The sequence below is a fragment of the Quercus lobata genome, chromosome 8, assembly GCF_001633185.2.
Source record: "Quercus lobata isolate SW786 chromosome 8, ValleyOak3.0 Primary Assembly, whole genome shotgun sequence".
Taxonomy (NCBI): Eukaryota; Viridiplantae; Streptophyta; class Magnoliopsida; order Fagales; family Fagaceae; genus Quercus; species Quercus lobata.
In genome coordinates, this window is record NC_044911.1 from 52833193 (window position 1) to 52903869 (window position 70677).

A 70677-nucleotide genomic window follows, 5' to 3' on the forward strand; every position below is an offset into this window, starting at 1 on the left:
GTGGAGGTGCAAATGCAGGCCCCTGAAGAAATGATGAGTTATGTCCTAAAGGTACTCCAAGAAGAGATGCCGTTGCAACAGCACCCCCTAAAGCACGGACAAGCTCTCCCTAACAAAAACCAATAATAAGTTTTTCAGTATTGTGCCTTTTTGCAAAGCTCCGATTCAGATCATCTTATATCAAATTACTAGCACATAGAATTACTCAAGACAACAAACTAATAATGACTACAACAACATGATAAAAGTTTTCAAAACAAACATCAACATATACCTTAAGCTTTGCCCTCTCACGGATAAGTGTAAGGGAAGCATCAATAACACGATTTTGGCCCTTTTCTAGCAAATCAGTTGGGACATTTGCAGCATTTAGTTTGTGAAAGAAATGAATTCCTCTCCGCCCTAGGCTTGACATGTCTGTAAAACATTTATCAAGAACAAAACACACTTATTTTGCTACTAATTTACTCAAAGACCCATGCATATAGATGATAAAAGGCAAAGAAGTTGCTAAAACTGATAACAATTTGACAAACCTAAGTATAGTTTGAAGATAACATAAGATGTTAACTTATTTTAACTTCGTACCTGGTAAAGAATGTGACTTATATAACAAGCAACATAATGTCCACAAAAAATACAGGAGTCCCAAAATTTGTCACAAAGAACAATCTAGGTGGGACTATTTCTTTAATAGCATGTCATAGTAGCATAGTTGAACTACTAATACTAAGATATCCACATAGAAACACTTTCAAATCACTTGAATAGAAATATCACAGTTGAACCAAAAACTGAAAATGGATGATAAAAAGAAGTGGTTCATTTCTAAATCTTTTATCAGAACTGGCAGCAAGCACATTGAAGAGGAAAATTGTATTATGTAACCAAACAATCCAAATCCATCACAGTCACAGTTGCAAATATAAAGAGGACAATCTTAGTTACAAGAACCTTAAAAAGATATAAAGCCAACGAGCTCTCTAGCTCAACTGGCACCTCCTCGTCTTATAAGTTCTAAGCAAATGGTAAGGTCGTAGACGTATAAACCGATCGGATGCGTGTGTAACTTACTAATTAAAAAAAAAAAAAAAAAGATAAGTCTTGATGACAAGTCATGCTAACAGGGCATTATGGAACATCATAGTATCTCAGTTGGGCCAAGATTCAGCATATTCAACACAAAATGGTAACATCCCAAATTAAATTTTCAAATTTATAAACTATAGATAAAGTTACCTACCAACCCTCCTCTCTCAGACCTCGTGAAAGCGAGAGCCTTTTTGTATAAACTATAAAACCATTTAAAAAAAAAAAAATATATATATATATATATATATAAGTGATTAAAAATAATCATCTAACTGTTCATGTCATGGTACAAGTGAACAAATATTCCGTCCTTCCAAATTGACAACATAGTAAATCACGTCCATGTTACTCCTCGGACAAAATGATTACACCCCAATTCGAATTCTTGATTCTCTGTTTTTCACCACCCAAGATAATCCCCATCTTCAAATAAAATCATTATTTTTAAATTTAAAAACAAAACACAAAAACAAAAACTGAGGTGAGGAGTGATTGCATTCGTACCTTGAAGCTTGGAGGAGATGAAGATGAAGATGAATATGCAGAGAGAGAGAGAGAGTCCAAAACGAAAATGACTTGTAAAGTGGTGGGTGGCAATTGGGTACTGGAGTTGGATTTAAGAGGAAGAAAAAAGCATGCAGCTTTTTGCAGTGACTTCGAATTTAGGTAGAATTATAAATATAAAGCAACCCATAATATGAATATATATATACATATATATATAGTAATAGTACAAGCATGAATATAGATAATGGGGACAGTGAGCTTGCCTTGGGATTTGGCACTGGATGATGAAACGACGAGTTTGTCCTTTGGCTGATAATTTTACCTTGAAAGTTTGAAACCATTGTTCCAATCAGACCGTTTTTAATCTCGGCGGATTTTATGTTTCGATTTCTTTTATGTGCTTCAAATTACTTTTTTTACTTTTTTTTCTTAAAAATAGTTTGCATTTTGAATTTTATAGTACTGTTTCGATCACTCTTTAATTTAATAAACTAGTCATTAGTCTGAGCAATGCATGAAAAAATTCAATAAAATATAAATAAAATTTAGATATAATACCTTATATTATATGCAAAGTTTCCGATTAAGTGCAAAGTTGCAAACACATAACATTTTTTTTGTGCTATATTGGTTAATGAAAACAAATATTTAAATTTAATTAGAAAACTCAGTGTTACGCATAATAAAATATAAACCAGTTACTAACCTCTATAAAGTAGTAGGAATGTGGTGAATGTGATGGCAACAGTTACTGTCAGAGATAAAGAAAATTAATGACGAGAGATAATGTTAGGAGTTTCATTAGTGTGATTGCTTACTTGAAGTTGAGTTGGCTTTTTATTTGACATGACAAATTTTTATTGGTCCAATTCATCTACATTGCAAAAATGGCATGTTAATAATTTGGGGTGATATGTTTCTTAAAAAAAAAAAATGCAAGTGCTATGCCTCTAATTTTATCTAAAAAATGATCTTCTCTCTTTTATTACTATATATAAATATGAAATTTAATAATTTTATTAGCTATTAATAATTTTTTTTATTATGATTGGTGAAATATCAAATGTAAAATGTAAAATTTGATAATTATAGTAATTATTAATAAATATTTATTATGGATGTGTTTTTCTATGAAACTAATATATAATTATGGTACCACCACTGCACCCGGTGGTCACTCCACAAGTATAAATGCTTGTGGGGTGTTGGGGTAAGAGCCGAGGTTCAAGTCTCCAAGAGGGAATTTCATACACATATACACTTAGATTAAGTTAGAGTCAAAATTCTATCTTGTATCAAAATATATATGTAATCATGGTAATTATTCATATATATATATATATATATTATGATTGTGTTTTTCTATAAAATTATCTTTTTATTATTTAAAGAAAAATAATGTCACATTATTTTAATTGAATTTTTAAATATAGAATATAATTAAACTCAATTAAAAATATATATTAAAACACTGATGTATAAAATTGTGAGGCATAAAAAATTTATTAAAAAAATATTATGAGATCAATCAAAAGTCAATAGATTTGAAATGGATTATGTAGGGTCTCGGTTTGGGACCCAAGCCCAACAAGTATGGACTCTCAGTCCAAAGGGCTCTGAAACAATGAATTTGTAGAGAGTGAATTACAAAACCGGGCCTTAGCAAAGTAGATAAAGGCCAAGGTTGGGCTAACCTCTAAATATCTACCTCATCCCCTCGAATTGGAAAAATTTAAAGGAGGAACCTCCAAATATCTACCTCATCCCCTCGGACTGAGAATATTTGGACGTTAACAGGATCCTCTTGTGTCCAAGCGTTGTGTAGCCTAACCTTGGCCTTTATCTACTTCGCTAAGGCTCGGTTCTGTAACTCACTCTCTACAAATTCATTGTTTCAGGGCCCTTTGGACTGAGACTCCATACTTGTTGGGCTTGGGCCCCAAACCGAGACCCTACATATTACATTATACTCTTATTTTATATAAAAATATATACAATCTTATTGGGCTCACTTTATGTTAATCTTACATAAATACACCTTAATAATTAATACTAGGAGAGTTTTACAATACATACCTTATTTTTATTTATCATACCTACCTAAGTTTAATAGCTCATCAATTATTATAAAATATTCATCAAATATAAGATAATATCCTATGTTATAAATTTATATATATTTTTCAAAATGAGTTATCAGAATACTTAAAAATTATCAATATATATATATATATTTTTAAAAATTGTAATTAGTCTTACAAGTCTAAATGTGGTCCATTAGTTTAAACTAGTGATCTATTCTATGGAAGGTAAAAAGTAAATTAAGATAAAACTAGCTATAAATTGTTTTGTTTACCAAGGGCAGTTTTGTCCATGTGGCAGCATAAGAAGGGCCGATCGTGATTAAAAGGGCATGGGCCTTAGAGATCAGAGAAAAGAGAATGATAATGATGATACCGACATTGTGAACATCGAGGTTTAGCAATGTCAATTGCTGAGTCTCACATAGTCACATGCCAAAATCTTAACCAGCTCAACTCTATATACAAACGTCAAATGGTGAAAAACAAACTTATCGTCACGTGCTTGTCTTGTCCATTGACCTGGTAGTACAAAATTGTGTGGTTGGTGTAAACAACATAGTACATACCCTACAACTATAACCTTTGGGGATTGGGCATTGTAAATTCCATGTTTTTATTACCCTATGACTATTAGAGAAAGGCATTGGGGGTTCTGGCAGTAGGTCTTTATTTTTGGGTATCAATTTGGGAGAAAATATTTTATATCAAATAATACTATATCATTTATATAAAAATCTAATAAATAAGAGATATGCGTGTAAAAATAACTATCCATTAATTCATGTCCTTTATTTGTTAGTGGTGTAGTTATTTTTTTGTTGACATGTCTCACGCTTATTGAATTTTAGTACTGCTGAAATGGTATCATTTGATACCAAACACCTTCTCCAATTTGGCAGTTAGCCAACTTCTATTATCATCGACCAAAACAATTTGGAGAATGGTCATGTTAATCAGCCTTTACAATTGTTAATAAATCATTTTAAAAAAGTTTTGACGTTATTTTTATGAGAAATATATATATATATATATATATATATATAAAGTGTCAAAATAATTAATTGCTTTTATCATTTTTATAAAATATTTTTAAAAATAATTTATAATAATTAATTTTTACACTTACAATCTTGCCTTGGAAATGGAAAATGATTGTAGTTGGCATTTTTAGTACAAAGTTCCTGGCCTGATAGCTTTTCATGCCTACTTTTTATCAACAATGTTAGTCCCTAGTTGGCACCTTTGTCATTAAGTTTATACAAACCACGTTTGTTACAAGTAGAGGGCCCAAAGATTTAAACCAAACTTAGATTATTCTTATTTCTAAAAATAATGCCCATGGACATGAACTAGAAACTCATTTTTGACCAATTAGTAACTCTAAAGTCCTTGTTAGCTAAATTAAACCATATGTATACCATTTTATTCATCCAGCCAAATCAGGATTTAATCCTGGCTCTTTTGCATCTAAAATTTTTCTAGATAAAGCATACGATAAATTAGAACGACCATTTATAGAGAGTTTTTTTTTTTTTTTTTAATACAAATTTTCTGCTTATTTCATTGAACTTGTCATGAATTGTCTTACAACTATTATTTTGTTTATTTTATGGAATGGGAAAAATAGATTCTATTTTCTACCCTACTTTTGGTCTTCGACAAGGAGACACTTTATCTCCTTATATTTTTATGTACCACTCGTCCTTGTGTTTTGACCAAGCTCTTTACACCAAAAAACTTAAACCTTTAACAATAAAATGTCATCCCATTGTGTTTAATTATTTCCAGTGTGCCGATGACATGTTCCTTTTACTCACTCCTAATTTGAGTATAGATAGCTTTTTGCTATCTTTTCCAACTTAATTGTATTTTACCTAAGATATTGTACTTAAATTTTGCCTAAACATTAAAATCCAAAATATAAAATTTGAGGCACCAAAATCAAAATTACCCAAAATTTGAATTGGCATGTTTTATTATGATTTAGAAGATTTGTAAGAAAAGAGGTCTTATTAGGACCGAGATGATCGGACTTTACAAAAAAACTAGTATGTAACTCGTGCTTATGCACAAGAATGGTGAATTGTAGTCATGCTATTGATTTTAGCTTGGATTATTAAACATATAGAATATTAGTTCGACCAAAATATTTGGAGATACTAAAATAATTTTTCCTTTCAATTTTCATGATATTGGCTACGTCAAGTTTCTCATTACATTACTATTATGTATATAATTTGAAAATCAATGCTAGATGCTACATATACAAAATCAAGTCACAATCTTTGTCTGTGAAATTTGTTGGGGGCGAAAAAGTTTCCTTTCCGACAAATGAGATTTATGTTGGGTTGGGGAGTCTAAACCGAAACTCAACGATTGGCTTAATGTACGACCCAAAGGCTATTAGTGAAGGTCCAAGGAATCCACTGTACTTTATGCCTTGGGCCTAGATTGGGACCGACAAAAGTAGCCCATAAACAATCCCTACAGCGAACATGTCAGCACTGTTAAAAAGCATACTGCAAGAAATAACCCAGCAGTAAACTGTTTCTGTAAAAATGACCCAGCGATAAGGTGTTTCTGCAGAAAATAGCCCAGCGGTAAAGAAAGATAAAACAGGATAAACCTCCAGCTGTTAGCTACTTCACAAATTAAGGAAAATATCTACACTTTCAGACTCATCATTCGTTAACTCTAGAGAGGAGTCTTCTAATACAACAATATGAGGGAAAAATTATATAGTAATAGTTACATCATAACCATCAATAGTTATGGCGAAAAAGTTTCCTTTCCGACAAATGAGATTTATGTTGGGTTGGGGGATCTAAATCGAAACTCAACGATGGGCTTGAAGCACAGCCCAAAGGCTATCGATGAAGGTCCAAGGAATCCACTATATTTTATGCCTTGGGCCTAGATTGGGACTGACACAAATAGCCCATAAACAATCCCTACAGCGAACATGTCAGCACGGTTAAAAAATATATTGTAAGAAATAACCCAGCAGCAAACTGTTTCTGCAGAAAATGACCCAGCGGTAAGGTGTTTCTGTAGAAAATAACTCAGCTGTAAAGAAAGATAAAACATGATAAACCTCCAGCTGTTAGCTACTTCACAAATTAAGGAAAATGTCTACACTTTCAAACTCATCATCCATTAGCTTTAGAGAAGAGTCTTCTAATACAACAATATGAGGGAATAATTATATAGTAACAATTACATCATAACCATCAATAGTAAATGAATAAATAAATATCATGGGTTCCATTATGAAAAATAATGAGGAAAACTTAGTGTAAGATGAAGGGAGAGAGAGAGATCCCAACTAGAGCAGTAAGATCATTATGGTACCAAGACATGCTCGTGAATATAGTGAGTAATGAGTAGAGAGAGTCATTTATGAGTAGTATGAGTAATGAATGAGAGTATATAGTAAGGCTGCTGGAACTTTCTGTTAGGGGTAGATAAGTGTTTATGAGTAGAGCTATGAGAAGTGTATTTGAGATAGGAGCTGGGGACTTAGTTTCTAGGCTTGAAACTAAGAACTCAATGCTTTTTTTAGAGCTTAGAGTAGGTTTAAACAGAGAGGTTAAGGAAAAATCTTTCCTAATGTATGTCTTAGTATATCTTGGTCTCCTCTAGTGTGTTGGTGAAGCGTTAATGGAGAGTTCCATTTATATTTGGGTTTTTAAGGGGCGATTAGCAAATAATCTCTGCTAAATCTTTCCCAATCCTCTAAAAATTCTTAGAAAATCATTATTGAGATTTTAGCTAATAGTGGTAAGCTTAGCTTTTAGAAGGTTCTTGCTGTTTTGAGTAATAATAGTTGGGATTCTGACTTAGCATTGGATGTTGATTGGCCTTGGCTAATGGGTAGAGCTATGAGAAGTGTTTTTAAGATAGGAGCTGGGGACTTAGTTTCTAGGCTTGAAACTAAGAACTCAATGCTTTTTTCAGAGCTTAAAGAAGGTTTAAACAGAGAGGTTAAGGAAAAATCTTTCCTGGTGTATGTCTTAGTATATCTTGGTCTCCTCTAGTGTGTTGGGATTTTAGCTAATAGTGGTAAGCTTAGCTTTTAGAAGGTTCTTACTGTTTTGGGTAATAATAGTTGGGATTCTGACTTGTCATTGAATGTTGATTAGCCTTGGCTGATGGGATTAGAGCATGCTTTAGGCTAATGATCTTGGTTATGCTGCAGCTAAAATCAGAGCTACTTAGGGCAGATTGGATCACCCTAAGCCAAGTGTCAACCTTGGAGCCCTTACTAGGAACTCTGCTGGGATCCCTTTGATGCCCTCCAAACCACATTTCTCTAAGTTTTCCCATTTGGGGTTCATGTGTTTGGTCCATGAATCAAAGAATACACGTTTTTAATATGAAAATGAATTGATTTCAAATTGTTTCAGGAGCTTTGATGGTCTGATCATGGTTACTTTTGGTTCTTGACTGGATGGGTGGAGAAGAAAGAAGTGACAGCTAGCTGAAGCTTCCTAGCTTTTTGTCACATCTCTTTCAACTTTATGTCACTTGAGAAATTATGAGATTTCAACTCGTAAAGGAAGGGTTTAACCTCTGATGGACACGTGTCCTCTTTTGATCTGATTAGACAAGTTGGGACTTGATGGGAATGGGCTCCAACTATTTAGTCGTGTTGGATTTTGGCTGGTCAGCTCACGTGACCTCTTGCTGCTGGAATTTATGTGTGAGCTAGGCTAGTCCAGCTGGGTTTTGTAGTTAAGCTCCTTTGGGCTTGGTTGTCCCTACAAAATGAATAATTTTGTCATGGGTGATATTCATAGGCTTTTATAAATCTTGTAAGAGAGGTATTTCTTGAGGGATGAATAATTATATTTCCCATGAGTGTGGGATTTAGTATATGTAAAACAAGTGTCAAAATAATATTTGAATTTTGTAAATATGTGCCAAAATAGCATTTGGGCTTTGTAAAATAGTTGCCAAATTAGCAATTGGGTTTTGTAAAATAGTACCAAATTATTATTTGGGCTTTATGAAAATAGAGTCAAATTAGTATTTGAGCTTTTGTGAAATAGTGCCAAATTATTATTTGGGTTTTATGAAAATAGTGCCAAATTAGTATTTAGTCTTTTGTGAAATAGTGTCAAATTAGTATTTGGGCTTTGTAAAATAGTGCCAAATTAGCATTTGGACTTTGTAAAATAGTGTCAAATTAGCATTTGGGTTTTGAGCATAAAGTAATTGTTTTTGCCAAAATAGTGCTTTGGTTTTTGTAAAATAGTTGCCAAAATAGATTTGGGCTTTTGTAGGAATAGTTGTCTAATTATTATTTGGGTTTATAAAATAGTGCCAAATTATTATTTGGGCTTTTAGAGATAGTTGCAGTAAGGATAAAGAGCCCAAAACCATCTGTTGGACCTTGGACTTTGTCCGAGGACATTGATAGGTCCGAGGAGGAGCAAATAATTGTTACATGTTCCCCGTTAAAGTCCCATAAGTATGGAATGAATGAAAGGTGATCCGATGAGGAACTCCTCTTCAGATATGATGAATATAGTTTAAAGTACGTACTCCGGCAATTAGAATGATCCTCCAAGAAATTCCAATGATAGGAACATGCCTCATGAACATACGAAAAAGAAGGAAACCTAAAAATTTCCAATGGAAAGTTGCCACCACCGCATTAAATACATTGCAACTACTTTTCTGGCCGCATTTATGTGGAGAAAATCTCCGAACAATGCTACCTTGGCTACCACAACTCACAGCAAACCAGAAAGGGTGTTTGATGGGACAGATACTCAAGTAAGGGCTCAGATGATCAACAAGTGTAGGATGAAGATGGTCCAAAGGAGGATATATAATGTGAAAGGCTCTTCATGAAGAAAAGATAAGGAAAAATAGAGTAAAAAGACTGTAGCAATCTAAATTATCTTTGTATCCATTTGTGATTAAATTATAAAAGGGGGACCTCCTTTGACTGAAAATATATTAAGATCAAATCTCTTATTTGTGTTTGACAGTCATTCAAATTAAATTTATCCGTTGTTTAATTCATTAGGGCCTAGTTCTTCAACTCACTTTCTACAGATTTATTGTACTGGGCTTATTGGGCCAACATCCCATACATTTTGGGCTTAGCCTGTAAATCAAGACCCTACAGTTGCCAAATTAGTATTTAGGTTTTGTAAGATAGGAACCAAATTAGCATTTGGGTTTTATGAAAATAGTGCCAAATTAGCATTTGGACTTTGTAAAATAGGAACCAAATTAGCATTTGAGTTTTATGAAAATAGTGTCAAATTAGCATTTGGGCTTTGTAAAAATAGTGTCAAATTAGCATTTGAGTTTTGTAAAAATAGTGCCAAATTAGCATTTGGGCTTTGTAGGATTTTGCAAAAATATTTCCGTGTAGCAACCGGACTTAGTAGAAGTGCCGTATCGTAACGGGTTTTAAAGGTGCCGTATCCTAACGGGCTTTAGAGGTGTCGCATCATAGCGAGTTTTAGAGATGCCGCATCGTAGCGGGTTTTAGAGGTGCCGCATCATAGTAGGCTTTAAAGATGCCGAATTGTAGCGGGCTTTAAAGATGCCGCATTGTAGCAAGCTTTGAATATGCTGTATCATAGCAGGCTTTAGAGGTGCCGTGTAGCAACAGACTTTGTAAAGATGCCATGTAGCAACGAGCTTTAGAGGTGCCGCATCGTAGCGGGCTTTAGAGGTGCCGCATTGTAGCGAGCTTTGAAGATGCCACATTGTAGCAGGCTTTAGAGGTTCCGTGTAGCAATGAGTTTTGTAAAGATGCCGCGTAGCAACGGGCTTTGTAAAAGTGCCATGTAGCAATGGGCTTTAGGGTGCCGTATAGCAAAGAGTTTTTAAGGGTTTTGTTGGGCTTTTTGGATTTTCCCACAAGGTAAGTGCTTTTGGGCTTTTTATAGAGATGGTATAATTTTGTGGTTCAATATGGTAGCAATATGGTGAGTATTTTTGTGAAAACCCAAGTTGGATAATATGTAGGCTATAATAGGTAATATTTGTGAGAGGACCCAAGGCAATTTATGGACTCGTGTATGGAATATTTGTGAGAGGGCTTAAGACAATTTATGAGTTTGTGTATGGAATATTTGTGAGAGCCCAATAACATGGAGAATATTTGGGTAATATATATATATATATATATATATATATATATGGGGAATATTTATGTGATTTTAATATAACGTGTGGGCTCATGTGGGTATTTTGTGAGTGGGTTAATGAAATTAAAGCCCGAAAATTTGTACCTCAACAAAATTCTTCTAAATACAATATAATAAAAGAATAAATTAGTTCAATAGTATCTCCTAAATTGAATGAAAGTGCATGTGATCATTTAGCTCAATTACAGTTTGTTAAGTCCAAATTTTTGCATACAAAATATCTGAATAGAAACAACATAAAAAATATACTCATTAGTTATGAGAAAAAATAATAGCAAAAATCTAAACTATCTAATTTGTATTAAGCAGAAAAGACTAAAAGAAAATTATCTAAGATGTCAAGATATAGGCTTGATTGTTTGTATTTACCACCTACTCATCATAAGCTTGACATCAACACCACAAATTGAAAAAACTTACCATAATAATATGTCAAAATTAAAAGAAAAAAAAAAGAGACAGTGAATAAATATTTACCTCAGTTGACATCTTGAATAGATGACTTATGAAGTCAGTTAAGTCCATTAGCCTTTATAAAATCCATTGAAAGAATAATCATGAACATTTTATAAGAAGTAAAAGAAAAGAATTTTGTATTAATGAAATAATTCAATAACATAGATAAAAAATTTTTGCTAGTAATTATTCCAAAATTACCCACATGACTATGTTTCAACAATTTTTGGAAAAGAAACGGCAAAATTTTCTTTGGCCATCTATGTTCAATCAAACCGACACACATAGACCATCACTATTAAAAGAACTAAAAGATCAGCAACCATTTCCAATAGCTACATTTCAAACATCCATTTTGTATATACAACATTTGATATGGCTTAAAAATATATATTCACCACAAAGCGCTACTAGCAAGAGGCTTCCAACTTAACATAGTTATGGCCAATCACCCTCCTCAACGAACCCATCTCCCTTTTACCCACCACCAATTTCAACCAAAAGAACAAATACCCAAACCGAACCTTTTGTTAAAACAATCACATCTATTTAAAGCAAAAACATCAACACACATTTGAAAATAAATGAGATTATTGCAGGTTGATTTGAATAGTCACAATAAATCCTTAATAACCCTTCAATGTAAAGATGACGATGGTGGTGGATGAGTTGAGAGGGATGAAATGGAATAGAGACGAGTTTGTTGGAGGCCTCTTGCTAGCAACGTCAATGAAGGTAGGTGGTACGCGTGAGGGTAGGAGGTGGACTTGTGGAGGTGATTGGGCGTACTGGGTTTTATTTATTTATTATGGATAATTGAAATATTAAAGGAATAAAATTAGAATTTAATTAATATTGTTATACATGATAAATTTTTATTTGTGATGTAGAAAAAATAAAAGATTCGGATTCCATATTAGGAATCAATTTCTTAATCACTCATTTACATTTTTCTAGTAAACTTTAAATACAAACAGCTTATTTTGATTTTTTTTTTTCTGACTTAAATTTAAATGGTAACACGAACAATAAATTTTACCCATTACTATGGGTTTTTACCTTTTTATTTTTTATTTTTTGGAAGATGTGTTTGCTTTTTCACTCGTTGGTTGGGTCTAGGTGGGTGGCTCTAATGGGTTGTTCCATGGTACCCTCATTTTTTTTTAGGGGGTACCGTACCCAGTCAAATCTTGACCCTCAATTGTAATAGTTTTAATCCTGATCGTATATATAATTTTAGTGAATACCAATTACCGGTAGAGCAAGTTTCCATATAAAAGCAAAAGCAAAACCTAAAAAAACCAAAACAGATCTGTTTCTCTCTTGCGTTCACTCAATTCTGCGGGCGAACCAAACTTTGTGTCCATCGATCTCCTTCCCGCGTTCCTTGGATTTGCTAACTGGTAAAGGCAAGGATCAAAACTAAACGCTAATTTCCAAATGATCAGTTTGGCTACATATCACTCCTCTCTCTATTTGATTTTGAGATCGTCGAATATGGGTATTGGGTATGGCTGTTTATAAAATTATTGGGATATGTTCTTAAGAGATTCTTCTTCTCAAGCTGTATTTGATATCTTTGTTTCTCCTTGAAATATGTTGAGCTTTGCGATGATGATGAGTTTCTTGTTCTAGCCACTTGTGATGGGATTTGGTTAGTTGGTTTCCATCTAGGTTCTCTTATTAATGTATTTTTTCTCTCTAATTTGTGAAATTTACTCTCAATGCTTTAGGGACTATATTTGTTAAGTGGTACTCTGAATTCAAAACTTTGTGAATCTGATGAAAGCGTAGATGGTCTTATGTGTATGATGATAAACTGGGCTTTAGGTGTTTGCCATTGCTTTACTGGTTTTGTTGGAAGTGCTTACAAGTCCTGAGGGCACATTCAGTGCAAAAGAGAATTGGAAATCTGCTTCTTAGATTACACTCGCAGAAATTAGTTGTGATAACTTATGTTCATTACTTTTGACTTTTATGTTATGGTTGATAATGTCTTGGGCATCATTTTAGCTAATAAATTTAATTGGGTCATCAATTATTTTTATTTTCAATTGTTTAGAAAAGTTGGTATTGGCAAGTTGGCACATAATGTGAATTAGAATGCTCACCTGTGCATTTTATAGTGGTGGAAGGGTTCTACAAGTTTGTCACAATTGGACATTAATGTTATGGAGAACTTTTTTTTTTTTTTTGCATGCTTTCTAACACAATTAACTTTACTCCATCTCTTGTATAAAACCTTGACATTGAAGGACTTCTAGGAATATCTATTTGAATGTAAAAATGTTGACTTGGTGTAGTTGTTGAGGGTTTGAATGATCTAATTATTTTTATTGATTAGTCTATGAGTCTGTAAACTTTAGGAGCAATACCAAGATCTTTGGGTTCCAACATTAAAGTTCAGAGTTGTCAAAATATGACTTGATTATTGATATTCAGTTATACTATTGGTTGAGGACAATAGCAAAAATATTTTATTTTTGTGTGTAGTATCATGTAATGTCTAAATTTTGGAGATACTACTACTATGTGTGTTGGACTATGCCCTCATTTGATTCTCTGGTTTGACATATTTTGATTATGCTTTTATTTCATAGATTTGGCTATTTTTACTTAGTTCCTTTTTTCCCCCTTACTAGGGAGATGTAGATAGTGCACTGGAGCAGAAGTCCGACAATAATAGATTAAAAGGAAGAGAGAATCAAGTTATCTTTGTGTTTAAGGAATTCTGTTAAGAGAAAAGAGAGTGTCGTCTAAGGTTGTTGAGTACTGCCAATCAGTTATTCAAAACATTGATAGCTTTAGCTCTTTCATGTCTTGTTATTTAATTTTGGTTGTTCAACAATTGTTAGTATCAAGTTATGATATTTTGCACTCAATGTTGAACTCAGATATTTAAAATATTAGCAAAAATTGAGGTAAATACCAAGTCTTGAATTTTATTTCCTTATTGTTGTTAAACGTTAGAACTCATTAAAAAATTAAATTAAATTTAAAATTTGCTTGAAATAAAAATCTAATGTATGTCAATTAGATGGTAACTTAGATCATTGATCTCCTATGGATTTCTTTGGCTGATGAGAATTCCAAGGTTCCTTTGGCTTTCCTCAGTGAGGTAATAGCTTCAAAAACTTGTAGTGAACCTATAATGAACACATTACAGCCTATGCTGACATATATCTTTATTGGTGTTTCAAGGGATGAAATGTTGCTAAGGGAATTTCAGTTGTTGTTGTTGTTGTTGTTTTTTTTTTTTTTTTTTTTTTTTTTTTTTTTTTTTTTTTCATGTGGAAGCTCAATTAGATGGAGCTAATAACGAGACTTGACCGGTACAACGAAATCTCTTAGTCATGAGACTGAAGTTGCTATCTTTGGGCTTTCTGGTTTTGACCTAGACAAACATATTCACATATGGTTTACATGTAGTATAAAGATATTATTGGTATAAACTCTTACTTTTTTTGTATTTTCTTATATATATCCTTGTATAAGGAGCAATGTAGATGTTTATATGTGAGCGTCAAGTCCACTAAAAAAGCCATTTTTTCTCTTTCTCTTCGATTATATGCAGTTTTTTAATGTTTTGTTAGCAATTGCGATGTTCGCCTTTCTGGCTAAAACGTGAATATCCTAAGTCACAAATCGGTACTCTTGCATTGAGTCATTCTACAGTACCTACCTATTTTTTAAGTAGGTACTGTACCCACCCAAATCTTAGCCGTTTATTTTTATTGTTTCAATTTTGACCGTTTATTTAAGTTTAGTGGTAAACCTAATATTAGCATAATGGGTAGCATATAAAAATAAAAACAAAACAAAAAAGAAAAGAAAGAGATAGAGTACGAATGATTTGTTAAAAAAAATAGAGAACGAAAGAGGGCAAAAGCAATGTGCCACTACCACCGCTCACCATCCAAACCTTCAGATCATCTGCCACTGTCACCGATAATAATATTTTTTAGTATTTGAGAAGTTTATTTATTTATGAGATTTAGGGTTTTTTTTTTTTTTTTTTAAAGGTTAGATTTGATCTAGGTATTTTAGAATTGAGGAGCTAGGTCTTGTGTAAGAATTGGGTTTTTTATTTATTTTTTTCTTTTCTTGATTTTGGGTTAATTTGTTTGGGTATTTCAACTTGATTTGGTTTGGGTATTTAGGGTAATATGTTTGCTAGTTTCCAGTGATGATTTGGGGACAAAAGTCCAAGCACTGAAATTATATTAAGCATTCAAAAATATTGACAATGTGAAACTCTTTTTAATGCATGATTAAGCATTCTGTAATGTTTTTGTTCCCTTTAGGTTGATAATCATGCCTAGGAGGGTTGAGTTTTTGCCTACTTTGGCTGCTGTGTCTGCACTATTATTGTGGTATGTAATGTAGAGTCTTTGCGTTTCAAAGGTATTTCAGTAAGTTTCTAGGTTTTGGGGGTATTGCGGTCATTTTTTATGTTCTAAGCGTATTTAAGTAATTTTTTAGGTTATGGGGTCATTTTTTAGGTTTTAGTGTCATTCAGTTATTTTTTAGGTTCTAAGGGTCTTCTAGTAATTTTGAAGGGTTTTAAAGGTATTTTGGTCATTTTCAAGTGTTATGGGGTATTTTTGGTCATTGTTTTAGGTTTCTTGGTTATTTCGATCATTTTTTATTTATTTATTTATGTTTAGTATAATTTCGGTCATTTTTTAGGTTTTAGGGTCATTCGGTCATTTTTTAAGTTCTAAGGGTATTTTGATAATTTTTTAGGTTCTAAGGGTATTTTGGTAATTGTAGAGGGTTTCGAGGGTATTTTGGTCGTTTTAAAGATTTATGAGGTCTTTTGGTCATTTTATAGGTTTCAAGGGAATTTTGAAATGTTTTAAAGTTTTAGAGTCATTTCGATCATTTTTAAGGTTCTATGGGTATTTCGGTCATTTTTTAGGTTTAAGGTGCATTATGGTCGTTTTTTAGGTTCTAAGGGCATTATTGTCACTTTTTAAGTTACAGGGTCATTCCAATCATTTTTCAGGTTTCATAGTCATTTAGGTCATTTTTTTAGTATTTAAGGGTATTTCAATTATTTTTTAAGTTTAGAGGGTATTTCAGTCATTTTCTAGGTTTTAGAGTCATTTTGGTCATTTTCTAGGTTTTAAGGATATCCCAATAATTTTTGAGAGTTTCGGGGTTATTTTGGTAATTTTCAAGTGTTATGATGCGTTTTGGTAATTTTTCTATAAGTATTTTGAAAATTTTAGAGATTTCAAGAGTATTTTTGTTATATATATTCATCGATTATTAGGTAATTCGGTGGAGTTGGGTTGGCAACGCCCAAATGTAATGTTGGTACGGTTTAATATGACGATGGAACTGTCAAATGTGAGTTAAAAAAAAAAAACCATTGAATGTAACAAAAGTACGGTCACATGTGATGTTGGTACTACTTAATGTGACAATCAAACCATCAAATGTGAAAAAAAAAAGAACCACTAAATGTGATGTTGATACTGCATAATGTGAGGATGAAATCATCAAATGTGATAAAAAAAAAAATAAAAATAAAAGTGAGAGAACCACCAAATGTGACAAAAATATTGTTAAATGTTATGTTGATACTGCCGAATGTGACAATAGAATCATTAAATGTGAGAAAAAATAAATGAACTACCGAATGTGACAATAGTACAGTCACATGTGATGTTAGTACGACACAATGTGAGGATGAAACTGTCAAATGTGAGGGAAAAAAAAAGGGAATCACTAAATGTGACAAAAGTACTGTCAAATGTTATGTTGGTACTGTTGAATGTGACAATGGAATCATCAAAGGTGAGAAAAAAAAAATAAGAAATCCATCAAATGTGACAAAAGAACAATCACATGTGATACACTACATGATGGAATTACCCCATTATAATATAATAACAAGAAAATGATAGTCTAATTTTTGGTTCACCATCATATATAAATAATAAAAATATAAACATCAAGAAAATGACCTCAACTATGTTATTTTATAGGGAAGTAAGCCCCTAAATGTGATGAAAGCTATCAAGGGAGATGTGTAAGAAGTTAATTGGTATATTCAAATATTTGTGGAAGAAACCAAGATAATTCCAGCTGATTTTTTTTTGTGAACAAGAGTAATTATTGTGGCTGGGCTAATTTCACGGGATGTTTTTTTTCTTTTTTTGGTTTTCAATTTTAGATTTAAATTTTTTAATAACTTTAAAAATATTACTATTGTGATGAGCGGTTATTAGTAAGTAAAAAAGTGACCTCAGTGATAAGCCTAAATGTAAATTAATGGTAAGATTTGAGAAAAGAACTTGTACATATGATGTTGGAACAACAAAATGTGAAGATGGAACCGTTAAGTATGAGAAAACAGTAAAGGAACCACCTAATTTGAAAAAAAAAATTGTCACATGTGATGTTGGAACTGCACAATGTGAAGATGTAACCATCAAATGTGAAAAAAAAAACTGTCAATGTGACAAAAAAAAAGTAAGGACTATCACATGTGATGTTGGAACTATACAATATGAGAATGGAATCGTCAAGTGTGAGAAAAAAAGTAAGGGAACCACCCAATGTGACAAAAGAACTGTCATATGTGATGTTGGAACCGCACAATATGAGGATCAAACTGTCAAATGTGAGAAAAAAAAGTAAGGGAACCACCAAATGTGAGAAAAAAACTGTCACATGTGATGTTGAAACTGCACAGTATGAGGATAGAACAGTCAAATGTGAGAAAAAAGTAAGGGAACCACCCAATGTGACAAAAGAGTTGTCATATGTGAAATTGGAACCGCACAATGTGAGGATGAAACCGTCAAATGTAAGAAAAAAAGTAAGGGAACCACCAAATGTGAAAAAAACTGTCACATGTGATGTTGGAACTGCACAGTGTGAGGATGAAATTCTCAAATGTGAGAAAAAAAGTAAAGGAACCACCAAATGTGATAAAAGAATTGTCACATGTGATGTTGGAACTGCACAATGTAAGGATGGAATCGTCAAGTGTGAGAAAAATGTAAGAATAGAACCGTCAAGTGTGAGAAAAAAGTAAGGGAACCACCCAATGTGACAAAAGAATTATCACATGTGATGTTGGAGCTGCACAATATGAGGATAGAACCGTCAAATGTGAGAAAAAAAGTAAGGGAACCACCAAATGTGAAAAAACTGTCACATATGATGTTGGAATTGCACAATGTGAGGATGAAATTGTCAAATGTGAGAAAAAAGTAAGTGAACCACCAAATGTGACAAAAGAATTGTCACATGTGATGTTGGAACTACACAATATGAGGATGGAACCGTCAAGTGTGAGAAAAATGTAAGGATGGAACCGTTAAGTGTGAGAAAAAAGTACGGGAACCACCTAATGTGACAAAAGAACTGTCATATGTGATGTTGGAATCGCACAATGTGACAATAAAACCGTCAAATATGAGAAAAAAAAAAGTAAGAGAATCACCAAATGTGAGAAAAAACTGTCACATGTGATGTTAGAACTACACAATGTGAGGTTGGAACCATCAAATGTGAGAAAAAAGTAAGAGAACCACTAAATGTGAGAAAAGAACTGTCACATGTGATGTTAGAACGACACAATGTGAGGATGAAACCGTCAAGTGTGAGAAAAAAGTAAGGGAACTATCCAATGTGATAAAAGAACTGTCATATGTGATATTGGAACCGCACAATGTGAAGATGGAATCGTTAAATGTGAAGAAAAAAAAGAGTAAGAAAACCATCAAATGTGAGAAAAAAACTGTCACATGTGATGTTGGAACTGCACAATATGAGGATAGAACCGTCAAGTGTGAGAAAAAAGTAAGGGAATCACCCAATATGACAAAAGAACTGTCATATGTGATGCTGGAACCGCACAATATGAGGATGAAACCGTGAAACATTAGAAAAAAAAAAGTAAGGGAACCACCAAATGTGACAAAAAACTATCACATGTGATGTTGGAACTGCACAATGTGAGGATGAAACCGTCAAATGTGAGAAAAAATAGTAAGGAAACCACCAAATGTGAAAAAAAAAACTGTTACAGCTGATGTTGGAACTGCACAATATGAGAATAGAACCGTCAAGTTTGAGAAAAAAGTAAGGGAACCACCTAATGTGACAAAAGAACTATCATATGTATTATTGGAACCGCACAATGTGAGGATAAAATCATCAAATGTGAGAAAAAAAAGTAAGGGAACCACCAAATGTGAAAAAAAAAAAATGTCACATGTGATGTTAGAACTGCACAATGTGAGGATGAAATCGTCAAATGTGAAAAAATAAGTAAGGAAACCACCAAATGTGAAAAAAAAAAATGTCACATGTGATGTTAGAACTGCACAATGTGAAGATGAAATCATCAAATGTGAAAAAAGAAGTAAGAAAACCACCAAATGTGAGAAAAGAACTGTCACATGTGATGTAAGAACTGCACAATGTGAAGATGTAACCATCAAGTGTGAGAAAAAAGTAAGAAAACCACCCAATGTGACAGAAGAGTTGTCATATGTGATGTTGGAACTACACAATGTGAGGATGAAACCGTCAAACGTAAAAAATAAAAAAATAAAAAAAAAAAATGTAAGGGAACCACCAAATGTGAGAAAAAAACTGTCACATGTGATATTGGAACTACACAATGTGAGGATGAAATTGACAAATGTGAGGAAAAAAAAGTAAGGGAACCACCAAATGTAAAAAAAAATTGTCACATTTGATGTTAGAACTGCACAATGTGAGAATGGAACCGTCAAATTTGAGAAAAAGTAAGGGAACCACCAAATATGAAAAAAGAACTGTCATATGTGATGTTGGAACTGTACAATATGAGGATGAAACCGTCAAATGTGAGAAAAAAGTAAGGGAACCACCCAATGTGACAAAAGAACTATCATATGTGATGTTTGAACCGCACAATGTGATGATATAACCATTAAATATGAGAAAAAAAAAAAGGTAAGGGAACCACCAATGTGAGAAAAAAACTGTCACATGTGATGTTGGAACTGCACAATGTGAGGATAGAACCGTTAAATGTGAGAAAAAAGTAAGGGAGCCACCAAATGTGAGAAGAGAACTGTCACATGTGATGTTGGAACTGCATAATGTGAGGATGAAACTGTCAAATGTGAGAAAAAAGTAACCTGATATAACAGGTTACCTACTAGTGGGTACCGTACCCCCTTTTTTAGGGGGTACCGTAGAATTACTCGGCTCTAATTATTTTGTGACATCATTGTTTTTGTACAAAATAAAAGAGGTTCATGACTATTTAATAATGTGGGGAATTTTTTTTTTTGTAATATAGTGGGGAAATTAATTTGGATAAATTCCAGAAACCTCCCCTGAGGTTTGAGGAAATACCAAACACGTCCAACAGTTGTTAAAAATGACCAATTTGCTCCTAAAAAGCAAACGGCGTGTAACGCTGTTTAAGCACCATGTATCAAACTATATTCTGTAATTTCTCTCTTCTTCACGAATCACGCAGAAAATCTCTCTCCTTCACGCCCAGAAAATCTCTCTCTCTTTTTCTTCACGTCAAAAAATATCTCTCTCTCTCAAGCTCAAGTCTGAAATTTCAGACTTGGGACCAACAACTCCTCCACCGGAATGGTTTCAAAGCCGGTTTAACCACAAATCTCACACTATACTCCGCCATTAAAAGCTTTGTGGTTGGGTTGCGAATCATGATGAATTGTAGATGGCGATTGCTGGGTCACGATGAGTGGAGATGGCGGTTGCAAGGTCAGTTCGGTGGAGTTGCCATTGTGGGTATGGGTATTTTTTTTTAAAATTTTTTGATTTGGGTTTTGTTTGGGTCTGAGGTGTGATGTTTGATAGTTGGAACGGTTTGGGTTTGAGGAAGATGTGTGGGTAGTGATGGGTGGTGCCGTGGTGGACAGTGGTTGCTGGGTCACACGATGCTCGACGGTGGGTCTTTTTTTTTTTTTTTTTTTTTTTTAATAAATAATTTGGGGTTTGTTTGGGTTTGAGGTGTGAATAATGTGATGTTTGATGGTGGGAGTGGTTTGGGTTTGAAATCGATGGGTGGTGCCGTGGTGGCGGACGGTTGCTGGGTCACACGATGCTCACCAATGCGTCTGGGTTTTGTTTTGAATTTTATTTTATTTTTTTGGATCTGTTTGAGGTGTGATGTAAACGGATCTATTTGAGTTGAGATGTTGGATGGTTGATTGGTTGAGCCGATTTATGTTTGATTGCCTTGTGTGATACTGGATCTAATTGGGTTGATCTTGGTTTGATGGAGGGAGGATTTTTGTTTTTAGAATGTAATGTAAATTTTTATTTTTCCAAATGAGAATGTATGGCTTTGATTTGAAAATGTATGGTTTTGATTTGAAAAATGGGTACTGGCTTAGTGATTTTTTTATGTAATCTTTCTCAAAATACATGTGGTTTGAGCTTTCAGAGAGAAGCATTTATGTTATGGCGCGAAGAAGAAAGTGAACAGAGAACATGGAAAAAAAAATTGTTTGGAGAGAGTAACGGTAGTACACACCGTCTGCTTTTTTAAGGAGTAAATTGGTCATTTTCACCAACTGTTGGATGTGTTTGGTATTTCTTCAAACCTCAGGGGAGGTTTTTGGAAATTTATCCAATTAATTTTTATCATTGGTAAATTGAAGAGAAGATTCAGTGTGAACCAACCATGTACCGCGTGGACTTCATTGACCAGATTTGGCCCCAAGTTTTTGAGTTAGGATTAAGTGGATGCCGTGCTTTGCTCATTGAAACATTTGTATGTGGGACATCCCACCAGTCCACAAGTCGTCCCTATATACTTACCCAGTAAGTTACACAACCAATCAGGAATATGGGTGGGTAACGAGTCCATTGACGATGTGGAAAAGCTCGAATATATAGGAGAACAGAAGAAGAACAAGGCGCACCAGCTGCTATTAATTTCAGTTTCTACTTTGTGAACAACCTTTTCTTCCTATCTCCACCTTCCATTTCTTGTATTGTGAATCGCAATTTCACTCTCGATCGGAGTATGGCTGAATTTCTTATATCTGTTCTCTTGGAGCAGTTTGCTTCAATCACTACTCGAGAGGCGAAACAAGAGTTAAGGTTGGTTGTTGGCGTTGATGAAGAAGTCCGAAAGCTTGAAGACAATTTACGAGTTGTGTATGCGGTGCTCGATGATGCTGAGAAGAGACAAATGAAGGAGCATGCTGTGAAGCTTTGGTTAGAAAAGCTCAAGGACGTATCCTATGAGATGGACAACGTGCTGGATGAGTGGAACACTGCAATGATCAAATCAGAAATTGAAAAAGAAGAAGAAGAAACTGCTGCTGAAAATGATCCTATTGTGAAGAAAAAGAAGAAGAAGGTATGCCCCTTCATCCCCTCTCCTACTTGTTGTTATCAAGTTCATAAACTTGTTTTGCGTCACGACATTGCTCACAAGATAAAAGAACTGAATAGAAAATTAGATGAGATTGTAAGAGTGAGAGAGATGTATGGGTTTGAGTTGACTAGAGGCCCTACCCTTGAAGTAGTTGAGCACCCAAAAACTACTGCCTTTGTTGATATATCTGAAATATGTGGCCGTGATGAGGTTAGGGGTGATCTAGTGAGCATTCTTTTGGGCAAGGGTAATGAAGAAGAAAGAAGCCCTTATGTAATCTCTTTAGTGGGCATGGGTGGAATTGGAAAAACCACTCTTGCCCAATTAGCCTATAATGATCCTGAGGTGCAAGACCACTTTGAGAAAAACATAATGTGGGTTTGTGTTTCTAAACCTTTTGATCAGTGTAAGGTTGCTAAAGCAATCATTGAAACCTTAGGAGGTGGTGACCCAAACATTATTGAATTGCAAAGTCTACTAAAAAAAATTTGTGAATTAATCATGGGAAAGAAGTTCTTTCTTGTCCTGGATAATGTGTGGACTGAAGACTCTACATTATGGGAGCCATTTAAACTTTCACTCAAATATGGTGCCCAGGGAAGTAGAATTCTAGTAACCACACGAAAAAACGTAGTTGCAAAGATGATGGGTAGTGCATGCACGATCAATTTGGAGGTATTGTCTGACGAAGATTGTTGGTTGGTATTTAGTAAAATAGCATTTTCTGATAAGGATTCTAAGGAATGTAAGCAATTAGAAGACCTTGGCATGCAAATATCAAAGAAGTGTAAAGGCTTGCCACTCGCTGCAAAAACTCTCGGGAGTCTAATGCGCTTCAAGAGAAGCAGAGAACAATGGGAGATGGTTTTATGGAGTAGTTTGTGGGAATTAGAAGACGTTGAGAGGGGTCTTTTCGCACCATTATTATTGAGTTATTATGATTTGCCTTCTCCATTGAGACGATGTTTGTCATATTGTGCTTTCTTTCCAAAAGATTATTTATTTTTTAGTGATGAGTTGGTCTTTATGTGGATGGCGCAAGGATATATCAATTCAAAAGAAGATATGGAGATGGAAATCAAAGCAAGAGAATACTTTGAATCTTTAGCCATGCTCTCTTTCTTTCAAGATTTTGTGAAAGACTCTGGTGGCAAGATAATAAGGTGTAAAATGCATGACATAGTGCATGATTTTGCACAGTTAATGACAAAAAATGAATGCTTCACAATCAATAGTGACAAAGAGTTGGGATTAGATTGTAAAAATGCTCACCATTTGCGTTTAGAAATTGCAAGAGAGGACCAAAATCTTGTGTCCATTTACAGTGCGAAAAATTTGCGCACCCTCAATTTTGTATATCGAAGTGATTATAACCTATCTAATTTATTCCAACATTTTAGAAGGTTACGAATGTTAACTTTGGATTGTCTAGATGGTAAGTCAAAGGAACTTCCAGATACCGTGCAAAATTTCATACATTTAAGGTACCTCAATTTAGGTAATTACAATGGAGACAAATTACCTGAAACCATCTGCAATCTATGCAATTTACAAATGTTGAAGGTCAATATTCGGAGTGATGGGTTCAAGAAAATGCCGCAGGGGATGGGTAAACTAATTAATTTAAGACATCTTATTTTGGGTGTATCTTCTTTAAATAGACAGTTAGAGTTTCCAAGAGGAATTGGAAGATTGATTTCTCTTAGAACATTAAGATATTTCTTTGTAAGTGGAAAGGATGACAACAAAGGATGTAAACTTGAAGAATTAAAAAATTTGAACTACCTTCAAGGAACTCTTGAAATAAGAGGGTTGGGGAATGTTGCAAATGTAACTGAGGCGGAGAATGCACAACTTAAGAAGAAGAAACACCTTCGTGATTTGAATCTACATTTTGGCGGAGAGAATGATGCATTAGTTCTAAATGCCTTAGAGCCACCTCGAGACTTGGTAAATTTATCCATTAATGATTATCAAGGCACCAAGATGTCTCCTAATTGGACGATGCCCCTGATCAATTTGAAAAGGCTTACTCTCAAATGCTTCACACAGTTAGATTGTTTGCCTCCTTTGGGGAAGCTTCCGTCTCTCAAATCATTAAAAATAACTTGCTTTATAAGCTTGAAAAAGGTGGGTATTGAGTTTTTGGGAATAGAAAATGAAATCAAGAAATGTGATAAAATAAAAATATTCCCGAATTTAAAATCTCTCTCGTTTCATTATTTGAACGAGTGGGAAGATTGGATTGGGATTGGAGAAATGAGGGGAGGTGGAGGACAAGAAGAAGAGGAGAAACGTTGCATTACTATAATGCCACACCTTAAACAGTTGACAATTCTCTATAGCCCAAAGTTAAAGTCGCTGCCGGACTTCCTTCGAACGGCTCCATTACAGATACTGGAGGTTCGTCACGGTTCAATTTTGAGTGAACGTTGCCAAAAAGGATCAGGAGAAGATTGGGCCAAGATTTCCCACATTCCAAACATCCAGATTGATGGGAAGTATGTGCAAAGAGATGGTCGAGAAGTTAACTCAGAGTCAGAGGTAACTTGTTCTTCTTATCCTTGGGATTTTTCTGCTGTTTTCCAAAGTTAGGAATAACTTTTGGTTGGAAAATTTTTCAATTTCTGAATAATTTGGATAACTAGCATAGCATGTTGTTGCTTAGATTCGGTTATGTTGTCAATTGTCATGTATCCATTGCCTGATGGGTTCGATTTAATTTAATGTACTTAACAAATAATTAGAAATGGTTGAAAATTTAGTTAGACCGATGAAATGAACATGTCATCAAATTTCACTCATTAATTTGCATATAAAGATAACATTTACATCTTAGTTTCTCAATTTTTTTGAGTGACTCTGTAAATTGATTGAAGTGCTGTCTGGCTAGTGTCTACAATCAACAAAGATAAACCTGTTGGTTTCGAAGCAGATATATATACTTCTGTAATTGCTAATTCTCAACCATGTAAAGTGTAAACTTTGAAGCACTATACTGTCTTGTGGCCCAGTTAATGCCAACTTATGTTTTCCACTAAACTTGGATTTGAATCGAGACAAGTTCAAAAATTTCCAACTTGATAATCATGAGTATGTCTGATCGTTTTGATGATGATTTAGTTTCTTCTACTGGTGAAATTAATGCTCTTTTGGAAGCTTCTGATTTGCTTAACGTTATTTTTCTGATCCTGTGCAATGTATATTCATGTTGCAGTCTTCTAGTTCCACAATGAATTTACCTGGTTGAAACGTATTGGTCTCTTCTCTTCACATTCGTGGTTGGTGTCAGTTTGTTCAAGTCATCAATTTTGAGAAAAATATTATTATATTGCTTTTTTTTTTTTTTTTTGGCTTCATTTGTGTGGCCGTTCTTGTGGAAATTAGGCTTTTCAATGTTCATTACTATTAGTGGCTAATCTGCACAACTTGTTGGTAATAGTATAATATGGTATGCGTTTTTTATAATTCTTATTTTCTAATATGTATTGGTTGCACTTTACCATCTTGGTGTGTGTACATGCATTTCATGATAGCTGTATTGACTTAGGTTTGTTACTTTTAGATGCCACATGGCAGAGGATCAAGCTTCTTAGTTTCAAGAGAGCGTAGTACGTGTCACCCCACATTATAAATTTTATTTTATATAAATCACAAACCCGTGCTAATGTACTAGACTCAAATAATTTACTAAAATCTCAAATTGATTATGAGACTATATCTTTAGTGAGGTTACTAGAATCATATTGATCCTAATAACCATAAGATCTCTAGGATTTTTCAAACTCACCTTTTGAATTTCCCACTAATTGAGCTCCCTATAAGCATCTACAAAGAAATAGTCAAAGATAAAATGGATCAAATCAATATGCAAGCAATATAAAGTAGATTTCTAAAACAACCATGATAATTGAAATATATTGTGTGTACTTGAAATAAGACTCCAAATGCTATGTCAAAGTTGTTTACTTTCTCTCTCAAGCTCTCTCTTACATCTAGCCTTAGGGATAGAAATTTCACAATATGTTGATAGATCTCAAGTGTTATTGGGTCTAAACTCTAAACAATGAACAAAATAAATCATAAACAAAACAATTGAAGTAATGATAATAAGTAATGAAAATAATAAAATGCTGAAAGAAAGCCAAGAGTAAAGAATTCCCAAAGAGCCGAGAACCTCTCTTAATCCTTATAATATGAAAAAACTACATGGGAGTACTTGCTTGATCTTCACATATTGAGTCTCCAAAGGCCTGGGCAAGAGGTGAAAGATAAAGAAATAAACAATAACAATAATAAAAACACAGCTCATCAAATAACTAAAGGGGCATGAAGCCATTTATCTCCTTATCCTTGTATCAAGCAAAGGTGCAAATTTAGGAATGCTCAACGATAACTAAGGGTCTGTTTGGATTGAGCTTATTTTTGCTGAAACTAAAAACACTGTAGCAAAATAATTTTTAAATATGTAAATAGTGTCGTGAGACCTATTTTTAATGAAAAAGTTGCTGAAAAGTGATATTTGTGGGTCCCGTGAACAGTGCACGGGACCCACTGATGTGATAAAGGGACTAAAAAGTAAGAAAAGTGCGGCTATTGTTCATGAACAGTAGCCGGTGTCCCCTACTGCAGCTGACAAAAAAAAAAAAAAAAGAAGAGAAAACGCAACTCACAAAATGCAACGCACGTTTCAGTGCTATCCAAACACATACTAAAAGGGCATGAAAAAATACATGCAAAAGTTATAGGTATAAAACATAGCTCTCTACAAACTTAAAAACCTAGATGAAGAAAAAAAAGTATGTACCAAGATTTAGAGGTGAGAGTTGTGTAGCATGAAAGAAGCGCAAACGTAGAGAGAGAAAGAGAGTTTTGTGTCTTAGGAACTATGTCTTAGGAAGGTAATAAGAGGTGCAGGTTCTAGGGTTTTTGTGTAGCGACACTTTTTGGTGCTATCCTGGCGGTTTAAAAACGCCGGGATAGCCCCAATTTTTTTTTTTTTTTTTTCAATAGTGTGTTATAATTTGTTCGGAAGGGAGAAAGAGAGTCAATCTGTTTTACTTTATTTTTTATTAAAAACAATGCTAATGTTTATCTGGTTTTGTTTTGGGGAGAAAGTGAGTATTTTTAATTAATTTTTTTTTAAATATTGTTGATGTGGAAAATTGTGAAAACTTTTAAATCCTATGTGGCAAGCTCTTAGGAAGTTAAATTAAATATTGCTGATGTGAAAAATTATGAGAGCTTCAAATCTTATATGGAAAGCTCTTAGGAAGTTTTTTTTTTTTTTTTTTTTTTTTTTTTTTTAAAGAGTCAAATAAAAGTTAGAAGTTTCAGTTTTATAGTATACTAGCATTATGTCCATGCGATGCACGACTTAATCAAGAATCTTGTATAAACTATAGAAAATATTTTATTAATTTAATTAAAAGTAAATAACAAAATAGATAATAAAAATAAAGTAAAGTTTTTCTATTAAAAAAATCATATATAAGTCCAAAATTAATTTAATAGAAGATGGTAGATAATTATGTAACTAATATAAAAGGAGATCTCTAATCGAAAATAACTTCATTAAAATTTAGATATGATGAAAATTAAGAAGTGATAACTTTTGGTAAGGTCCAGCATGCCTAAATCTCTCTCTCTCTCTCTTTCTCTCTCTCCCTCTCTCTAGAAGTGTAAAACATATAATCAATATATATATATATATATATAACCGAAACCTCTGAAACTCCCACAATTTTCCACATCAGCACAATATTTATAAAATTAAAATTAAAAAAAAAAAAAAAAACATAAACCCGACCCTGATATATGCTCTGCCTTCTCTTTCTCCAAAATGCAGACCTTAAGCTTCTTTTACGAGCTCCCCCAACCCAATGCTCCTCCTCTGCCAGCTCTCCCAACCCAACGCTCCTCCTTTTACTAGATCTCCTTCCTCAAACCCACGGCAAAGACACCATACCCACCATATCCACAAATTCCTCAATCAAAACCCACCATACCCACAAACCAACAGAGATCTCCAAGAATCAAACCTACCATAAAATAAAAAAATAAAAAAAATTCTAACCCAAAAATTTCAGTAAAAAAAAAAGAACAAAAAAAGAAAAAGAAAGCTAAAACCCGAAATTTTTTCCTCAATTCTGAAAATCTTCTCTACTCTCTCTTCTCTACCCTTCTCTTCCTTCAAACTTGATTCTCTACGTCAACTTCCTGCAATTTGTTTTAAAAAGAAAGTCCAACTCCTTTGCTCCACAAACTCTATTGTCTCCTTCTTCCTCAACTCTACCTTGATGTCGTAGTGGCAGTAGCGAGACACTCTGTGTTTTCAAATCAATGTTCTTAATTTCATTCCGTGTTTATTTTTCCTCACATCAATGATCAAACATAAAACTTCAGATTTCCTACTAAATGATTTGTGAGGAAAAAAAAAGTAGAAGAAAGAATTCAGCCATGGGTTGGGATGGACGAAGAAGCATTCCTCTTGGTTCTTGAAGGCTTGTATCCGTACTTTGTAAGTCTGTAGAGTTTTCAAACTGGTATAGTGAGATGACTAAATGAGACTTGGAAATATAAAAAGGCAAAAGCATTGGAATGTGGAATCACGTGGGTAGTTTACTGGACTTGGGAGTGGAGAAGTTTCATGATTTATAAAATTATAAATATACTAATATATTTGTTTATTTACAAGAAAACCCAAAATGTGAATTATTTTTTCCTCAATAACCATTCTGATCACTTTATTATGATTTTCTTTTTTGAAATATTGTAATAAATAAAATTCATTAAACTATATCATTTGGCTTAATAATAGTCATATATAAGTAATATATATGACTATTGGATATATGATTATTATGCTGTGTATCCAAGAGTTAAGCCATTTTGAATATACACTACTGTAAGTTGTTTTAAGATCTCTTCATCTCTTCTCGTGTGTGTGTTAAAATACTTGGTATTTAGAAAAAAAAAAAAAAAAAAAAAAAAAAACTTACTTCGCCACATTTATTGGATTATTGGAAACTATTTTTAATTTTTAATTTTTTGTTTGATTGATATTTTCCAAGAAGCCGTTAATGCTAAAACAAAAAGAAAGTTAATAATTTAATGTTTCATATCGAATTTTTAAGATTGGAATCTTAATATGTGACCAAAGAGGTTACAAAAGTTATATTTGTAAAACATACATATAAAATAATAAGTCATACTCAATAGCTTTCCCATGCATCGTACGGGTTAGCGACTAGTTTTTAATTAAACTTAAGATGTATGGATATATTAGCAATAAATATGTAAAATATGAAGAATTTAATCTAAATAATTCTTTACTTATTCATGTGAGGTCGAGAACAAGCAGCATTTAACAAAGTATTAAAATAACCATGTAATGTTGCAATAATCATTTAACAAAGTATTTAGAAATAATTGAGAAATTCATTGTTGGGAATACTCTAATAAATTAATCTATTTATGTTGATAAGACATACTCGTAGCATTAATAGGTATAGAAAATGGTTCATCCAACCTGCAACTGCATATTTAGAACTTCAATTAACTATGTTTTCAAACGGTTTGAATTTTATAACTAAAAACCGCAAGAAGATTGACAAACTGAAGAAAATAAGTAAAACCCCTAAAAAAGTTGTGAGAGTGCCTTTTTTTTGTGACACGCAGGCCCAAGGATCCCAGGCCTAATAAGTTGTGGTTTGGTGGACCGGGCCTTGAATCACCGCAGCTAACAAGCTATTTAAGAATCAAGTGATGCACAGGGTATGCTTCCTAAAATACACGTAAAATGACAAGCAAGGATATTCGTATTGAAAGACATATCAAAACAGTAAGGTAAATGCAGAGAACAGGATCAACAAAAGAGCACAAAATAATGTTATAAGAATCTTTGAATCAGTGGGACATATTTCATTAATATTTTCTTTGTTATGGTTACAGTATGCTCACTAAGACGTGATACAAGATTCAATCAAGCTTAAAAATTACAGTCTTGAATGGCTATTTCAACCTTCAAAACTTGCAAAGTTTGATTCTCTTTGAATCCGAGTATGTGCAATAGTGGCTTTTACAGGATACCGGGAAACAATATTATTAACTTTCCCTCAGTTTTCTCTTCTTTTACAGAATTTTATCGATAGTTTTTCACTTCTCAAAAATCTCTGCATTTTCTTCGTAGCCTCTCCCCCCCTTTTATAGTGATATTCTGGAATCCCAGGGGAACCATTGGTTCCCCTGTTTTGTCTTATGGTTAACAGAGCATGTATCGTGCCCATCACTCAACAGGTTCTATTCTCTGTTTTTCATTCTTTCCTTCTTTTTAGCTCTGATTCCTTTGAAAGTCCATGGCTGGTTACCTATTTCGAGATGTGCTGAGGTCATTCCTTTCTCGATCTCATCGTTTGGCAGTCCTCCTCTTTTTACCTTTTTTCCCATCCGGGCGGAATCCCATTCTGCCGATTTTGAAAGTCATCTGTTGCCATTCCCCTTTTCGTATTTCTCCATTCTGGTTCCCCGAGGCGCTTCCCACTTGCGCCATGAGAGGTCGCTGGTTACTTCCTCTTTTTTCTGCTGGGTCTTTTGGGGCTTGTGGCTTCTGCTCTGTTTCTTGTTTTCTTTTCTTGTCCTTTTCTTTCGAACTGTCTTAATCTTCCTTTGACTGCGCTTATGCGCCTGGAAGGATCCGTGTCTCTTGATGGTTGCTGAGGATCCTAGCTATTTTCTTTAATCTCTTGCCGTGGGTTTCTTTTCCTTCTTGATGTTTCTTCTTTTTTTTCCTTTGGGCCTCAAGCCTCTTGGGCCTGCCATTTCTTCTCTTTCGTGGTCCCCTTGCACCTGCTTCCTCGGGCTTGGCTTATTTTCTTTTGGGCTTGGCTCACTGTGATCTTTTTTTAGACCTCAACAAAAGTTTATCTAAAAAAAAAGAGAAATACATACTAGCTATGTCTTGGGGATTTATATATTGGCGTGAGTTTCTCATCTCCAAAAATTAGATGATATATCAACTTGAAAGAGGATTAACTAATGTAGAATTTTAAATCATAATAAGATTAATATTTTTAATTAATTTAAAAATAATAAAATAAAGAGAAGGTATTGAAATAAAGAATTTAGAGGTCAAGAGAAACCTACTGCTAGTAAAGTACTAATAGTGTAAAAAAAATTTTGTGTAGTTAATTATATTAATAATAAAAGGATTAGATGAAGAATTTGAATTGTAATCAAATTAAGATTTTTATCAACTTAGAAATTATAGGAGAAGAATATAAGAAAAAAAAATAGTATATGCATTTGGTAAAATCACTTGGCATAACTACAATTTCTAACTGACCCTAACTTTTATTATATAGTATATGATATGATATAGATAACAGTGGTCGTTATAGATTTTTTAAATAGGTACAGAAGCCCAAAAGTTGTGATGGAATGGTTGGCTTGCAACTTGTGTAGTAACAATGCTCACTAGTCTTTTATCTGGGACTGCAGGCAACTCATGGGGAAGATACCAGAAATGAAGATTAGGCACTGCTTCCGTGAGGCGAACCAGTGCGCATACAAACTAGCAAAAAGGGGGGCTTTCCAAAGTCAGGATTTTGTGATTTATGTGGATCCACCTTCAAACATTAATATGCTTATGTATTTTGATTCGATAGGGTTGTAATATGAGAGGCTATGCCTTAACTCTACCAGTTTTTTTTTGAGAGCAACTTAACTCTACCAGTTTAAGTTAATGCAATGCAGTCCTTTTTCTACCAAAAAAAAGAAAGAAAGCCCAACACGTCTCAAATTGTGGTTTACCAAAAGGCCTCTCCTCTCATCAATAGTAGCCCACTTTATGACACCTCCCTTACTCTTTCTGTCACTCACTACCTGGCCCAATCCTTTCTCTCTTTTGTAATATGAAAGCCCAAAAACAACAAAAAGTACAGTCCTCCCAGGTTGTTGGAAATTTGTAAGTCCCCTTTTGCCTAAAAAAAGTATAAGAATCCACAAAAAAACACACAACTTTGGGTCCATTTCCAGACTCTAGAACAAGATTCTAGAGATGTTGCCTTTAAACCCCACAACAAGGAAAAAGAAGAAAAAGTTTAAAACTCATAGATGCCATTGCAATGCCACCGCTTCTTTCTAGTCCCAGATTCTCTCCCTCTCGAACCTCACAGAACTCTCACTTCTGCCATTTCTTTACCTCAACAACCTCCGCACTCAAATTCCTCATCACCAAAACCAAAACCAAAACTTTAATCCCCACCTCCATTATTACCATGTCAATTTCCACCTCTTCTTCTTCTTCATCACAACCCAAAGAAGACTTACACAACGAAAACCTTATACAAGTCCTCAAATACCACAACCAAACCAAGCACAACTTCGACAAGTACGCACGAGGACCACACGGCCTCGACTGGGCTAACCAGCCCAACCCTTTTCGCCGATACCTCTCTGCTCCTCTCCTCCCTCTCCTTCACTTCCCAACTCAAACCGAACCCCAAAAAAACCAAACTTTACAGCAAAACCCCGATGATGCATATGCCCCTCTATATTCCTCTCTCTTCCTTTCTCTCCCTCCTCCAAAACCCATTTCCCATTCCACCATTTCTCAATTCTTCTATGACTCTCTCGCTCTCTCAGCTTGGAAATCCACTGGATACTCCACCTGGTCTCTCAGGGTGAATCCCAGTAGTGGTAACTTGCACCCCACGGAAGCTTATATTATTGCTCCACCAATTGAGTCCTTGTCTAATTCTCCTTTTGTTGCGCATTACGCTCCAAAAGAGCATTCTTTGGAGCTTAGAGCCGAAATCCCATCTGGGTTTTTCCCCAATTTCTTTCCTGAGAACTCTTTTCTAGTGGGGCTCTCCTCCATTTTCTGGAGAGAGGCTTGGAAGTATGGTGAGCGCGCCTTTCGGTACTGTAATCATGATGTTGGCCATGCTATTGCCGCGGTGACAATGGCTGCAGCGGGCCTTGGTTGGGATGTGAAGCTTTTGGATGGTCTAGGATATGTGGAATTGAAGAAGCTTTTCGGGCTTGAAGTTTTCCCGGAATTCAAATTCCCCTCTAGGCCTGTTAAGGGTAAGTTTCCGGAGATTGAATTTGAACACCCTGATTGCTTGCTATTAGTTTTTCCTAATGGAATCGGTAAAAAATTTGATGTGAATTATAAAGAATTGAGTTCTGCAATTTCGGAGTTTTCTAAATTGGAGTGGAAGGGGAAGCCTAATTTGCTTAGTAAACAGCATGTTTGTTGGGATATAATTTATCGAACTGCTGAGGCAGTGAAAAAGCCGTTAGTGATAGGAGATAGGCTTGAAATTGATCCATTTAAGAGTAGTGGGGTTCGTAATGAAGGTTCTTATAAAGGTTTTACGGTTAGGGAAGTTGTTAGGAAGCGTAGAAGTGCGGTGGATATGGATGGAGTTACTGCAATTCACAGAGATACTTTTTATCAGATACTGTTACATTGCCTTCCTTCGGGTTGTGGAAGTGGAGGGAAGCAGAGAAGACAGCTGGCATTGCCGTTCCGGGCGCTTCCTTGGGATGCTGAGGTGCATGCTGTTTTGTTTGTTCATAGGGTGACAGGGTTGCCGGCAGGGTTGTATTTCCTGGTGAGGAATGAGGACCACTTTCATGAGCTAAAGAACTCTACGAGTTCTAATTTTGCGTGGGCAAAACCAGATGGGTGCCCTGATGATCTCCCTCTGTATGGACTTGATACATCTTCAGGATCTCTGAAGGATTCTTTGTATTACAGGCTCTCTGAAAAATTATCGTGCCATCAGGTGTGTCACATTTTAATGGTTTTATCATTTTGAATGTTTCATTTATCATTAGAGTTGTTCAGAGATTAGAATATAAACATGTGTAAAAGGGGTATAGATGTTCGATACTTTATCTATGTCATGAACATGAAGTTGAAGGAGCTACTACTAAAGTATGGATCTTAGAAATGAACATGAAATTGGATATGGACTTTCATATACTCTTTATTTTCCTTTTAGTGAATAAAAAAGGTAGTTGCTTTTGGATTTTGTATTTTGAAGCATCGTGCAAAATGACCAAAGCTCTTTACAAGACACTAATCAACATGAATCTTTTTCCCCATAACTAATTTGCCAATATTTTCTCCTGGCAAAAAGAAAAAAAATCCATGAATAATTTGAAAACAACTAGAAAATTTTCTTATGGATTAGAAGATGTGCTACACCCTTTGAGCAGAAACATTAATTTTTTGAGTATTTGTCTTGAAATTTTTGACTGATTGTTTTTGAATGATATCATGAAAAACTGTTTAAATTTTATCTGAATTCAATGGACCAGAGAGTAATTTGAATTATTATTTGTTCCTTTACCTATCAGTTATTCAATTCTCCCATTTATGTGCAGAAGAATAACCTCATTTCTTAATGGAAGTAGAATTGACAATGAGATTTGCCTTTTTGCATGTTTGCCAATAGCTAAAAAATAATGTACCTATATGCAGGAAATTGCTAGTCATGGCTGCTTTAGTCTTGGTATGGTGGCTCGTTTTGAGAGTACATTGCGTGAGAAGAATACATGGATGTATCCTCGATTATTTTGGGAGACTGGAGTTCTTGGACAGGTGTTGTACCTTGAAGCTCATGCTGTCGGCATCTCTGCAACTGGAATTGGCTGTTACTTTGATGATCCCGGTAAGCTTCTTTTCCTCACTGTTATTTTGGCAGAGGGTTCTCAATTTAGTTGCAACTGTTCATAGTAATTGAGAATTCACGCAAAGATTTTTGCAGAAAACAGATAAATGTTACACATTTAGACTGATTATACCAAAATCTAAGTTCTAGTGGGAATTAAGGCAAATGCTTTTCCACATTGACTGAGAAGATGTTGAAAAACAAATCAGTCATGTTCAATTTAACATGGAAGAAAATATCAAGTAATGCCTAGATTCTTTTGATGAATAAAATTAATTTATTAAAAAAGAACTAGTGGATTCCACTGGGTGTGTACCAACTAGTCCTAACCAATTGCAATCTAAAATTCTAGGAATATACAAAATCAAAGAATGCTACAATAAGGACGCTGCCTAAGGCATTCATCCAATCGTACAAAGTCTGTAATAAGGACAGCAATGACGTGAATAGGACGTTCAACACTATCAAAGTTCTTGCTATTCCTTTCTTGCCATACAGTCCACAAAATACATAAAGGAGCAGCTCCCCAAACTCAACTCTTACACCCCTTTGATTATGGAACCTTCCTTGCCAAAAAGGTAGCATTTGAACTGTCATCTTTGGTATAATCCAAGATACTCCAAATAGAGCAAACACAAGAGATGCTCCACAGTCTCTCCACTATTCTCACACATGCAACACCAATCCACAATCAGTATCGAGATCGTACCCAGTGTTGATGTCCATGTGAAAAGGCAACCTTATGAGGCACCATAGGTCCCCAAATGCTTCGCCAGGTAAAAGAAACACCCCCTTGAATCACTCAGGACTTCATAATACCAAAATCAAGTGAGAAAACCAAGAATCTGGTTCATGTGGTGAGGACTAATTAAAGAAATGGTTGAAAAATTAGCACAATGAAAGACTGCACCAGGAAAAGATGAAATTTTTTGGTTCACCATAGGTGATGTGTTGTAATTTCATATGACTGGTGTAAAGACAACTTGGGATTTATAAAATCCTGACTCAAAGTAGTTGAACCTGGAAGCATTCTTTGGAATATGGACTTTGTGAATTAGCAATTTCAGGTCCCAGAGCAATCTACCTTCCATGTATTTTTCTTCCAAGTTCTAAACAGTCTTTCTCTCATATGAGTTATTCCAAAGTGTGCAAGAGATGGCTTTCACAACGACCATGCTGAAAAATGACTCCCAACTGTTTGTTGCTTACTTCAACCAGAGTCTTAAATTCTAAAAGCCGGAGGCCATGCCTGTATAAGAGTAACTGTTATTGTCTACGTAAGAGTCATGATAATCTCAAAATCTACATTTCCTAATGATTACTATGAATCTATTCTAGGTATTATGTGATATTACATTTATAAAGATGAACGTACTGGTGGCCAGTTATCCAGTCACATATCAGCCGAATGGCTGTCATTCTTTTCTTTGAAATAATTTTTTTTACTTACCAACAACAGAAACGACAACAAACAACAGCAACAAAAAATGACCTAAAACTAAGTTGGCTTCATATTATACAGAGAGATTGGTTTTACTCAAAAGTCTTTCAAGACATTTATAGTTATCATGTTTATGTATGTACATCTATTGAGCCAATGAACTCCATCTCAAATGGCACTTTTTTCCTTGTAAGAGTAAGATGGAAGGTAAGGTTGTGGAGTTAAGAAAAGTTGCATGTTCCTTTAGAGACACCAACACCACATGATAACTCTACGGAATTCCAAATAGGAACTAGAGACAATTTTCATAGACGAGCAGGTGGCACAGGATTATAAACCTTGAAGAACTGTAGAAGTAAAAGGCTTTGGCTTGTCTTCATTTAGTGTTATGAGTTCTGTAAAGGGTACTGAGCCTAAAGTTGAGAAAGCATAAGATTTGTTCCCCTCAAGAAATTATAACTAAGAAATGAAAATGATGTTCAAGGAATATGGAAAATGATGAAATAATTATCAAAGTTGGTGAGAATTTTGAGAAAGAATGGCAGTATGAGAAAAACCTCCAAAAATAAGTGAGAATCTGAGCTAAGTAGAACCATTTTTGGATTGCCATTGCAATAATTATATACTTCCTGGTGTAATTTCTTTCAAGTTGAGTGTTAAAAACCAATATTACACAGAAATTTATTTAAAATTTTAGAAGATCTGAAAAATGTTCTTAAGTTAACTCCATAATTGTCATGCTAGTCTAGAAAAATTATGTTTTAAACATGTGGTTCAAGTGATAGCCCAGTCGGTATCCTTTGTGGTGTCTGTGGTTCGAACCCCACGTCTCCCCTCCCCACTATCTACCTATAAAAAAAAAATTGTTTTAAACCAAAGTAGGAGAACTGGACCTGTTGGGATACGGACACATGTCAAACACTTGTCACATGTCCATGTCTCAACGAATGGATCCAGTGTACAAGGGCATTGGACCCAATTCTTGCTCATATAAAGTTAAAAAAGTTCCACTTGTTATTGTTTGTCACAGGACTCTCACTGTATGATCTCTTGTATATTACAGGTCCTAGAATTGTAATCATAAAAACTTTTTTTTTTTTGTTTGGTTTATTTTGCAGTGCATGAGATCCTCAAGTTGAAAGGATCAAACTTTCAGAGTCTGTATCACTTCACTGTTGGAGCTCCTGTCCTGGACAAGCGGATTATGAGCCTACCAGCATATCCAGGCCCTAGTATTGATACATGATCGCAGGCTTTCCTTTATGCTTGGATCACAATCAAGACTTTTTAACCCTTGCACATTCCTTATAATTGATATAAATAAATAATTCCCTGCCAAATAGGTTTTACTTTGATAGAGAACTTCACATTTGTCTAAGGTTTTTGTACGAGACCATGCCTGTAAATTGTTTTAGTCTTTCAATGGCTTTAGCTGCATGGTATTTGATGTAAAGTTGAATCAGCTCTATCCTCCCTGTTCTTATTCAGGTTAAACTTGAAAATAATATTGATAATGTAATTATGTTGCTAATGTCATTTCACTTTTTTGTTTGATGACAATTGGAAACAAAACCCTAGCTATTTGTTGATTCAGATATGGAATTTGTAGATGGCATACAGAATGCAACTTGGGTTTGAGTTTAAACATGAGAGGAATGTGATACGAGAGCGCAGATTAAAACCAACACTGTGCCCACTTACTATCATTTGCTCCATTGACTATGCTCACTGATAGGCACCTGAAAATTCATACATTACTTACAAACTGATATGTTTCTTCTTCTTCTTCTTCTTCTTCTTAAATAAAAAAGAACACTGATATGAGCCCACGATACAAAGAAAAGCTCAGTTCTAGATGATGGACAAAGGTGTTGGATACCACTTATTATTTGATTCAAGGTTTAAATAGTTCTGTAGGGGGGTGCCTAAGTTTAAATACTAGATGCTGCACAGGAAATGTGCACACATACATGAGAGAGAGAGAGAGAGAGAATGTACAATGTTAGGAAAAAAAATATTCAGATTAAAATAAACAGTAATCCTCATCAGCATCAAAACTATGTCATCAAACCAAGATTCAATACAGCTCAAGCATAAGACTAAACCAAAAACAACCTTGTCACAAATCTGTTTGTCCAAGGACAAAATGGAGTTAAGAGGAAAACAACCAGATTTTCAAGATTCTTGACTTCAAGTCTAAAATTTCTGGGAGGCAGCCTCGATTCTTGACTTCAGATATTCTATATGCACCAATGCTAAGATAAGGCCTCGATCTCAACTGGGTCCACCTCGGCAAACATCTTGTGGTATACACTATTGTAGGCCTGTGACATCTGTTCTTCTTTTGAGGGTTAAACTGAGCAAATATGCATTTCTAACTAATAACTCTTGTAAGTTGTCAGTGTGTGTAATGTAGCAACTAAAGGCCAGTGCCCTAAAAAACAAAACCAGGACAAACAAATACACCGCCTCATCTCAGGTTCTTCCGGATCACATCATGGATATTGTCAATCATGAGATTTAACATCATGAGCTGGGCGGACATATAGCTTGATCAATTTTAGAAACTTACAATTTCTGCAACAGCCCACCCAAATGTTTGTATGAAAGATGTTTCATGCCAAGCAAAGCAACGTGATAATCAATGTTGCAGCAGAATGGATACATATAGCTGTAGAATTCCACCGATGCCAAGCAATGTTTGTACTCCCAGAAAAAATGCAACAGAAATGAACATAAAGGCCGGCAAAAGGGAGCAGACTCCTAAGCACAGGCTCAACTTAGTTTAGTTCCCTCTTCATAGATTAGTTGCAAGATCTCCATTCCCCCATTGTATGCCACATTTAAATTCAATGTCATCAGGCCTATCCTTACTGCCTCAACTCATGAGCAATATGTATGTGTATGACCCTCATTTTCTTTCCATGGCTTTCAGTTTGCAATATTACTCAGGTCCTGACTCATGCTTTCCAATCATTTCACTATGCTTAGCCAGAAAATACGTATTTGAAGAGCCAAGTGTTACAAGATTATGTGGAACAAATCTATTTCAAAATTAAAGGGGTTAACTGACCCAAAAAAGTCATCCATTCCATATTTAAATGAATCCAAGAAGAGACCTAAGGAAAGCCCAGTCTTCCAATAGTTAAACATGGTAATCAGGCTTTTCATCTTGTTCACTAAAGGAAGAGAAGCCCTGTACATGAGGGCTCCAATGCCCTCAACAACAACCACCGCCAAGGCAGCAGATAGAATGTCCCAATCACCTGTTTGCCCAATAACAGTAGCAAAGGCAGTTGCACAGTAAAACCCCACCAAGAAAAAGAAGAATTTCATTGGAAGATCTTTCCGTATCTCCTGAATTTTTGCACTTACCTTGGTGCGAATAGCTTGAAATGCCCTTATTAAACGTGTTCTTCCATTGGGGCTATTTGCGGGAGAAGGATCAAATCCGCTGCTATCCACATTGCTCCTAATGGACCAAGTCATCCTTCTGAACAGTTCAAACAGAAAGCTAAATTTACGCACAGAGACATTTTAATTAATTTGCAATATCTGTCATGTAGTGAAAAAGAGCTTCTCCCTTGCAGAATCATGACCATGCTATAAATTTTAAAAACAAACAGGACCCGAGTGAGAGAGAAGAAGTAGAAAAAAAAATAGATAGTTTTACTGAACTAAGAATTTTTGACATGGAAATATGGATTTGATATAGCAGTCAGTTGAGAAAACCAAATCAACAAGTATATGAGAAATAACTAGATTCTGAAGCAAACAAAGCAATCGCCTAGTATGCATACAACATTCCACCAATTTTGAAGTATAATAGCATTATGCTACACTATCTTTCAATGAGCATATTACGTGACATATAAGTACTCCATGAAATATCCCACCAAATCCTAGCAGCACAAAATACTAATGCATTAAATTTGAGCATCAATTGCCGTAAAGACTTACTTGAAATTGACTAAAGATAGTCGGGCTACATGAAGGAAACTGCACTCAGAGCAGGGTTTCTGGCTAAATACATTAGTTTGATGAAAACTTGATGTAATGCACGCAATGTCAACTCTTGACCTAACAATTTGTGTTGGAGATAATGGAAGCATAGCATTTCTTTGACAGTAAGGCAATGTGAACGTAATTGCCATTAACATGAAATAACCTGCAAGTAACTGTTTATTAGGTAATAGAGAAGACACTGAGAAAATCAGTAATATAACTGCAGGCATCTAGAAAACATTGGAGAAGTTGAAAACTTGACATCTATATATGGAATAACTATTCTGATTTTATTTCAAACTTTTGTTAATTTTCATTAATGTCAAACAAAGTGTTGACACTCATTGCATATGTGCAAAGGATAGTCCTCTATTTATGCAAACACCTATTACATAACATGCCAACAATATAATCATAGCAAAGCAAAGAATGGTATTTACAGAAAGAACAATGTTATGCACCCTGATCAGCAACATTAATATAAAAAGCTTGAGCCCTGATGAATAAATGGCTAACACAAGTTACAACCTTCACTGTAACTCTTTGATACCGTATAGTCATTGTGTTACCGCTTTCAAACTCACAGATTTTATTACAAATACAACTGCCACTCAAAATTCACATTCTTCCTTTCAACAAATTATAACCTCCAATGTGGAGCTCATCTATCTTATAATGGGGTAGGTCTGTATTGGGTTTCCTTTTTGTCAAAACAGCAGCGGTATTGTGTTACCACTTTCACACTCACAGATTTTAATTATTAAAAATACAATTGCAACACAAATTCACATATTTCCTTTCAACAAATTATTACCTCCAACAAAATTTTTTGAAATCTATATTGTTATTTCTCTGCAAAAACTTCGTTCTTTTGTATGTTACAGGAGATTGGGAGGCCTTATGCATTCACATATCCCCACCCCACAAAAGAAATTCAAATCACACACACAAGAATACCAATATCAAGGGGTTGGTCTAGTAGTTTCCAAGTCTCATGTTACACACGCACACACATTATTGTATTCTTTCTCATTCTTTTTACTCTCAAAGTCTCATGGTTCTTCCTTTCTTTAAATTCTAACATAAGTAAAGTTGAGCTGCTTTTTTCCACTGGTTTCACTGATTTTTTTTTAATCCCCACTTGTAAATTTCTCTAACGGTTTTGAATTCTGGGACATGTTCACATCTATTCCTTTCTGGGTTTTGCACAGTAAGCTAGAAAAAATTAACCCATGATAACCATAAACAAAAAAAAAAATAGAAGCAAGAGTAAATAACCCCAATAAAGAGACTCATTCAACAAAAAAAAGCTCTTGGGTTTTCTTGAAAATCATTCTGTAAAATGAATTCCACTTAAAGATTGCCAAATGTGGAACTTTCATTGAAAAAACATTGGGTATATTACAGCCAATTCGATTTGCAAAAACCAGAATGTAAAAGATAAATAAATAAATAACTTACAATAGAAAAACTCTGCGTATATCGAACTCTGACTCAGATTTTAACAGTGAAGAGCTTCAGCTTTGCGTTTCTTCTTTCTCTCTGTTTATTTATTTTTGGTTGTTTTTCGTTTTTTCTTATTACTTGGCTTTCAGAAGCGTTTTGGAGTTGTCATGGTCATGGAGAATAGAAATATTTGTATTATGCGTTTGAACGACATACCGTTTACTTACCTTGTACAATTATACAATATGGGACTTAGGTTTAGGGACAATACTTTTTACTTGGGTAGGGTTCCTCAAATGTTGTAGCTTATCTTATCTAACACTAACTAAAATAATAATTAATTATAAGAAAATAAAACTAAAATAATAATCAAATAGGAATCATTTGATTTAAATTTAATTGAGAGACTTAAGGTACACTTAAGAATTATACTTAATTTTATTATTGACTTTGAAAGCCTGCTTGGGTTCTTATGGGTCTCTGAAACAGACAAATTTAATTGTAGTTAGTGACTACAATTCTCACAAAAAAATTTAATATGATTATATATTTTGAAAGTTTGACTTTTGAATTGAATGTTTATTATGTTCTTAACAAGTATGTCAAATTTTTTGTCAATTGGATGTTATTTACTATTTGATCCATAAACTTATTTTTTATACATATTTTTATAGTACAATAAATTGAAATTTAAGCACTTAATTGATGATATAGTTATTAATTTTTAATTTTATGAAAATTTTGCAAGTACGATGAATATAAAGATTGTTAGGGTATTTTTTTTACACCTAATTTTATTTGAGTACCACCTATTTATACCACTAATAAGTTATTAGATTTTCCCAAATATTTCATATTTCATTATCTAAATTGGGTCATTATATAAAATATCACAAAAAGCCCAAAAACTCATATTTTATCCAATTTTATTATCATTATTTAGCTAAACCCAAAACCGGCCCTATGAATCTAATACACACATCTTATTCTATTTAAAACCCAAGAATATTTATACTTGACAATATCTGAAAAGCCCATGACTCAAATTCATGGCAAAACAATTTTATCAATGGAATTCAAATCCATAATCAAAGCCCATGGTTTGAAACCATAGCGATTTATTTATCCAAAACCCAATTTACATTGGTAATATCAAAACTCAATTCTCATTGGCAACATCAAAATCCAATTCTCATTAGCGATATCAAAACCCAATTTTCATTGGCAACATCAAAAGCCCAATTCTCATTAGCAATATCAAAAACCCAACTTACGTTGGCACTATTTATTGAAAGTCCAAGGTTATCAATATTTGGCAAAATATTATATTATAATTATTTCACCTAGAAGTCCAATAATGAACAATACTTTAGATTCTTAAACCTATTACTATAATATTACAAACTTATTGAATTTATGAATTATCTACTCTCAAAACCCATAGTGATCATCTTATAAAAGCCTAAGTAAAGAAAGGGTCATGTGGCCCAACTAAAGGTGCTAAAATGAAGCAAAATTCTAGTCCAAAAAGGTCCCAGCAAGAGGCTTGAAAGTGGGCAACTAGCCTTTGTTCATCCCTAACCAAAGAAAAAACTAGAGCCCCTTACAAGAGGACCAAGCCTTTAAGGATGAACTAGGGCCTATCCCATCAGTTTTTTAGCCACTCTTTACCTGACGTGAACAGTGCCCAATGGCTGTCATATCAGCTGAAGTTAAAAGGATAAAGGGATTCCATCATCTTTCTTAAGATTGCACCTCTAACAGAAGAGGAGCTGAAACCAAATTATCCAAACTTCAATAAATTGATACTATAAATATTAAAAATGTTCAAGATGTGATTCATATGCCAAGCCCATGAATCCAAAAGGGGAAAAGTTGGGAACATGTGGTTTGGAGGGCATAAAGGGATCTCTAGCGAAACTCTCTGAAATTGACTTAAACTTTGACACTTGACTTGGGGTGTTGAATCCTACTTTCTAGGGTCCAAATCTCAGTTGCAGCACTATGATTCTTCCTTAATACTTGCCTTAATCCCATTAGCTGAACACAATCTCAGCAATCTTCGAATTTAATGCAAGATTACTCTAAATAATACCTTGCCCAAAGAAGCAAAACAACTCCAAAAGCAAATATCTCATTTTTAGGTCAAATCCAGGTTATTAATTCAGCTGACTTACTCCCCTTAATGAAACCTACGTTTTTTTGGATGATTGTTAATTAATACTTCTCTAAACTCCACTATAAAAGCATAAGCACCTCAGCCCACAAAGACAGCTACTCCCTCTGAGACCCCTAGTCTATTTGCCATTTTACTAGTAGTTTAGCTCTCTTTAAGCTCACTACTCATCTCCTTCAGCCCACATTCATCTAACCTCAGACATTTTTTCCTCTCTTTCACACAATCACAACTCATAAATGCCTCCTACTACTTACAAACAACCCATTACTCACAACAACCTTAACCTCAGAATTAATCTCATCCCACTCACTCAAAATAGCCCATATTGTCTCATTCATGTCTTATGAACACACACTCACCAAAATCTTAGTTTAATACTTGCTAGGATCTCTCTCTCCCTTCATTCCATCTTATTTTTCCTCTTTTATTTGTAACAATGAAGCTTTTAATCCTTGTTTAGTATTATTATGATGAAGGCCATAATGTTTTGGAAACTATCTCTTCCCATTGAACCTTTAATTTTTACTTTTTATTTTACGGTTGAAAGATATAATGTATATGTATCAATTGAACTTTTCCTTACATTGATGTAATGATGGTTGAAAGTACAATGAATTCTCCTGATCGAGACATGCAAGGACCCCCCAGAAGTTAACATATTTCTAAACTTATTTAATAATTAACCATTGGACTGTTTAAATCTGTTTTTTCTAGACTAAGTGTAATTTTACCCTTACCGTTAAAGATCTTATTTCACTTGAACTATCAGACCAGGACTACTAATGTACTAATTAAGTATTGTAATGTGTTTTTCATTGGCCTTTTGTTTCTGTTTTGTCAAGTGCAACCTTTGTTTCTTATTTGGATAGGCTTTGTCATCGCATCGAAAGCCTTTGGGTATTATCTCAAGAGCCCATAGTCGAGTTTCGGCTTGGCTTCCCAACATCTTAGATAGAGGCATCAATTTCCCCTTCAACAAAGATAAAATGTAATCTAACGGTGAATTTTTCAAAATTGACATCTAATAAAAATATATTAAATGAAATTGTAGTCATTAACTACAATCAAGATTGCAACTAAAGTTTGTCCATTGAAAATTTGGGCTCCTCGTAAACAATTTCAACATCAGTAAGTTTTAAACTGGAACTAATACTTGGTTTGTTTAGCTTAATGATTTGAGTTTGAAGGAGTATCCTAACAAGATGAATTAACATTATTGGCTAGCAAATGTGCTTTTGTTTATTTTTTATTAAAAAAATAAAAAAAGCACCCATTGTAAACAATATCCTCTCAGTGTTCATTTGGCTAGCTTATTTTTTATTAACTTATTTTACAATTTAGTATATTTCTGCTACTATTTGTAGGCCTTATTGCACTTTTTTGTACTATTTATAAGTTTCATTATATTATTTCAACTAACATTTATCTTTATTTACCGTACTTTAAAAAAAAAGAAAATTTAATAAAATAAATAAATCTCAAAAAGACTAATTAATGAAATTACTCTATTTGCGTGTGTGGTATAGCCGTAACTCGTAAGATTGCGTGTAAAAACCATGAAGCCACGGTTAGGTGAGTGTTTATATATATATATTATTACGTTTTCCCAAAAATAAAGGAGAGATTTTTTACCAAGAAAAAAGAAAAAGAAAAAAAAAGTTTTACTGCATACTTTTTTTTTTTTTTTTTTTTTTGAGATACTAAGTAATTGTTGCATACTTGAATATAGCAATTGCTTAACATAGGGTTATGTGACAATAAAAAGAAATTGACAAGTGTTTAAGGGATTACATTACCCATGAATGTTGAACACATGCTAATTTTTTTACTGCCATATAACCTTAAATACAACAATTGCGGTATACAAATATGTGGCAAAACTTTTCAAAAAAAAAACAATGGGATATACTTATCCACCAGCTACTGGCTGGAAAGAATTTAATAATTAGTAATTATTTGTAAAACCATGCTCTCTTTTTTTTTGATTGCTTCTGAAACACATAACATGTTTGTAATGGTGGCAAGATGATGTCTCTCTTTGAGTATGGTGTACAAAATTTTCTCATTCCTCATCTCCTTCTTTGTTTGATATATACGATCTGCTAATGTTTATCTTTTTCGTTTTTTCAAAGGATTATGGCTATATGAGAATCCATAATTTTATGTGAATTTTATTCAGCTTGCACACAACTACTACATGGGTGCACCGGTTAATTAAATTAAGATGTAAATAAGATAAAATAAAAATATTCATTTCCTTTTTACACAAACAATAAGATTTAAATTAAATAATAATATATTGCACTGATAATAAACCTGGACAATAAGATAGATAAAAAAAATAAAAGAAAAATTATCATAAGTAACGTGACAGAAACACAGTGTACGACAATATGTTTTATTACCCAAATTGTAATGGATTATTTGAACTTTTGAAACCATCGCATTTTCAAAATTAATAAAATAAATTCTAAAATTTTAAAAAGGGTCATGCTAACGAGTGCCTTAAGAGTACTCATTAATAATCCATTTTAGGAAAGTTTTGATATCACTTTTATGGGAAATGAAAAAAATTGTCAAAATATTAATTACTTTTTTTTTATTTCCCATAAAAATTTTCTTTAAATAGATTATTAACCAGTATTCTAAGTGCACTTGTTAACATTTTCCTTCTAAAAAATATCAAATTAAACTCTATAATTTTAAAAGTAATAATAAAGGATATTTGTTGTATCATTAAAAACTTATTAAAAAAATCATTAAATATTAAAAACGTGTTGGCTATTTGATTATCAATGGAGCAATTAGTGCTCTTGAGAAAAAAAGCAAAAAAGGCAGAATAATTAATACTCCTCAATTGCAATTGTTGACAAAGAGAGCCAAATTTATTCGGTCCCAAAAGATCTAGAATATTATTTATAAAAGAAGAAATATCTAAAATACAAATTAAAAAAAATTAAAAAAATGAAAGTTTTTTATTTTTATTTTTTTCCTTGGCCAAACTGCTAAAGTGAAAGGACAAAATGAAAAAAGGGACAAACAGTGTTGTCCTTATTCTTTGATTCCTTTACAATAAAAAATAAAAAATCAGACTTGCCCCAACACTTTATCAGATTTATCAGAAACTAGTAAAAAAAAAAAAAAATATATATATATATATTTATTTTATTTTTAAAATTTTTAACTCAGCCAAAAAAAAGAAAAGCAATATGTAGAAAAAGAAAAGCAAAGCCAAGAAGAGTACAGAAAAAGTGAAAAGCAATTCATTATTACAGTTTTCTGTCTGTTTCTTTTATACTATTGTTTTAGGGTTAACTTTTGTTTTTTTTTTATTTTTGTCTAAAAAACCTTAACCAGGTTTGCTTTGATTTTACTTTTGTGTCTTTACCCTGGAGCGAGATCTCCGGCGAAATATCCGACTAGGTAAATAAATACTTCACCTTGTCTCCCTGTTTGTTTCCCTAGAAAATTTCGTTGATTTGTTTGTTTCCTGAGAAAATTTACGGGAAAAATACTCCAAAGCTAGTATTTTTACTCTTTTTTCCACCATTGGAGAGTTGGGTCTCTGTTGTTCTCTTTTTTTTTTTTTGGTTAATTGCTGGAGTCTATTTGAAAATTCACGATGAGTTATGGAGTAATTGATGTTCGTCTACACTAGAATATGAATGTTTATTCTTTGAATGATTATATTTTATATTTTATTTGTTTCTTCTTGTTCTCTGGGTTACATTTTAGGTCAAAGAGTATTATGTTTGCTGGACAAATTCTGTTCCCGTTTTGCAATCTTTTCAGGTAGGCAGCTCAGCTCATTCCCTTTTTACATTTATTTTTCTTTTGTATAATCTGGCTTTTTTATTGGGCTTTTGTATTATTAGTAAGTGATTAAAAAAAAGAGAGGATTTTTTGCATTTTGGGTATTTAGTATTTACTTAACATAAGCTGTTAGTTGTAATTTCCTTCTAAGATTTTATCTTTTACTCACTCATCACAAGGTTCATTTGTATCTGAAAAGTTTTGTGGTTATATCTATGAAAGTTTTACAAATTGCTTCAACTCCTTTAACAGCATTCATAACTTGACTTAGTATCACTATGTATTTTACACAATTTTATGGTTTGAAGTTAATCATTTCCCCTTGTTGCCACTAAATGGTCATTGGTTTCATTAAATGCAATGGCAAGATTGTAGAGTGTCTGAACTTGTTTCAAGGCATTCTCATATGCAAATTTTAGTGTGGATCTGGCTAAGTTTACTTTGTAGTTTGTAATAGTACAGAAATCAATCTTCTAAGTTCTATACATGTGATTGTGATTGATAACCTTTTTTATGTAGACCAGCTGTCTCATTGGTCTTGGTTAAACACCTGCATTTGTCGTGCTTTGCGCGGTGTTTAATTTAGCTGCATCATTAGCATCTTGTTCTGATGTGGTCAGTATAAATGCTAGTTTATTATGAAGTTTACTCTTAGCAGTGTTCAGATGATCCAAATACTTATTAGAAAATTTAATTTGTGGTTCAAAAGGAGTCTATCTTTTTGTAGGTAATGTTTGTAATCACGATCTTTTGTGGTATATTATAGCATAAGAGAGGTACTTGCTGAGTAGTGATTTGATTATGAACCTGTTGTGATTTTTGTTTTTTGATAATTAAAGAAAACTTTATTCAAATTCATAAAAAGGAGTCACCCAAGTATACAGGAAGTATACAGTAGGGGACCAAAACAGTCAAATACACAAATTACAAGCATCCATCAAATTATAAACCGAAAAAATAGAATGACTTCCTATGATAGACATCAAATCCAATAGTGTTTTAAAGAAGAAAAGTTTTAAGTCGGCTATAGTTGTTTTAGAATCTTCAAAACACTGGTTGTTTCTCTCCTGCCAAATGCACCACATCAAACAATGAGGGACAACCATCTAGATAAAACACCATTACAATGGTGACCAAATTTTCCTTGCCAACATGCTAGGAGCTCAACCAGTCTTTAGCATTGCCCAATATATACCAAACAAGATGAACACCATAGACCACAACTCAAAAACAATAGGACAATGTAATAAAAGATGATCTACTGACTCTCTATTACTTTTTCACATATAACACCAATCCATAATCAACATCTTCCTCTTACGTAAATTATCAATAGTCAAAATATTTCTCAAAGCCACAGTCCAAATGAACCTGCTGTGATTTAGTTGACAAATTGTGGAGACCATGTACTTAAATCACCGGGAAATTACTAGGAACATAAAGAATTTGATTATCTTAGTTGATTCATGCTGCTCAAATGTTGCCTATGAGATTTGATGAAAATTTGGTGGTGTGGTGTCACAAAGAAAAGAGAGGTGGAGGGGCCATGATGGTTAGAACTTAAGTGATTTGTTGGCCATTCATGGTTACCAAAAACTAAAATGTCTCTTAGGGGGTAGACAACTTATATTATTATGTTTTCAATTTATATCTGGAATAAATTACTAAATAGTATGGTTTCAGTAGAGGCATCTGCTTCCTTAAACCTGGAGCATGCATGAAAAGTCACTTGACATCGGTTATTTCTTGTATTTTAGATTTGGTGTTGTTATTCTTGCAATGCTGTCTAATTAGAGCTTGGCCTTTGCTTGGTACTTGCAACTACATTGGCTGCGTTGAGAATCAAAGGGTGTTGACAAATACTTGTGCTCAAGTGTCCTGATAACACTATACGGGGTGAACACATGCCAAAGGGGCCCTGTTAGTTTTGGTCATTAAGAGTTAACTTGGAGTTTGCATGGTTAGAGACCTCTCTTATGGCATAAGGAATATCTTGAATAGGAATCTTGGACTTGCATTGACAGTCTTACATGGTTTTTATTTATTTATTTATTTTTTATGTCAAATGTAAATTATTTTTAATTTTACGAGGCTTGATTCCCTCTCTCGTTGGGTATGCTTTGCTATTAGAATTGTTCTTTCTGCATCCTCCTTATTTTCCTTATAGCTTTCATTTTTGGGATCCATTACATCCGTATGAGCAATTCAATTCCACTCTTTCCTTTTACATGCGATTTATGTCTTGGAAGATGGGTGCTAAATGTCCTTTGGAAGAAGTTGAAGTGATAATAAGAGATAATATAAATTATGCACTTTGAAATCTGTAGTCTTAGATTTACTTACTCCAAAAAAGGAGAAAAAAGAAAAGAAAAAAGAGGAGAAATCTGTTAGATTTCACCTTGAGATTCCAAAACCTTGGTCAGTGGTTCTAGGCATTGAGAGCTTCTGTTATGTTGGAAATTAGCATCCTTTGTGGTCACTGTGCTTCTTAAGGATGAGTTCAACATGTGCAAATGCTTCAAGGCCTGAAGTGCCCATTGTACATGAGTATACCTGCATTTTTGAAAAATACCTTAGGCTATGTAGTGAGAGCTTATTTTTTTTATTGAAATTCTTGCTACATGTTCACCTTTCTTCAATCAAGTGTGATAGGTCTAACCTGTAATGTGTACAGATATATACAGTGGCAATTTCAAGTATATGTTAGTGTTTTGAAGATGTGGAGTGCACATCAAATCAATTGCTAACATCTTTCATTAGTTCTCTTTATGAGTGGTCCTTTGCTTTGGGTCTCACAAATAGTACTTCTATTCAAAATTTCATAGAGTCAATTTATATGTAAATATTTTTCAATTGTAATTCTTTAGGCTACTTCATTTTTCTTTTCTTTTCATGAAGTAGTCTCTTTGCAAGTTATTCTTATGTATATATATATGTTAGTATTTTGGGTCCAAGGTATTTGCTTATTTTTGTAGTTACTACCTCTATATTTCTATGTATTTTAAATATGGTCTGATACTCTCTTGGCAACTCAGCACAGTAAAATTTTAAAATTTGTTAGTAGTGCTTTAACAATCAATCATCCAAAGTGATTTGTTTTGATTGAGGTCAACTCCCAGTATTCCTAGTTCTGACAATTTCCAAAAAGCATCAAGATGATTAACCGCACCTTGGATTCACACATATAATCTATGGCGAGTAAATATTGCTGGCTTTGCATGCAATCTGCCAGTTACAGAATTGGGAGTGGTACCTACATTGTCTGAGAACATTCTAAATTTAATTCTGACTTCTGTTTTTACTCCCTTTCCTAGTTTGTGGAGACTTATAACTGATTCCCACATAATGCTTTTTTCTGTTCAATAAACCGGATCCTTTAGTAACAATTCATGAACATGGAATATTATCAGTGACTCAAATAGCAGGAGTATTGGGATCTGATTTTGGAACAGTCTTGTCACGTAACAAAAATAACATTTGGTACATTAGGTTCATGAGATTCTCTGGCAGCTCGTTCAACTGTGAACTGTAACATTTTTTGGATTTTTATTTTACTCTTTCTAAATGAACCAAGCCAACTAGAATCTTTCTTCAGCCATATTGAAGAAATAGAGCTTTGTTCAATGTATTTGTCTATAAGCAGACTTTTCTGTATTTGTGGCGATCCAAAAGCAGTCTCCTCTTTTTTTTTTTCTTTTTTTTTGGGAATAACTGCTTTGCTTTTGTTTTATGACACTATCGATTTTCAGCTGATGCCAATAAAACTTTTATGGAAATTTGCAGGTTGTGTAACATTGGTGTTTTCTCTGAAGGAAGCCTATTCAATTTACCCTGCTGGAAGTAGCTATGCTACCCACTGGAGCAAAAGACTCCCAACTCCGTGAGAGCAACAGTCAGAAAGTCCACCCACAACCCATGGAAGAGGCCATGAATCAGAAGCCAGAAGCTGTGGAAGCCCTGATATCCAAGATTTTTACGAACATCTCCTCTTTGAAGTCAGCTTACATCCAGCTTCAAGCTGCTCATACTCCCTATGACCCTGAAAAAATCCAAGCTGCTGATAAACAAGTAATTTCTGAGTTGAAGAACCTATCCGAACTCAAGCACTTTTACAGGGAGCACAACCCCAAATCAGTATGTGCTTCTCCACAGGATTCTCGCTTAGCTGCGGAGATCCAAGAACAGCAGAGTCTGCTGAAAACCTATGAGGTTATGGTGAAGAAATTTCAGTCTGAAATTCAGAACAAAGATTCTGAGATTAATCAGTTGCAGCAGCAGATTGAGGAGGCATGCCAGAGGCGGGGAAAACTGGAAAAGAATCTTAAGCTTAGGGGCTTGTCAACAAAAGAATCTGAAAGTTCTACAGATGAAAATGGATTTTTCCCTGTAGATCTAACCCCCGATCTGTTTACATCTGCTGTAGAAGCTGCTTTCAAAGCCATTCATGATTTTTCTAAGCCATTGATCAACATGATGAAAGCAGCTGGGTGGGATCTCGATGCTGCAGCTAACTCAATTGAACCTAATGTCGTTTATGCAAAGAGAGCTCATAAAAAGTATGCTTTTGAGTCTCATATATGCCAGAGAATGTTCAGTGGGTTTCAGCAAGAAAGCTTTGCCATCAAATCAGACAATCTAACGGTCACTACAGATGGCTTCTTCAAACAGTTTCTTGCTCTAAGGGAGATGGATCCGTTGGATGTACTAGGGCAAAATCCAGACTCGATTTTTGGGAAATTTTGCAGGAGCAAGTACCTAGTGGTGGTTCACCCAAAAATGGAGGCATCCTTCTTTGGAAATCTTGATCAGCGAAATTACGTAATGGGGGGTGGACATCCAAGGACCCCTTTTTACCAAGCTTTTCTAAAACTGGCAAAATCCATCTGGCTTTTACATAGGCTGGCTTATTCGTTTGAGCCCAATGTCAAGGTATTTCAGGTTAAGAGAGGGAGTGAGTTTTCAGAGGTTTATATGGATAGTGTTGTGAAGAATTTGATAATGGATGAAAGTGATCAAAAGCCCAAGGTTGGACTAATGGTTATGCCTGGTTTTTGGATTGGGGGCAGTGTGATTCAGAGTAGAGTTTATCTCTCAGGCATGAAGGTTGCTGAATAACTCAAGTGTGTCTATGCTAATCTTTGTCCAGATGTGTATGTTGTGTGTTTAATATGGCCTGTTGTCTTTTCCTATTATATTATCTTATGTAATTGTTATTGCTGGTTGTTTGTTGAAAGGAGCTTCCTTTTGTTTATAACGATGTGAGTTATTGTAGAAGTAGATGCAGTAATTTGTTTAGCTAATCTTTTGAGTGCTAGTTGAACATCACCTTGGGAGAAGGAAATTCCCTTTCACTGTTCAGGTCATATTTGCCAACCCTATTTGCTTCAAAAGACCATCTTGACTGGTTAAATAATTTAAACAAATACTAATTTAACTATTAATAATATATTTAGAACTCATTAAATCATTTAAACAAGTAATTTATCTATTAAGTGCCCGTTTGTGATGCACTTTTAAGTTAGTTTATTGCTTTTTTATTTTTTTATTTTTTTATTTGCTGGTTTTGCGTGAGTTATATGCTTATTTCATTTAACCTTTTTTTATTTGTAATATTTTCAACAAAAAGTTAGATAAATTATTTTTAAATGGACATTTAAGTTATATGATTAAATGCACCTATAATAATAGATTGGAAGATTTTCAAGTTTGGATGGAAATTCAGTCCATGATACAAACAAATAGGATTTGGGCGAATCATGTGGTATTTATCTATTAGAATCCATTGGAAAAAAGGGAGGAAATGGTTCATTATTATACATTACACGAGACCCACATGCAATAGATTGACTTTGAATCTTTGATTGAGTTCGTCGGTGTTTTATGCTGAAAGATCACTCTTAGTTCCTCACGTGATTGTTGAGGTGCCACCACTTGCAATACAGCTTTAAACTACATACTATATTGTTAAGACTTTAAATTCATGTCTCTAGAATCTCTGAACCTTGGTTTCAATACTTTGTTGGCTAAACAAGTTTTATCTATAATACTAGAGGACCATTGCCGTGGGCATCGCGGGCACTCTCAGTTGGGTTTTGACGCAACAACTAGGAATAAATTATAGTGAATGGCCCCAAGTTGTCGTTCTTGGTCAAAGCTTTGTAGAAGAAGGGTGATAGATACACACGAAGTTGAAATCGTGTTTTGACTGTTTCATAATTATAACTGAAATCATGTGTACGGTTGTGTGCAACAAGCTGTGTATAACAATAATTAACATTCATAGAATATACTACTTTCATTAACTCATCATCGATTAGTTTATTATTTGATGATAATAGAATGGACTGAATTTTTCTCTAAATTGGTTTGAAAGAAATTTCCTTCAACCCACTACATGGCAATTCATAAAACCTTCCTCATGTACTTTTAATGGCATTAACTATTTTATGGTCATGTGGTTTGTTTAACTGATGTAATGACTCATGCGAGTTAATACACTTAAATGGTTTTATGAATCGTTATGTAATGAGTTAGAATAGATTCTTCTAACCCGATTTGGAGGAAAGCTTTATCAAAAAAAGAATTACGAACTTTATGAGTATTTTTACATTTATAATAAACTTTTACACAAGACTATATTTATAATGCCAAAGTTCAATTTATATACAATATGAAACATGGGTGACATTACATTCCAGTAACTAATCATATACAATATGTTCTTGGCTCCACCCCTTCTGTTTTTTGTGACGTTTTAGCGCTTGAGCAAGCTAGGATTTTGGCTTCTTAGCTGTTGTTTCAGGTTCCTTTGTTAATAAAATTGTTGATTATCAAAAGAAAAAGACTAGTCATCTAAAGCGTCTTTCTTTGCGTGCCTATGTTGTTGAACGACCAAAACTGAGCCGTTGATATTGAAATCTGAAGAAGCCAAGAAATCTCCAATTGTTCCAAGCTCAGGACACTCCTCCCAGTCACAAATACCAGTTGTTAGTGGTGAGTTTCCTCGCCCACCTTTCCCAACTATGAATAATGAATACATATCTCCAATGTCTTTTAGAGCTGCCGCTGTCTGTGCCGCATTGTTCACATACTTCTCCACATATCCAACTTGACCCGATGTCACATACCTTAAAACAACATATTCACAGTCATATAAAACCAAGGAGAAAGTAGTAGGATTAGACAAATAAATCAAGTTAAAGACACATGCAATCACAAGCATGCATGCTACAAATAAGGAAAATTTCAATTTAAAATGGACCCATTTTATAGTTCAAATTAAATACTACGAATTTAAGAGTTCGTGTTACTCTATAAACTAATTCATCTAGAAATAAAATCATAACTGCAAGATAGACTCTCTCTAAATTCAGTGAAATGGAGAGGATCTGTTTCCTATAGATATTAAATGAAAATGGTTAATGGTGTACCTATTATAGAACTCGGACAAGAAGGCATTGTCAATTTCATTTACGTCATTCCCCTTCTCTAGTCTTGATAGTTTCACAAACATTCCATCATCTTCATCTGATGAATCATCAATCTGGGAATTGCGTACATTTGATGATGATGATGCTGGTAGGAACCTTATGACAGTCAAATTTACGCGGGGATGAGCAGCAATGCGTCTACTCCAAGCAATAGCTTCACGATCATCTGGACCACCAAAGAAAAGAGTTGCCATATGTTGCACAGTGTCAGAGCCAAGTAGTTGTAAGAACCCGGGGACACCATCAATGCCTCGACTCACAATAATACCAACTGAGCATGGAGCATGGCGAAGAACCTTTTGGTTTGTAGTCCTAATCCCTTCCTTCCCAATATCCATTTTTCCATCAATTCTTTGGTGCTTATGAAAAGGGAGAAGAATAATTGATACCCTTAAGTCCTCAGCACTATTACACACATCCTCGTACAAAGTTGCAATGGATGACACTGCTTTAGTTACGCGGACCAAAATTTTTGTTTCAGAAGTAAAGTTGTCCACGGCTTCATTGATTTCTAGTGCATCATTTCCACCATAGTCTTCATCGTCGCTAAGTTCATCAGCTTCTAGTTCATGATAGGATACATTGGTCCTACGCTTTGGGAGTAGCTCTATTAGCTGCATCAAATAAGGGGTGATAGGTGCTTTCTGAGACCCGCTTAATGCTGATACAAGTGAAAGTATGGCTGATAGGGGACGAGGTCCATATACACAAGCTAGCATCCTAAGCTCTTCTTTATCTGGATCATGTATTTCAAGTTCTGTATGAATATTTCCCAATAAGTTTTCTTGTTTTCTCATTAGCAAAGCCACCACCGGCCCTGATATTATTGTGTTAATCACGATTGATATGAGCAACAAATTGTAAGATCTTGGACTCCACGTCTGCAACAATAGCCAAAGCATATCCCACTTAGACTTTGCCAGTCACACACACACACACACACACACACACACATATATATATATATATACACACTTGAAAAGACAGACTTAAAGAGATAATGAATGTAAATCCTGTCTCACTTTATACACTGTAGTAAGCCATGTGGCCATGTGTGTGATTTTCTTCCATAAACTATGATTATTTTATAAGAAAAAGAAAAAGAAAATGTGACAGATAAAGTGGAAGACATAGAGTGGGACAGAGGAATTTTATTTAGAGGTGATGTATAAATGATTTCAATTAAGTAAACTTACCATAAGTATCTTTGAGGAGGACCCTATGAACAGAAGATCAGCATGGCCTTTTAGGTTCATTATGAAACCGAGAAGCACCCCCTTATTCAGTGGAATCTTTAGATAACGGCAAACAATAAGAGTGCCACTAATCTTGCAGCCAATGCTCAACAAAACCATAATGACAACAATAAGTACATTGTTCCAACTATTCAAAAATCTTCCATTAAATTGGAACCCAATGTAGCCAAAGTAAATGGGAAGAATGAAGTTGTGAACTGAAAAGTTGAGTTTGTGTATCAGTGTCCTTGCCGCTTTACCCCGCTTAGGGAACATTAGGCCAATGGCAAAACAACTGACTATGCTGTTAAAACTCGCCCATTCCACATACATCGCGCTACCTATAACAAGTGATAAGATAACGAAGAGCTCGGTATTCTTCAAGTACTTCTGGTTATTGTCCCGTTTATTGAACCAATCAGCTAAGTACTTGTTTATAAAAATGATAACCACATCAAGTAGCACACAATAGATACCATATTTGTACACCTTATTTGCATGGATAGCAAGAACGAGATTAAAAATCGCCAAGCATGTCATTTCAATTATGAGTGAAGAAATTATTGCCAATCGCCCAATGTCAGAGGTATCAAACTTTAACTCTGCAGCCAAACGAATCACAACCGGAGAAGCTGTGTATGCTAAGAGTAAAACGATGATTGCCACGAACATTGTCTTTTGGCCTTGGACTTCTAACTCATGGTGTAAAAAGGCAGAGGTTGCTAGGCCAAAGATCATGCCTATTATGGCACCACCGAATGCAATGGCTGTCACCACAACTACGTTATTGCGCCTTACATAAGGAATGTCAGTCTCCAACCCAATTAGGAACATGAATATGATACGGCAAAAGAGACCAAAAATTTCATAGAAATCTGCACCAGTGCTCTGATAAAAGAACCTGTTCACTAGAGGAATATTTGACAACCCTGTAGGACCGAGCACCAATCCAGCCTATATCATATAAAACAAAACCAACATGTGTCAACTGGTTGTGACACATTTTATAACCATAAAAACTATTCACATTGAAAGTTGCAGATTCATAAACATGCATGTTAATTTTTGTGTGTGTTAATGTGTATGTGTGTGAAAACTTACAAAAATTTGAGCAATGGGTCCAGGTTGACCCAAGCCCTTGAGCAATAGGTGGAAGAAGTGTGAGATGACAAGAATGCCAGACACTTGCATGCCCATTGAGGTGAGAGGATTGAACAAATTTTCTTGACAAGCTATGCGGTGGGTAGCGTCCATTGTGTTAGATTGCAAGAGGAACAAGAATTAAGGAAGACAAAGAAAAATGAAAAAAATTACATGCAATTGGTAAATATTGTCATGGTTTATATGTTGTGATACTCTGTTACATGGTTCAGATCCTCTTTTTACTGATGGAGGATCGGTAGAAATCTAAGGTCTTTGACCTTTTCTTAGCTTACTCATCAAGTCCATGTATTAATGCTCCTTTTTATTTTTAAGTGAAAATATTTTTAGGCAAAACTGTTTTCAGCAGTAAACATTTTCAAAGAATATGAATTATTTAATTACGTTTGGTTGTGCTCCTAGAAATGATTTGAAAACGTTTTCCTTTATTCGACTTACCCAAAAAAATCTTTTTAAAAAGGGTTAAATTTGATAATTTCTTTGGCTAAATTGTAAATTACACCCCTAAAGTTTAGAGAGTGTTTGGATTTTATACCTTAAAGTTTCAAAATTTGGATTTTGATCCCTGAAGTTTTATTCCGTTTACCCCCTCCATCCACATTTTCTGTTAAGTGCCACATAAATTTGTCCAATAAAATAATACCACATCATTTTTGTAGCATAAAAAAAATTAAAAATGACATGGCATAATAAAAATAACATGACATCATTTTATTGAATGAATTAAACACGCATGACAGACTTATGTGACACTTAACGGAAAATATGGATTGAGGGGCTACTGGTGTAACATCAATTTCTTATAAGACACTATTGATTACTTATTCAGCAAAAAAAAAAAAAAGACACTACTGATTACTTTTATTGTACACTCACCAATTGCAACTTCCCACCTCAACATTTCTGAAATAAAAAAATTTTGTATCTAAATTGATTGAAACGCAAAATAGAATCATTGACCAGCATTTTTGCACGTGCTGTGTTCCTAGAAGTTTTTAATTTTAGTAATCTAGGTAAGCCTGTTCCATGAAGGATTTGTTACTTCCTTGTTAGGGTTCTAAGATACTAAGCAAAAGCAATACTTATCCTGAATGCCAATCCATTTTATTTGACCAACCAGTTGCAAATATAATACTCTTTTATTTGGTTTGCCCTCAACTCAATACACCATTATTTTTGCTTAATTTAAGCACGTAAAGAGCAAGTTAAATCATAGTAGAACATGTTACAACCCCTATATAAGCCCCCTCAAACCATGACATTTTTCTCAAGGAGAATTATTAATCTTTTGTGTTGAGATTGCAAAAAAATGGCACAACTTAGCCTTTACTTGCTAGTCATCATGGTCTCTCTCTTTTGCAATTCAAGCTTAGCTGAACCAGCCTTTGCTAGACATTCTCAATCAAATGGCTACATCAAGGACTCATGTCGTATCACCCGCTATCCATCTCTGTGTCTCCAATGCCTCTCTAGCTATGGCAACAGTACTACCATCCAAAGCCCGGAACAACTTGCTCAAGTCGCCTTGTCTGTAAGCCTATACCGAGCACAATACACAAGAGCATACATGCTTAAAGTTGCTAAGGAACTTGAGTCAAGCAAGGCCAAGGGGTACTACCAAACTGTGAAAGATTGCTTGGCAGAAATCAATGATAGTGTAGACCAACTTAGCCAATCGATTAGGGAGCTACGTCGTTTGGGGCAAGAAACTGTGGCAAATGACATCTTTTGGCACATAAGTAACGTTGAGACATGGGTTAGTGCTGCCCTTACTGATGCAAGTACCTGTTTGGATGAGTTTCCGGGGCATAACATGGGAAAATTGAAGGCTACGATTAAGGGAAAGGTGTTGAATGTAGCACAAGTCACAAGCAATGCATTAGCTTTGTTTCACAGATATGCTGCTGCAAAGTATAGAGCAGCTAATAGGAAGCCATAAGGGCTAGCCCTGCTGCCTTTTGAGGCTATGTGTTTCCCTCTTGTAATGGATCAATCTTGTTCTATGTTTCGTTTGCTTTGTTGTTGTAATTAATATATAGATATGAAATATACTTAATCAAGAAATGTGAATATGAAGTTTTGTTTGTCCTCGAGTTTGTCTCTATGTTTACCAAGCTATGTGTATGTACTTATGGGAAATTTAATAAAACTTTAAAGATCTATATATATCAAGAAATTCATTCCTCAACTTTAAAGATCTGTATTAATGAGGTCACATAATTGAAGATCCAGTACTTGAGGCGAAAAGATAGGTGAAAGACTTCAAATTGTGAAACTGTTTTTATGAGTTTCTAGTTTGTCAGAAATTTATGACTTGTATAATATTTTTGGCATATATTTATGAATAAATTAAATTACTTCAAGGGCTGAAATCTGAATAGTTCTCAACACCTCAGTTCAAATTTTTTTTCCTGGACCAATGACCACATCAGTAATTCCCTTAATAATTGAAGGTGGATGGTGTTATTTCAAAATTGTCCTCTACAGTGTCAAATGTTAAATTTAGGATCATGGGGCTCATTTATTAAGTCCAAAGAATTGATTTTTTTTTTTTTTGGGTGACCAGAATTGAATTACTTATTAGTTTGTCTAAGTCTAACTTGATCCCAAGTTGTTGATAACAATGCAAACTCAAGAGTAAGTTGTGGTATATCCATTATTGTACACGAGACTTTGAGTTTAAGCCACCTCTTGAATTCAAACTTCAAAGTTCACATGCAGTCTTCAGCCTTCACCAATATTCGATTGTCCAGCTGAAGAGGCTTACATTAGCTGGTGCCTTGGGAGAGCTTTGCTTTAGTTATCAGCTATTAAATTCAGCCATTATTGGTGCCAAGTCTTGCGTTTTCCACCTTCCTTTTTCACAGTATTCTCTTAGATTCGATAGAATTCCAATATGTTATATTGTATTTACTTTATATTATCAGATCTAATACACCAATTAATTTTTGGTGTAGGTGGGGGATCGACCCCATATCTCTTATCCAACAAGAAAGACATCTAAGTATAATCCAATATTTTTTGCACATTTTAAGCCAAAGATAAAAACAAATTTTATAAAGGGAAGCACTGGTTGGGACTTTAGAGCTTTAGACAAAATACCATCACGCAAGCATTCCTGTAGCCATGCTTCCAAACAATAGTGCAGCATGATGGTTATTCAAAATTGAAATCTGCATAAAAATCTCATAACATGCCAATTTTCATTTTCTTTTTGTTTGTAACCAAGTTTTGATCACATGACAGTAGCTTATGCCCCTTTATATGCTTAGAAGTTATTGTTATTATTATATCCGAAAAATGTTAAGAATGTCACTCTTTGGCTGACCATCGAAACAAAATATCAAAAACCACTTGAATATGATATTTCATAATTTCATTTCTTTAATCCATCTTTTGAAAATATCATAAACGAATGATTCACAATTCTTGTACATTGGCAATCAAAGATAGCTGGACTTGAACAGTAAAACTTTTTTTTAGGGGACTAAGTTTAAATTGAGGCAATTAATCATTGAATTTAATCCCAAAATTAGGTTTGGTGACACAACTTAATCAATTGGTTTAATCTAAACTTGGTTTTTAAACATCATGGATGAGATTAGTAATTTAGTATATTAGAGGTGATAACAAGTTCATTGATCTCGAGCTTTATTGTCAACCCACCAATTGATTTGATTGTATCTAGTTTGAAATTCTTCAAACCACTACCAACCAGACACATGTAGGTTGTCGACCATATGATCCATATGGTAAGATTAAATTGGTGATTGGAATAGTTGAACCTGCAAGTCTCTTGTCAATTTTGGTGACAGCACGTGAAGTGGAGACGAGGATAGGAACAACAACATGGTAGTGGCTAAGAAGCACAAAAGTGGGCAAAGCGCTTCAAACAACTCAGGTTTATTAGATTTTCATACAACAAACCCAATACTAGGCTCAATTTGATTTGGTTTTAGACCAATGCCAACTTGATTCTGATTAAACTAGCTTCTACAGCTAACTTCATACTAGGTACTTCTAGGCCGGACAGGTTTTATTTCACAAGGTAAATAAAAAATAAATAAATAAATTCTAGATTTACATTTCTAAATTCCCATGATTTCAGTATTTCATCTCAAAGTCCAATATACAATCAACATCATCTACATAACTTTATTATATAGGCAACAAAATAAATAAATAAATATATTTGTGATATTTTATTATGTACAAAAAGAAACGAAAAGGAAGTGAATGGCATTTTGGCGAATCTCTAAAAGGACGATCCCTTTTTCTATTCCACGACCCGACGCCTATAAATAAAGAAAATATCACAGTTCAAAATAATGCAATATCTTATTACACTCTCATCTCCTCTACTCTCTCTCTCGCTAGATATTTTCCACTCTCATTCTCCGATCAGATATCACAGAGACACGATGTTTTGTCTTCAGAATCTTCCAAGGTCATCTTCTACTTTTTCTTCAATCTTTGCCCTAAATAATCATCTTTACTAGTAAATTTTTTTTTTCTTCTTCTCAAAATCTCTCTGATTTTCTTCTTCTCCAAATCTCAGATCCTCTGCTTTGCCTTTGCAAAGCTCCAAAAGTCATCAGAGAAAACCTGCCTGCTCAGTCAATACACTGGTAACCTTCGTCTTCTACGACCTATGTGTATGTATGCGTTAAAATGTAACTTTGACAAATTTTTGAATGATTTAATGCAGGGAGTGATGAGTAATGTTAATCTACATCGAAGTATAGCGGTTAAGGTAACTTCAGAAACCTCAGATTCAGAAAATTTTATAATTATATTATATTTTGTTTTGTTTTGTTTGGTTAGCTCTGTAATTAGCATTGAATTTTTGTTACATATGATTTATAGCTTTGGCTTTTACTGTTTTACAGTTTTTGTTTTTGGGTGGTTTTGAGATATTGATGATGTTGTTCAAACATGGTGTTACATGTTTTTGTGGGCTGATTTTATTGTCTGAAGTGAAATATCTTGGGATTTTTGTTTTTGTCGAATATATATATATATAGTCTTCTATTGTAAATGATATCATGATATGTGCTATGTATGTGTGTGTGTGTGTGTAGCTAATGAGTTTTAGCTCAATTGACATCTCCTTGCCTTGTAAGGGCAACGTGATGAGGTCCTGGGTTCAATACTCACTGTTTGTGTGTGTGTGTGTGTGTGTGTGTTGTGTTGAGGTCCATTTTGATGAAGCCAAAATTTGACATTTTCATGCAGAGTGTGATTAAAGTTGTTGTTGGTAGATACTTGTCCATCATATATGGAGAATCTAAAGTTGTTTGCTGTCTTCGTGATGTAGTAGTTTTTATGTGCAAGAGAGGACAATCCATTAAAATCCATGTTTGCTTTGAAATCTGCCACCCTATGGATGGGACTAGCCATGTTAAACTTACTAGTGTTCATTTTCCCTTATGTAACTTTGGACATGTATTCTTTAGATGGATTATTTACAGTTGTAACGAACTAACGATTGCATTTAAAGGTTTCATGTAGAAGAATATTGGATATATTTTTTTTGTAGGCAATTTTGGGTCCTACGTCCAGTGCTGAGGCAAGCGATGCTAATTTAGAGGATGAAAAATCAGAAACATATAGTAGCAACATGACAGAAGCTATGGGTGCTGGTAAGTTGTCACTCTGTGTTTCTAGTTTGATCATTAGGAAGTATAGGAGACAACTTGCATATGAGTGAATTTATCAACGAGTAGTTTTTAGCTATTTTGGCGGTCTATCTGCATATGATCTTAATGGCTTCCGGGGGGGGGGGGGGTCTTTGTTTTGTGTCTCTAGTTCATCTCATTATTCCTTTCTGACATGGTCTGTTACAGTCTTGACCTATAGGCATGAACTAGGAATAAACTACAACTTCATTCGTCCAGACTTGATTGTGGGATCATGCCTACAGGTGATCCTTGTTCCCAAATTTAATAATGTGGATCAGTTCTGCCATTTTTCATGTGACTATATGATTGTTGTCTTTTCCACACTGCCGATTGCCAGACTCCTGAAGATGTTGACAAGCTTCGTAGTATTGGAGTGAAAACGATTTTTTGCTTGCAGCAGAATTCAGACTTGGAGTATCCAAAACAATTTTCTCATTAAAGTGCCATTTGAGCTTATGATTAATAATATGCCATTGTCTTCTTTTTATAATTGCTAAATATGTAACTATTGATTATTTGAAATAGCTACTGGCAAGTTTGAGTGAGCAAGAAAGTGTACTTTGAATTCCTTCACTAGTGTATCCAGATATTTTGGGGTTGACATCAATGGCATACGAGAATATGCTAAGACATATGATGACATTCAACACTTGCGTGCTGAGATAAGGTTAGTTATGGAAAGATTTTAGTTATACCTTAAGAAAAAAGATAGTAGTTGTGTTGATATTTTGAATTCCTATACTGAAAAGTGGTAATTTTGTCAACACTACTGAATTGTCCTGATAGATGTTGATTTTGACTTTTCACAGTTTCTTATGCAAACATGCCTTTTTTACAGCTTGAAGTTTATGTTGATTTGTTGAGTTTTCTGAAATGTTTATAGTGTAATGTGTCTTCTTGGTGTTAAAATCTGATGCAGGACAATGAACTCTCAAAAGGGGACTTGGTGTTTGAGTAAACAAAAATAACAAAGGATAGGAACTAGGAATTATCACCTAGGGTTTGCTTGGAATCACCACCAAGCATGTGATAAAGATAGGAACCCAGGAATCACCACCTAGGCTTGCTTGGAATCACCACAAAGCACTATAAGAAAACTTCAACCCAAATTTTATAAATCCATGATCAACTGTTTACAAGATTGAGACCAAAAGCCTTTTAATAGGCTCTGCAAATTACATCCAACATGGAAAGAAAATAAACTCAATGAGATTACATTATATAAGGAAATAAAAATAAAATAGCAATCAAATCTCTCTAATAGCGTCAATCAATGTCAATCAGCATCATTCACAATCAACATTAATGGGTCCAATTTGGTGTCTGCACCAAAATCACTTTACTTAAGAACATGGAAGATGACAAATTATAGTAGACAAAATTCACTAGTTATTCTTGGATAAATGAATTTAAAGAGAAGGATTTGGGTTAATATATTTAATTTAGAGGGCTTGATAAAGTATGAAACTATAAAATTTTTTCTTTTGGTGAAATTTATGTAGGTGTTTGAACTTTGTTAATGTATGGATTTGAAATGACTAGGTGTATGATGTCATTTCAAATCCATAATATCACAAGAGTTTTTCTTTGAGCAAAAGCTTCAAAACTCACATCATCATGTGTTGTTAAATTTATATCAATCAATTTATATGAGCAATTTTTATTCAAATATCTTGATTTTAAATCCTCAAATCCAAATGCAAACTAGTTTATTTTGTTTCCATACACATTATTTGTTTGGGTCTTTACTTTATGCTATGCAGTGGTGCAAGTTTTAAATTATCATGCTATATGTTTGTGCTGTATGTGTGCGAGTGAACATCATCTCTAGTACAATTCTTTACTACTGCAGCCTAACGTTTGATGTGGCAGGGACTTTGATGCATTTGATTTACGAGTAAGGCTTCCAGCTGTCGTTAGCAAATTACACAAGGCCATAAATCGAAATGGAGGTGTGACGTATGTACATTGCACTGCTGGACTTGGAAGAGCTCCTGCAGTTACGGTATGCATGTCAGTTTCATTCCTTAGATGTGATTTTATTCTAACCAAATTTCCTTCTTTAGCTGTATTCTCTGTCATATTTATGCAAGGATTGTGGATATTAGGCGGTGCCTGTAACGTTAAATTTTAGATACCTGCAATCACATTCATTAAAGGATACACATTTATCTCTTGACCACATTCATACTGGTCTGGTGATTTTATTCATTATTACAGATGTTTTGAAAGATTTTTTTGAATTTCAGCTGGCCTACATGTTCTGGGTTCAGGGCTATAAACTTATCAAAGCTTACAATTTGCTAATGGTAAACACTCCTTATCTAATGTTTTTTTAAAGGTTTGTGTGTATCTCCTTCTTAGATTATATTCTGCATGCTTTTATGTATTTCTGTCAAGGATATATAACAAAAATCAAGTTAATAAGTTCAATTATGGACTTTTGAAGACATGACAAGAATTCCATGCATGCTCTGTTTCATGACCAAATTCAATAACTTTTGAGTTTAATAAATTTTTTATATTGAAGTGCTGTCACTAATTTCTCATTCAATAATAGCAGGGGGTAATTTTCATATTACTAATCATGGCTTTCTATTTTTCTGTTATCTTGTTTTAAAAAATTATGGACTTTTAAAGGCATGACAAGAAGTCCATGCATGCTAAAGTTTCATGAGCAAATTTAATAAATTTTAAGCTGATAATTTTTATTTTTTATTTTTATTGAAGTGAAGTCATTAACTTCTCTCTCTCTCTCTCTCTCTCTCTCTCTCTCTCTGTGTGGATAAATTCTCACATGGGAGGGGGATTTGAATCCTGATTCTCCTTATAAAGGAGAACAATCAATACCACTTAGCTACAAGGCTCTTGGTGATGTCATTAACTTCACTAACTAAGTTTTTATATTAAGAACTATATTAGATTATTGATAAAAAAGGCCAAAGAATGTTTTGGAAGCCTCAAATCTTCACAATGTTTCTGAAATATCTCATTGTTTCTTTCTTGTAGAGCAAACGCTCATGCTTCCCTAAATTGGATGCTATAAAAAGTGCAACTGCTGATATTGTGAGTCACTTTACCTTTCTCTTATATTATTGGTGTAATGGTAGTCTAAAATACTAGTTTCTGGTTTTCTTCTCATTTATCTGAACTTTTCTAGTTATCGCTCTTCTTGATCAGCTCACATATTATGATTAACACAATTTTAAGTAGAATTCTTTGTTTTATCATGACATTAACATTTAATTATTTATATTTAAAAAAAGAAATCAAAATTAGTTTTCTTGTGCAAGTTAGGTATCCATTTGGAGTGTAGCTAGACACTTTTATTGAAATCAATCACTAGTCATCTACTGCTACTTGCTTAAAGGTCCTTTTATCCCCAACCCTTATGGTGTTGTACTTCTTTACTTTTTCCATCTTGATAGCATCTTTTCACATTGGCTTCTTTGTTTAGGAATTTGGGACCATTTGTCACTGATTTCTTGTTTCTTTGCTTTTACAATAGTGCCTTTCAATTGCAAATGTTCATTAAGATAAAATTCTGATTATCAGTCCTGTCTTTGGAGTGACAACTAGTTCCTGTAGTTTGATTTAATATTTGCCAATTCTTACATTTATGGGGATAATCACATTAAGATTTTTGGCAAGAAACCCAAGAAGGGTGGAGATGTAAACTTTTAGTTTATCCAATACAACATTTATTCTAGTCATTGATTACTATGGAATGACCTAGATAAGTAGCAGTGATTTTAAATTTATGAAAAAAAAATTTGTGTGTTTTCAGTAGCACTATTCTTTAGTTTTGTTTTCTTATGTTTAATTACATTCTCATTCATCATAAATCTTCTTAAAGCTTACAGGCCTCAGGAAGAAGGTGGTCACTTTGACATGGAAAAATCTTAATTGCTCAACGGTGGAAATTTCTGGACTTGATATTGGATGGGGTCAGGTAATGATCATTTATGTAAAACCAGCTTCTTGACTTCATCTTGGATGCATAATTAAAGCTTGCAAAAATGACTTGCTTAGCTTCTGTTACTCATAAAAGTATAGAAGATCTGGAGTTTGTTATGACACCTGTCACTCTTTTTAAAACATATAATGCTATTCGGTTTCATTGCAATTCCATGCAATTTTTGGACACTACTACTTGGAAGTATTGGTTTTATTTGCACACACACACACACACACAAGAATGTTTTGAGTTAGATAAGTTGATATATGTTATAATTGGTGCTCTGACCTTAGAAAACATTTGGCTCTTCACATTGGGGCAACTAGTAAAGCTATTCTGGAATTACAACTGTGTTTGGTAAGACAGTTGAGAATCCATTTTTTTTTTTTTTTCTATAAAATTATATATATATATATATTTATATTTATATATCTGTCTCTTTGTGTGTGTGTGTGTCCTTTTATGAATGAAAAAACCCTCTAAACTCACATAAATAAACTTCTCAAATTTCTTTTACTCTTGATCATAACATAGACACTTTTAACAAAACATGAGTTACGCGTGAAAAATTGCCCATAACTACACCCAAAATTTCCACAATTACACTGAAAAGGAATTAATCACGCTCAAAATTTCTACAATTTCTCACCACTAGTTGGCCACCATGGCCATTTACCTTCCCCATGGCCATCATGCTGCCATTAGCCCACCACTGCAAATATACCCACATAGCCCAAAGCTGAAAATCTTAATCCCAAAGCAAAACCCCAATCCAAATCGACTCCATCAAGAGTCTTTGGCAGCCCATACTTCTCTTGAGTTCCGTAGTGTGTGTAGAGTGTGTCTGGCAACCTAGCCACCACAACCCCGCACATTTTGCCCGTAGGAGTTTGATTAACAATGAGGATTGTTGTAAAGTATGCTCTACGACGCTCAACTAATCTGAGTGAAGTTCTCCTATGTCATCAAAAAAAAAAAAAAAAGATCCTCATGGCCTTGATCCCCATGGTTGACGACTTCAATGCCAAGGTTAACAACAAGGCTTATGATGGGTTCATGATAGTAGTGATGGCGTTCATGACTCTGATCCTGTGGCTTGCAGTTGTTCTCCTGTTTCCTTTGCCTTCTGTGGCCTTGAAGAACCAAAGAAGATGGGGGGGATGAAAACATGAAAGAGGAGGAAAAAAGAGAAGGAGAAAGAGCCATTGGTGCCTTCTGGAATGTGTTCGTGGATCCATTTGTTTTTAAGAAAAATGAGAAGTGTATAATGAGATTCCTCATTCTCATTCTGAATCATTTATAGAGGTTAGGGAGAATGCATTTTGAGAATCTACTACAAAGTAGAGTTAACAAAGTAGACCAAAATAATGCAAAATACATTTTCATGCCTAGAAAACTGCAAAAGTGCATTCTTAGTAGATACAAACAAGAGCTAAGATGCAGAATATTAATTTCTTCTGTCTAGCCAATGCAAAAGATGAATGGAGAAAGGTTTTCTATGAAATCCTCAAGACATGCATTTGCAGCTGGATTTTTTTTTTACCGTTAGAATCATCTACTATTTTATGTTAAGACTTGTTGGATAATGATTTCATGCTTTATTTTTTACTCACCATTTTGTCTTATGAACCTTCTGCAGAAAATACCTCTACAATTTGATGAGGAAGAAGGTTTGTGGTTTCTTAGGAGGGAATTGGCAGTAAGTGTATCTCATCATGCACTTCATTTGTGTCTTTTTGGTTCAAAATTTCTCTCTCTTCAAAATTGTTGTGCATTCAACACTTGGAAAAAAAAAAAAAAAAAAAACTGCTTTATCATTTGAGTTTCTTATTAGGTACCAATGCTGAAATAATCCAATAACGCACATGCCTAACTTCAACACTCAAGCTATAGAAATTATTCCATTATGATATTTAAGAATTATGTGCAAGGAAAGCATCTGGATTCGCACCAGTATTGCATTGGTTTAATTTCTTGACTCCCAAGTTTTGTACATCACACACACACGCATGTGCGCGCGGGCACATGCATGCGCGCGCGCACACACATATATGATATCGGACCTCACACACATATATGATATCGGACCTCTAAAACCAATAGCCTTTTATCATTAGCACAGAATGGCTAGGGTTCATTCCGGCTAATCCAAATTGGTTTGATTTTTTGGAGTGTCGAGATATACATTTTCCCAAATGAATTTAGCCTTAATCAAATTATATTTTCACAAACTCATTCCTGGTTCCTCTAGAAAGGATCTCTTGCAGTTCTGAATATAAAATGTTGCAATGGACTTACCAGTTTCTTGAAATCAAAATCCATGTGAAATTGTGAATGTAAACATGTTTAGAATTATGAGCCATAAGTGTATTGCTTTACAGGAAGGACGCTATGAGTACAAGTACATTGTTGATGGTGAATGGACAATCAATGAGAATGAGCTCGAAACCTGGGCCAACAAAGATGGCCATGTCAACAATTTTGTTCAAGTAAGGTTCAGCTATTTAGCATCATACCTTAAAAGGTAGCGGTAAAAAAAAAGGAAAGGAAAAAAAAAAAAAATATATATATATATATATATAGTTCTACACTACCAATACCAATTGATCTGCATGTACACAATTTTTTCTGTGCTTGCATCCTGTGGGTTGCTTAGAGATCTTTCAAAAAAGAAATCTCTCTCTCTTTTTCTGTAAATTAGTTTTCATAAATTCTCTTGGTCCAGGTTATTGAGTCATAGCTTATTGGGTTATATGGTCATCACATTTTCAGATTGGGAACTCAATATGTTCACTACTTTCTAGTTTGATTCCAATCTTTGGAGATTATTCATGATCCTATGCTCTTATGGCAAAATAAGTTTTTGAGAGAGTTCTATCCCCTTC

The 70677-nt window shown here is 34.2% G+C and overlaps 8 protein-coding genes across 12 annotated transcripts in view; 5 read left to right on the plus strand and 3 right to left on the minus strand.

Moving 5' to 3' along the window:
* The window catches only part of LOC115957797 (arginase 1, mitochondrial), a 7239-nt gene extending 5302 nt beyond the window's left edge, over positions 1 to 1937 (minus strand). The window contains exons 1-4 of one of the 3 annotated variants that reach the window (XM_031076127.1): positions 1597 to 1793; positions 955 to 1073; positions 275 to 417; positions 1 to 109 (exon numbers count right to left, since the gene is read on the minus strand). The exon at positions 1 to 109 is cut by the window's left edge and continues 51 nt beyond it. In XM_031076127.1, coding sequence (XP_030931987.1) covers positions 1 to 109; positions 275 to 415 — 250 coding nt within the window. In that variant the 5' untranslated portion in view covers positions 416 to 417; positions 955 to 1073; positions 1597 to 1793. Of the gene's footprint in view, positions 110 to 274; positions 418 to 954; positions 1074 to 1596; positions 1794 to 1862 lie in introns of those variants that run through there. The other 2 variants (XM_031076128.1, XM_031076126.1) reach the window with 2 other exon arrangements.
* A 20141-nt stretch (positions 1938 to 22078) lies between these two features.
* Positions 22079 to 32264, plus strand: LOC115955326 (putative disease resistance protein RGA3). Its single transcript, XM_031073417.1, has 3 exons — positions 22079 to 25241; positions 25915 to 25998; positions 32196 to 32264. The coding sequence occupies exons 1-2, from the start codon at positions 22341 to 22343 to the stop codon at positions 25945 to 25947; spliced, it is 2934 nt and encodes a 977-aa protein (XP_030929277.1). The 5' UTR covers positions 22079 to 22340; the 3' UTR covers positions 25948 to 25998; positions 32196 to 32264.
* A 444-nt stretch (positions 32265 to 32708) lies between these two features.
* Positions 32709 to 38378, plus strand: LOC115955327. Its single transcript, XM_031073418.1, has 3 exons — positions 32709 to 34492; positions 35194 to 35383; positions 37943 to 38378. The coding sequence occupies exons 1-3, from the start codon at positions 32822 to 32824 to the stop codon at positions 38068 to 38070; spliced, it is 1989 nt and encodes a 662-aa protein (XP_030929278.1). The 5' UTR covers positions 32709 to 32821; the 3' UTR covers positions 38071 to 38378.
* A 1625-nt stretch (positions 38379 to 40003) lies between these two features.
* On the minus strand, positions 40004 to 42412 carry LOC115957054. The gene is made up of 4 exons (XM_031075295.1): positions 42291 to 42412; positions 40785 to 40992; positions 40200 to 40317; positions 40004 to 40090 (listed from the first exon to the last, which is right to left on the minus strand). The coding sequence occupies exons 2-4, from the start codon at positions 40982 to 40984 to the stop codon at positions 40004 to 40006; spliced, it is 405 nt and encodes a 134-aa protein (XP_030931155.1). The 5' UTR covers positions 40985 to 40992; positions 42291 to 42412.
* A 5280-nt stretch (positions 42413 to 47692) lies between these two features.
* LOC115956016 (protein GRAVITROPIC IN THE LIGHT 1) lies at positions 47693 to 53632 on the plus strand. Of its 2 annotated transcripts, XM_031074465.1 has the most exons (3): positions 47693 to 47877; positions 48190 to 48246; positions 52051 to 53632. In XM_031074465.1, the coding sequence occupies exon 3, from the start codon at positions 52114 to 52116 to the stop codon at positions 53380 to 53382; it is 1269 nt and encodes a 422-aa protein (XP_030930325.1). In that variant the 5' UTR covers positions 47693 to 47877; positions 48190 to 48246; positions 52051 to 52113; the 3' UTR covers positions 53383 to 53632. The 2 variants fall into 2 exon arrangements, with proteins under 2 accessions (XP_030930325.1, XP_030930326.1); XM_031074466.1 differs by lacking the exon at positions 48190 to 48246.
* Positions 53633 to 54921: 1289 nt separating this feature from the next.
* Positions 54922 to 58246, minus strand: LOC115958536 (cation/H(+) antiporter 2-like). The gene is made up of 4 exons (XM_031076949.1): positions 58094 to 58246; positions 56954 to 57946; positions 55698 to 56638; positions 54922 to 55394 (listed from the first exon to the last, which is right to left on the minus strand). The coding sequence occupies exons 1-4, from the start codon at positions 58244 to 58246 to the stop codon at positions 55112 to 55114; spliced, it is 2370 nt and encodes a 789-aa protein (XP_030932809.1). The 3' UTR covers positions 54922 to 55111.
* A 1182-nt stretch (positions 58247 to 59428) lies between these two features.
* Positions 59429 to 60092, plus strand: LOC115955161 (pectinesterase inhibitor 9-like). Its single transcript, XM_031073214.1, has one exon. It carries the CDS (start codon positions 59463 to 59465, stop codon positions 60090 to 60092), a length of 630 nt encoding a protein of 209 aa, XP_030929074.1. The 5' UTR covers positions 59429 to 59462.
* Positions 60093 to 62463: 2371 nt separating this feature from the next.
* LOC115955817 (phosphoglucan phosphatase DSP4, amyloplastic) overlaps positions 62464 to 70677 on the plus strand; it is an 8835-nt gene continuing 621 nt past the window's right edge. The window contains exons 1-13 of one of the 2 annotated variants that reach the window (XM_031074177.1): positions 62465 to 62600; positions 62712 to 62781; positions 62862 to 62906; positions 63693 to 63795; positions 64000 to 64076; positions 64172 to 64248; positions 64421 to 64501; positions 65707 to 65839; positions 66084 to 66143; positions 66844 to 66900; positions 67691 to 67786; positions 69432 to 69491; positions 70174 to 70281. In XM_031074177.1, coding sequence (XP_030930037.1) covers positions 62482 to 62600; positions 62712 to 62781; positions 62862 to 62906; positions 63693 to 63795; positions 64000 to 64076; positions 64172 to 64248; positions 64421 to 64501; positions 65707 to 65839; positions 66084 to 66143; positions 66844 to 66900; positions 67691 to 67786; positions 69432 to 69491; positions 70174 to 70281 — 1086 coding nt within the window. In that variant the 5' untranslated portion in view covers positions 62465 to 62481. Of the gene's footprint in view, positions 62601 to 62711; positions 62782 to 62861; positions 62907 to 63692; positions 63796 to 63999; positions 64077 to 64171; positions 64249 to 64420; positions 64502 to 65706; positions 65840 to 66083; positions 66144 to 66843; positions 66901 to 67690; positions 67787 to 69431; positions 69492 to 70173; positions 70282 to 70677 lie in introns of both variants that reach the window. The other variant, XM_031074178.1, reaches the window with a different exon arrangement.

Excerpts from the sequence above, each read along its gene's own strand:
- LOC115955326 (XM_031073417.1), top strand. The coding sequence starts at position 22,341 with ATGGCTGAATTTCTTATATCTGTTCTCTTGGAGCAGTTTGCTTCAATC. Across the intron at positions 25,242-25,914 it reads AAGTTAACTCAGAGTCAGAG|TCTTCTAGTTCCACAATGAA; the intron begins GTAACTTGTTCT and ends TTCATGTTGCAG.
- LOC115955327 (XM_031073418.1), top strand. The coding sequence starts at position 32,822 with ATGCCACCGCTTCTTTCTAGTCCCAGATTCTCTCCCTCTCGAACCTCA. Across the intron at positions 34,493-35,193 it reads AAAAATTATCGTGCCATCAG|GAAATTGCTAGTCATGGCTG; the intron begins GTGTGTCACATT and ends ACCTATATGCAG. Across the intron at positions 35,384-37,942 it reads CTGTTACTTTGATGATCCCG|TGCATGAGATCCTCAAGTTG; the intron begins GTAAGCTTCTTT and ends TTTATTTTGCAG.
- LOC115957054 (XM_031075295.1), bottom strand. The coding sequence starts at position 40,984 with ATGTTAATGGCAATTACGTTCACATTGCCTTACTGTCAAAGAAATGCT. Across the intron at positions 40,318-40,784 it reads CTATCTTTAGTCAATTTCAA|AAGGATGACTTGGTCCATTA; the intron begins GTAAGTCTTTAC and ends TGAACTGTTCAG. Across the intron at positions 40,091-40,199 it reads TTCAAGCTATTCGCACCAAG|GTGATTGGGACATTCTATCT; the intron begins GTAAGTGCAAAA and ends TTGGGCAAACAG.
- LOC115956016 (XM_031074465.1), top strand. The coding sequence starts at position 52,114 with ATGCTACCCACTGGAGCAAAAGACTCCCAACTCCGTGAGAGCAACAGT.
- LOC115958536 (XM_031076949.1), bottom strand. The coding sequence starts at position 58,246 with ATGGACGCTACCCACCGCATAGCTTGTCAAGAAAATTTGTTCAATCCT. Across the intron at positions 57,947-58,093 it reads GACCCATTGCTCAAATTTTT|GCTGGATTGGTGCTCGGTCC; the intron begins GTAAGTTTTCAC and ends TATATGATATAG. Across the intron at positions 55,395-55,697 it reads TTGTCCGAGTTCTATAATAG|GTATGTGACATCGGGTCAAG; the intron begins GTACACCATTAA and ends TGTTGTTTTAAG.
- LOC115955161 (XM_031073214.1), top strand. The coding sequence starts at position 59,463 with ATGGCACAACTTAGCCTTTACTTGCTAGTCATCATGGTCTCTCTCTTT.